The sequence below is a fragment of the Malania oleifera genome, chromosome 11 (genome assembly GCF_029873635.1).
Source record: "Malania oleifera isolate guangnan ecotype guangnan chromosome 11, ASM2987363v1, whole genome shotgun sequence".
Taxonomy (NCBI): domain Eukaryota; kingdom Viridiplantae; phylum Streptophyta; class Magnoliopsida; order Santalales; family Ximeniaceae; genus Malania; species Malania oleifera.
This window is the reverse complement of record NC_080427.1, coordinates 31,399,199-31,471,287: the sequence shown is the minus strand read 5'-3', so window position 1 is coordinate 31,471,287 and position 72,089 is coordinate 31,399,199. Positions and strand designations below refer to the sequence as shown.

Sequence of the window (72,089 nt, the reverse complement as noted above, 5' to 3'; positions counted from 1 at the left end):
TTCTGACAGTTCGAACCAGGTTGGGGTGGCCAATCATGCTTATAGACGAGTCACTTTTGGTTTAGCGTGGCAGGCCAGCCATTGCTAAGTCCCGCCTATGCGTTGCACAACCCAATTATATGAGGGATAATGCATGATATAAACTAGTTATCCATCAGTATTATACAGTTATAGCAAATGATTTTCATGTATATAGAAATTAATTATGCCAGAGTAAGTTTATGTTGAATGTAACACCCCGACCCCCTAAGTGGGCCCGAAGTGCTACTAATCAATTCATTTACCTAATACTCCACATTATAATATCATTTATGCAGCAGATAACATAACTAAAATCTTTCAACAAATACAACACCAGAGTTTTCTACATCCATCTACATTCTAACATACATCATACATCCACCTATATTCACATAAATACATATCTCCAAAACATAATCCCCAAATATCAGTATGTTTCACAACCATCCATCACTTAGAAGACTTAAACATAATACATAAAATATTTACATTCCCAAAAACATCAAAATTACCCTTTTCCTCGAAGGTGCTATAACAGCTCGAGCTCTTTAAGCTCGATCTTGTGGTGGTCCTAAAAAAGATTAGTTCATATTCAGGTGAGACACATCTCAGTAAGGGAAGAAACAATATATATTAAAATAGTGTATGACCGACATGAGTTTATATATAACATATTATTCATCATTTGCAAATCATTAACATAATTTCCTGAAACCATTTTCTGATCCAATTCAAACACAAGTAAGATATTTTACCCACGAGATTACCCAAGGATAGGGGTGATTACCCGCCCAGACAAATAGCTCCCCTCTGCTCTGATACATTTGACAACCCAAAGGTCACAGCTAAAGCATACCAGGGCACTCACCTTACTCAGTAAGCCCTCAAGTGATAAATTGATCTCGTACTTACACAGTTCATACAAAAGTTTACCGGCGAAGGCTCCTAAGAATAGGGAAATCTACCCGCCCATACAAGTAGTTTCCCTTTACCTTAACATGTTATGTAGCGTACTGCTACACCTGATACAACCAAGGCACTCGCCTTTCTCAGTAAGCCCTCGGGCGAAGAATTGGCCTCGCCCAAATGTAATATGTTCTACTAGCATAAATACTGCTAATACCATAATACATTATTTTATTTACCATTATTCTACATCTCTCAACTATTCATGTTCTCATCTTTTACTTTTCATTTCATTTCATTTTACGTGACTCTTCCCCATTTTACATTTTTCACATTTCATTTCCATTTCATTCATTTCCTTTTTCATTTCATTTCATTTCGTACCCAGCATCTTTCATTTTTTTGACCCAACATTTTTCAGCTGTCATACATTTACCCCGCATCTTTCAGCTATTTTATCCAGCATATTTCAACTGTTTTACCGAGCATCTTTCAGCTGTCATACATTTACCCAACATATTTCAACTGTCATACATTTACCCAGCATATTTTAGCTGTTTTCCCAACATATTTCAGCTGTTTACATGACTGTATTAACACACACAAGCAGTATATTTCATTTAACATTTTCGTACTCAATTCATTCTCTATATATCATGCATCTCATATATATAACATATTTTCACACAACATTCCTATTTACTCATATCACACAATTTAGCAGTAAAATTTATACATTGTCTGAAAATAAGTCAACCCATATTTGACATTCATATACTAGAAAAATACTTTTAATTTCTTGCATAATTATTCTTAAAAATATTTCACTTTCATTAGTTCAATTTCACATATACGTATCTAATAAACAGTCCTAAATTTGGAAAAACATAATTTAAATGGTTGGCATTTTAAATCCATATCGAAAAATTTACACGTATTTATGACACAATTCATTTTTCATTAAATTCATAGAAATTCTGATTTAATATATTTTTTTTCCTCTTACCTGATTTCTTAAACTATGCGCAGGATCCCGAAAAATGCCTACGGCCCTCACTCGGACGCTGAAATTAAATACCTAGTTCCATTAAATTAACCATAAATAAAATACTATTTAAATATTTTCTAGGGGTATAATTTTCAAATTAACAGTTATACCCACAAATATAACCAATTTGCCAATTTTCTCAAATCTCACTCTCGCTCTGGAGTGGGACCTAAAAAACCCAAATTGGAAGTTTACCTACGTCAAAATGACGACAATCGCGACTAAGACCATGTGGTGATACCCAATCGCCGATTTAATGACAGATTTAATGAGAAATTGAGAAATTAGGGAAAATTTGTCTTACCTTGGAAATGGTGCCTAAGCCACTTCCACGACAAATCTGCTAGAGTAGAAATGTCGACAGCGGAACTAGGAATCCAACAACACCTTCCATTTCCCAATCCGCCGCAAATCCATCGAGAAATTGAGAGAGAGGGAGATGGAGACGGAGGGAGCTATTGGCTGCAGGAAATTTGCAGGGGCGCGTAAGTGTTCTGTAAAATTTAAAACCTTCAATCCTTCCTAAAGAGTCAGGAAGGATTGTTAAATTATATATATAACTTAATATATTATATTATATAATTTAATTAATAATAAAATGTTTAATTATTTTAATTAATTTAATTTTTAAAAAAAATTTTAATTTAATTTTATTTAATTATTTATTGATTCATTTATTTTTTTATTTTTTATTTTTTTACTTTTTTTTGGAATCACTACATTCTCCCCTCCTTAAAAAAAAATTTTGTCCTTGAAATTTTACTAACTAATCATCTTTTCACATCACTAAAATTTATCAAATCATGTAATTTAGTATATATCATTAAATAAACCGTTGTATCATCTAAAATTAAATACGATCATTGTTATCTTAAACATAAATTCATACCTGCCCCCCTGACATTCTCTGGCTCAGGCTAAATCAATGAGTAAACTCGTGTTAGACCACCTCTGCCAAGTGGTATATGTTGTTTCCCTTGATCCTGATTCTGTACAAGTACTACCGACAATGGTTCTCGACAATTCTTCTTAACATGCCCTGGTTTACCGCACCTGAAACAGGTAGAAGTCCTAAACCAACATTCACCCCTATGCCTCTTGTTGCATGTCTAGCATACGGGAAGACTGATTACCTTGATAACTGGGACCCACTTCATCTTTTCCTTTCTTCCCTGACCCCTGATTGACCTCAGCCTGGAAACTAGGTGGTGCAGGCCTTTTCTTCTGCTCTAAAGGCTTAGTGCTGCTCTAAATACTCTTCTCCAACACCGAGGCCTTATCAACTAGTTCTGAAAAACTCTGGACCTAAAACCCAACTACCAGCTCATAGATTCTGCGCCTCAAACCTTTTTCAAATTTTCTTGCCTTCCTTACTTCATTCGGGATCAGAGACAGAGCAAAACGCGACAATTCAACAAACTTGGCCGCATATTCGCCAACCGTCATATTCCACTGTGTCAGATTAGTAAATTCTTCAATATTTTCCTCTGTGATAGACGAAGGAAAATACCTGTCAAAGAACAGCTCCTTGAATCTCTCCTAGGAAAGAGCTACCTTTACCACCCTCTGATCCTCTAGTAGCTTCGCAGAAAGCCACCAACATTTTGCCTCTCCAGTCATTTTGAATGCAGCATATCGGACCTTCTGCTCGTCCGTGCAATCAAGTACCTCAAATATCTCTTCTGTCTACTGAACTCAGTTCTCTACAATCGCTGGATCTAGTCCCCCTTCAAAAGTAGGAGGGTTCAATCTCATAAATTCCTTGATGCTACTGCCCTTATTTACAGTTGAGCAATTTTGTTCCCTGGAATCCTTTCTCATTTCTGCCCTGACCTGCCAGGCTATACCTATCAACATCACAGAGGTATCAATTTCTTCTTCACTAGAGGTCTCTGAATCATCTTTTCCTTCTGCCTCCACATCCTCATCTCTAGGATCCATCCTGAAAATAGGACAAGAAAGAGATAAGAATTCCACATCGTAACCTAATCAACATAATCATTAAATTTAAATCTAATAAACATCCAAGTTCTCCACATAAGGACTAGTCTCACGGCTAAGAAACATCACCATCGATGGATTTACCGTGGTTTTCTAAAACCGCCGACTGAATCAGAAAATCACAGAAGTCCGCCAAGGGATTTCTGCCTCCAAGCTATAAGACAAAATCATAAACTTCCCTACACCATACCTACTTCTCAACGCCTAATCTACCCATCTCCTATTTTTCATCCTAACTCATTCCAATACTCTAGTATAAATCATCTCTAACCTAATACTCTAATATTTCCATATCCAGGCAATGTGAAATTAATCACACTTCCAGGTGGACACTGCTCTGATACCAACTGTAACGCCCCGACCCCCTAAGTGGGCTCGGAGTGCTACTAATCAATTCATTTACCTAATACTCCACATTCTAATATCATTTATGCAGCGAAAAACATAACTAAAATCTTTCAACAAATACAACACCAGAGTTTTCTACATTCATCTACATTCTAATATACATCATACATCCACCTATATTCACACAAATACATATCTCCAAAACATAATCCTCAAATATCAGTATGTTTCACAACCATCCATCACTCAGAAGACTTAAACATAATACATAAAATATTTACATTCCCAAAAACATCAAAATTATACCCTTTTCCTCAAAGGTGCTATAACGGCTCGAGCTCTCTAAGCTCGATCTCATGGAGGTCTTGAAAAAGATTAGTTCATATTCAGGTGAGACATATCTCAGTAAGGGAAGAAACAATATATATTACAACAGTGTGTGACCAACATGAGTTTATATATAACATATTATTCATCATTTGCAAATCATTAACATAATTTCCTGAAACCATTTTCTGATCCTATTCAAACACAAGCAAGATATTTTACCCACGAGATTACCCAGGGATAGGGGTGATTACCCGCCCACACAAGTAGCTCCCCTCTGCTCTGATACATTTGACAACCCAAAGGTCACAGCTAAAGCATACCAGGGCACTCACCTTACTCAGTAAGCCCTCAAGTGATAAATTGATCTCGTACTCACACAGTTCATACAAAAGTTTACCGGCGAAGGCTCCCAAGAATAGGGAAATCTACCCGCCCATACAAGTAGTTTTCCTTTGCCCTAGCACGTTATGCAGCCTACTGCTACACCTGATACAACCAGGGCACTCGCCTTTCTCAGCAAGCCCTTGGGCGAAGAGTTGGCCTCGCCCAAATGTAACATGTTCTACTAGCATAAATACTGCTAATGTCATAATACATTATTTTGTTTACCATTATTCTACATCTTTCAACTATTCATGTTCTCATCTTTTACTATTCATTTCATTTCATTTTACGTGACTCTTTCCCATTTTACATTGTTCACATTTCACATTTTATTTTCATTTCATTCATTTCCTTTTTCATTTCATTTCATTTCGTATCCAGCATCTTTCAACTGTTTTACCCAACATTTTTCAGCTGTCATACATTTATCCAACATCTTTCAACTGTTTTACCCAGCATATTTCAGCTGTTTTACCCAGCATCTTTTAGCTGTTTTACCCATCATATTTTAGCTGTTTTACCCAACATATTTCAGCTGTTTACCCAGCATATTTCAGCTGTTTTGCATGGTTGTATTAACACACACAAGAAGTATATTTCATTTAACATTTTTGTACTCAATTCATTCCCTGTATATCATGCATCTCATACATATAACATATTTTCACACAGCATTCCTATTTACTCATGTCACACAATTTAGCAGTAAAATTCATGCATTGCCTAAAAATAAGTCAACCCACATTTAACATTCATATACTAGAAAAATACTTTTAATTTTTTGCATAATTATTCTTAAAAATATTTCACTTTTATCAGTTCAATTTCATATATACGTATCTAATAAACAATCCTAAATTTGGAAAAACATAATTTAAATGGTTGGCATTTTAAACTCATACAAAAAAATTTACACGTATTTATGACACAATTCATTTTTCATTAAATTCATAGAAATTCTGATTTAATATATATATATTTTTCCCCTTACCTGATTTCTTGAATTATGCCGGCAGGATTCCGAAAAATTCTTGCGGCCCTCACCCGGACCCTGAAATTAAATTCCTAATTCCATTAAATTAACCATGAATAAAATACTATTTAAATATTTTTTAGGGTCATAATTTTCAAATTAACAGTTATACCAGCAAATATAACCAATTTGTTAATTTTTTCAAATCTCACTCTCGCTTTGGAGTGGGGCCTATAAAACCCCAATTGAAAGTTTACCTACGTCAAAATTACGACAATCGCGACTAGGACCACGTGATGGTACCCAATCATAGATTTAATGGCATATTTAATGAGAAATTGAGAAATTAGGAAAAATTTATCTTACCCTAGGAATGGTGCCTAAATCGCTTCCACGACAAATCTACTCTAGTAGAAATGTCGACAGTGGAACCAAGAATCCAACGACACCTTCCGTTTCCCAATCCGCTGCAAATCCATTGAGAAATTGAGAGAGAGGGAGACGAAGACGAAGGGAGCTGTTGGCCGTAGGAAATTTGCAGGGGGGGCGTGAGTGTTCTATAAAATTTAAAACCTTCAATCCTTCTTGAAGAGTCAGGAATGATTGTTAAATTATATATATAACTTAATATATTATATTATTATATTATATTATATAATTTAATTAATAATAAAATATTTAATTATTTTAATTAATTTAATTTTTTTTAAATTTTAATTTAATTTAATTTAATTATTTATTGATTCATTTATTTTTTTTATTTTTTTATTTTTTTATTTGGAATCACTACATTGAAAAATATGATTTTACCAGTCTTATATAAGTATTAGTATAGATTTCCATGATTTATCAGTTACAATTAATTATGTTACAGTTAATTATTTACAGGATATGTTTATAATACACTAGAACTCATGTTACCACACACTGATGATAATCTATCCCATCTTACTAAGAGGGATAAAAAGTCTTACCTTGAATCTAGGATGAATTCCAAATTAGCCCCACCGACGATCCACTCCAGCAGATTTGTAGAAAATCTCCCCAGTAGTGTCATGGTGGTTTTGGATTGTTGATCTGACGAAGAACAGATCCATAAATTAAGAGAGAAGGGTAGGAATCGAAGAGGAGAGAGAAAAGAGAATCTACAAGTGAAATTTTAGCCAAAAATGAAGTTTACGCATATTTATACACTGGCCCTCGTCGATGAGCCACGTCACTTCATCGACGAGGTCAAGAAGGAAATTCGTCGACGAATTCTCACCCCTCGTCAACGAAATTCAGAATCGCCAAAACTCCTCTTGGTATCTTCTCATCGACGAGACACGTCCCCGTCGACGAGCCCCTCATGTGCACTTGTCGATGAACACCCTGTGTTTGTCAGCAAGGCCCTGTTTAAATATAAAATTCAATTTCTTTTTCCCCCTTCTTTCATTATTTAAATACCATAATTCTTCGGGTCACTACATTTTTTCCTCTTTATAAAATTTTGCCCTCGAAATTTACTATTCATGTGATTCATTATCCCTTAAAAGTAAAATGGTCTACTAATTTTATACTTACCCTCACTTATGGCGGAAGAATACCATGGTTACATTCCAAGTCTTGAGAGATTACATATATAAAATAAAATTCTCTCAAAACTAAAATACTACTTACTAACTAAACTGTTACATGTACCTGCAAAAGAAATATTACCTAACTACTTACATTTTACCCAGTTATAACTAAATTTCTTGGAACAATTGTAGATACTTCTGCCTTATCTATTCCTCGGACTCCCAAGAAACCTCTTCTACTGCATGATTTCTCCACAAATCTTTTACTAGAGGAATCTTCTTATTACGTGACTCATGCACTTTCCTATCTAAAATCTGTGCTGGCACTTCCTCATAAACTAGTGAATCACTGAGGTCTAATTCTCCATAACTAATTACATGAGAAGGGTCTGGGATGTATTTCTTCAAAATAGAAACGTGGAATACGTCATGCATCCTGGATAATACAGGTGGTAAATCTAACCTATAGACAACCGGCCCCACTTTCTCTAGGATCTCAAATGGGTCAATAAACCTAGGGCTAAGTTTACCTTTCCTCTCAAATCTCATAACCCCTTTCAACGGAACTATTTTCAAAAATACATGATCACCAATATCAAACTCCAACTTCTTATGGCGGTTATCAGCATAACTCTTCTATCGACTCTAAGCTGCATTGATTCTATCTCTGATGAGTCGAACTTTATCACATACTTGTTGTATCAACTCTGGCCCCACAATTGGCCGCTCACCCATCTCATCCCAAAATAAAGGAGAACAACATCTCCTACCATATAGTGCTTCAAATGGTGTCATGCCAATGCTACTCTAATAACTGTTATTATATGCAAACTCCACTAGCGGCATAAATTGGGTCCAACTACCCCTAAAATCCAGCACGCATGCTCGAAGCATATCTTCTAATATCTGTATCGTCCTCTCAATCTGCCTGTCTTACTATGGATGGAATGTCATACTAATAGATAACTGAGACCCTAGAGCCTTCTGCAAGCTCCTCCAAAAACGTGACGTGAAACGCAGTCTCGATCTAATACAATGGATACTGCCACCCCGTGAGAACGAACTATCTTCTGAATATAAATCTCCACCAAACGGTTAAGGGAGTAACTGATCTTAATAGGAAGAAAATGGGCAGTCTTAGTCAAGTGGTCAACAATCACCCAAATGGCATTCTGGCCGTGCAATGCCGTTGGTAGTCCTAAAACAAAATCCATAGATATGTGATCCAACATCCACTTTGGGATAAATAGTGGCTGCAACTGACCCGTCGGGCTATGGTGCTCAGCTTTTATCTGCTGACACGTTAAACACTGGGCTACACACTCGGCGATCTCTTTCTTCATACCACTCCACCAATACGACTCTTGCAGATCCCTATACATTTTCGTGCTACCGGGATGAATTGTGTACAAAGATCTGTGAGCCTCCTCTAAGATAGTCTTCCTAAGGTCAATATCAGCAGGAACACATAATCTGGAACGAAACCGCAAAGCTCTGTCATCTGCAATATATAATTCCTCCCCTTGACCATTCTGCACTCTGACTAATACCTCTGCGAATTCTGGGTTGTCTTTCTAAGCATCTTTAATCCTTTCCTGCAGAGTATGCTACACCACTAGACTGGCAATACATACTTGAGTATCACTCTCATCCAACTCTATACTGAGTCTCTCCAGATCCATCATGATAGGATACTGGATCTCCATAGCTGCCAACGCTGATTCCACAGACTTCTTACTCAACGCATCAGCTACCACGTTTGCTTTCCCTGGGTGATAACTGATGGTACAATCAAAATCTTTAATGAGCTCCAACCACCTTCTCTGCCTCATATTTAGTTCCTTCTGGGTGAAAAAGTACTTTAAACTTTTATGGTCGGAGAAAATTTCACACCGCTTGTCATATAGGTAATGTCTCCAAATCTTCAATGCGTATACTACTATAGCCAATTCAAGATCATGGTTAAGGTAGTTCTTTTCATATTCTTTCAACTGCCTGGAAGTATACACTACCACCCTACCATGCTGCATCAATACACAGTCAATTCCCTTCAAGGACGCATCACTGTAAATGACATAACCCTCACCCCCTGATGAGATGATCGGCACTAGTGCCATAACAAGCCTTTTCTTCAACTCCTGAAAAATCTGCTCATTTCTATTGTCCCATTCAAATTTGGTGTTCTTTCTGGTCAGTCGTGTCAGAGGCCCCGATAATGCTGAGAATCCCTTAACAAAACGAAGGTAATATCCAGTTAGCCCCAAGAAACTCCTGATCTCCTAAACGTTCCTCGGTTTAGCCCAATTCACTACTGCATCAATCTTACTAGGATCCACAAAAATACCATCTCCTGTAATGACATGCCCCAAAAACACAAGCTTCTCAATCCAGAATTCACATTTACTGAACTTGGCGTACAACTTCTTTTCCCTGAGCATCTATAAAACCCGCTTCAAATGCGTCACATGCTCCTCATAGATCCTTGAATAAACCAGTACATCATCAATAAGAACAACAACAAACTGGTCTAAGTGTTGGTGAAAGACTCTATTCATCAAGTCCATAAATACTGTCGGAGCATTCATCAAATCAAATGGCATAACGAGAAGCTCATAATGCCAATATTTGGTCCTGAAGGCTATCTTAGAGACGTCTTCTGCTTTCACTTTCACTTGATAATAGCCTGATCTAAGGTTAATCTTAGAATACACCCGTGTATCCTGGAGCTGGTAAAAAAAATCATCTATATGGGGTAGAATATACTTGTTCTTGATTGTCACTTTATTAATTTCCCTATAATCTATACGCATCATCATAGTCTCGTCTTTCTTCTTTACAAATATAACTGGAGCTCCCCACGAAAATACACTAGGTTGTATAAAGCCCTTATCAAGCAAATCTTACAACTAACTTTTTAATTATGCTAACTCTGCTGGCGCTATTCGATAGGGTGCTTTAGAGATCGGCGCTGTACCTGGAAGTAGATCAATAGGAAAATCTCCTCACGATCAGGTGGTAAACCTGGTAACTCATCTAGAAAAACATCTATAAACTTCTGTACAACAGCCATATTAGTGAGCTTCAATTCATTCACTATCTTTTCCTTCATAAATGCCACGAATCCCTGACATCCATTTAGGGGCAGTCTCCTCGCCTGAATAGCTGAAACTAACTGAGGCGAAGATTGCACTTGTGATCCTAAAAACTTTAATTCTAGTCTTCTTGGAGGTATGAATATCACTTCTCGTGAATGACAATCTATGCTGGCGTAATTGGCTGTCAACCAGTCCATACAGAGTATCACATCGAACCCATGCATTCTAGCACTATCAGATCAGCAAATAAAATTTTCCCTTGAATATTAACTGTGCGATCCCAGAATACTATACTACACCTCACTACTGACCCGGTTGGTGTAGTCACTAACAATTCAATATCTAACAACTGTGTTTGTGCCCCACACAATTTGGTACACCCCATAGATATAAACAAATGTGTAGCTCCTGAATCAAACAGTGCAATAACTTTAAAAGAAAGCATACTAACCATACCTGTCACCACGTCACCAACTTTTTTAGCATCACCCAGCGTCAAATCGAAAACTCTGATTGGAGTCATATTCCTCTACTGGCCTCCACATGGCGCCTAATAGCCTCCTCGGTACGGTCTAGGAGCAAGAGAAATATCTGGTGGTAAAGGAGAGTCTCATACCAAATGTCCCTATCAACCACAGCGATAGCAGGCAGCTTATCCCACTCGACACTCTCCTTAGTGTCACCTCCCACAAGTCTGGTAGACAAGAGGACTCTACATAGCCTTAACCTCGTGACCTCCAGTCTCCTGCCTCCATCCTCTGCCATAGTTTCCTCTCCTCCACTGACCCTACCTAGGACCCATCTAGTAGCCCAAAGATGCAGACCTCTTCTTCTGCCTTTGTTCCTCTGCATCCATATGCTCGTTAATCTCAGCCAAGGCTACTCTGTCGACTAACTCAGCAAAGTCTTGTATCTTCAACACCACCACCTGCTTGAATATACCTCGCCTTGATCCTCTTTCAAGTTGCCTCGCCTTCTTTACTTCATCAGGAATAATATACAGTGTGAAACGTGATAATTTTATAAATCGCGCCGCATACTGCTGGACCGACAACTGTCCCTGCTTCAGACTCAAGAATTCTTCCACTTTAATTTTCTTGACAGTAGCTGGAAAATACATGTTAAAGAATAATTCTTTAAATCGGTCCCACGTCATTGCTATCTGTGTCATCCTCTACTGCTCTAGAAGCCTCACAGCAGTCCACCACCTCTCAGCCTCCCCTGTCAGTTTATAGATGGAGAATAGGACTCTTTGCTCCTCTATACATTGCAATACGGCCAATACTTTCTCGATCTCTGGTATCCAATTCTCGGTGCTGCAAAATCGACTCCTCCTGAAAATGCCGAAGGATTCATCTTCATAAACTTTTCTATCGTGCACCCATGGCCTGCAGACGGACCACCCTGCTCTCTAGAGCTCCTAGAGATCTTAGTCATAACCTTTTAAGCCACGCTACATAATACTGCGTCAGAATCAGTCCCGCCTGCACTCGAGGGCCCTACTCCATAACTACCGCTCGCATGGGCACTACCTCCTCTTGGATCCATCTTGAAAAACAATAAACATAACTTAGAAATCCTATCCTTATAATTTACCTGTCTAACCTGACCTCTTATCTTGATATTCTTAGCTTATTTCTAACCCCAGTCCTACATTTTAGGAATACAACCAGACAATAGTTTACTCTGATTTTCCTGAAATTGTCATCCTAGGAAAAACACAAAAACCACCACGGAAGTCTTGCCTCTAGACTGTAGAACAAAACTTTAAATCATTTGCCTATACTCTGGTATCGTTTTCGCTACACTCTAAAAGTCTACAGAACCTAGTAACCTAGGCTCTAATACCAAACTGTAGCGACCTGCTTATTTTCCATATATATATATATTTTCTCATGATAATAAAACCAATGTGATAAACCTAGCAAATCATATTCAACCTGAACTCGTGGGTACCAGGTATAGATCAGAAATACAACATGGAAGCCTAAGCAGCAGGAAACATAAAATCATATACATCTCATATTATCATATAACACAATATCATTCAACATAATACCAGAGTTACTACATCCATTATAATTATATATACAACCCAAAAGAGTCCTAGGGTCACTTCCCACAAAATCCATCTAACCCTATCAAAATACTTACCCTTCAAAAAGGGTAGATCAGCTATAACTACCTCTGCGGAGCTTTATCCGTTCTCCTATCCTGGGCTCCTGAAATGTTCACATAATTTGGGGTGAGATACCTCTTAGTAAGGGAAAATAAACTAATACAAGTGTGTGGCAACATGAGTTTTTCCGTGTTATATATAAAATCATACTTAAACATATTTGGCAAAACTATCTGTATCACATCTGGGAAAACATATATAATCATAACATAGTAGAACATATTGGATTTCCACAAATATAATTCATCTCATATATCAATAATACGAAAATACCCTGGAAGGTTAGCTAGCTGTTGTCATGTCTTACACTCATATGACTGTGTTGTTTGGCCCGAAGGCGGGACCTGATAATGGTTGGTCGATCACTGTCAAGTCAAAAGTTAAGTTTGTAAGTACGATGGGTCTGCCAGACCTGGTCTAGACACTAGGGGCACCAGCACTTTAATAAACCACATCGACTATCCATCCTCACTCTGCCACGTACGACAGCGATAACACTATCATCATGATGATCATGATCACATAGCTACGGTACCATGCACGTGTAAGTCTAAACCAAGCTAACCAGGTTCTGGTAATATATAATATATATTCAAACAGTGATACATGACTATTTCATAATAATAATTGTCAAGTTAATATCATCATATCATTTTGCATATATAAAGTGAAAATCATCGGCCTATACACCGGCATTTCATATTTTACCATTCACGGCCTGTACGCCGTATTATAAATCAGATAAAACTCTCGACCCGTGCGCCATCATATCATATTTAAAGCTCTGCCCGTACACCTGCATATCATATAAAACTCTTGGCCCATACGCCAATATATCACATTAAAACTCTGTATCATTTAACATTTTCCCAGAAAATAGTAAATCATAATAAATTCTACTCATGCCACACAAAATGAATATTACACATATTTAAAACATATTCTCATTTACAACAGTATTTTCCCAAACATAATGCTAATACATATTTATTCTATTGAAATGAAATGCTGTAAAATTATACATACATTTTCATGAAAACAACTACCTTAGTTTATCCTCTTACCTGATTCCTGAAAAGCCCCTAAGATAATCAATCCAACACCCGCAGGGTTTTCCGTTCAACACCCTGAAAACAACATCTCTCATAACTAAACTTCAGTATTTTTTCGTGTACAACATTTCCTATAACTATGGTAAAGTCAAATTTCAACTAAAAAACCTTACCTTGAATTTGGGATGAATTCCAAACTAGCCCTACCAACGATCCATTCTAACAGATTTGTAAAGAATCTCCCTAGGAGTGTCGTGGTGGCTTCGGATTGTCGATCTGGTGAAGAATAGACCCATAAATTAAGAGAGAACGGTAGGGAACCGAAGAGGAGAGAGAAAAGAGAATTTGCGTGTGAAATTTTGATCAAAAATGAATTTTAGGCATATTTACACATTGGCTTTCGTCGACAAGGTCAAGAAGGAAATTCATCGATGAATTCTCACCCCTTGTCAATGAAATTTAGAATCGCCAAAACTCCTCTCGGTATCTGCCCGTCAATGAGCCCCTCATGTGCACTCGTCTACAAATACCCTGTGTTCGTCGACGATGCCCTGTTTAAATATAAAATTCAATTTCCTTTTCCCATTTTTTTCATTATTTAAATACTATAATTCTTCAGGTCACTACACTAGCTACCCAAGGGTAAGAAAGCAATCGGTTGCAAATGAGTTTATGTAAAGAAAGAAGGATTTCCAAATGCAAATAATGTTCGCTTCAAAGTTAGATTGGTAGCTAAGGGCTACGCACAGAAGGAAGACATTGATTATAATGAGGTATTTTCTCCAGTTGTTAAACATTCTTCCATTCGAATTTTGTTGGCTTTGGTAGCACAATTTGATCTTGAACTCATTCAGCTCGATGTAAAAATTGCATTTTTACATGGTGATTTGGAAGAGGAAATCTATATGACTCAGCTAGATGGATTTCAGGTAGCTAGAAAATAAAATTGGGTATATAAACTGGGTAAATCGTTGTATGATTTAAAACAGTCTCCAAGATAGTAATACAAATGATTTCATCAATTTATGATGGGTCACAAGTACATCAGAAATAAACATGATCATTTTATTTTTTGCAGACTACAAAATGGATCTTTTATATATTTACTCTTGTATGTTGATAATATGTTGATACCTTCAAAAAATAAGGAAGAAATCAACAAGTTGAAAAATCAATTAAATCAAGAGTTTGAGATGAAAGATCTTGATGAAACAAAGAAGATACTTGACATGGAGATTCGTAGATATATAATGAGAGGAAGAGTTAGTTTGTCTCAAAAACAGTATTTGAAGAAGGTAGTACAGAGTTTTGACATGTCTGAGCAGTCAAAACCAGTAAGCACTCCTCTTACTCCTCATTTCAAACTTAGTGCGAATTTATCTCCTAAATCAGAAGAGGAACATAAGTATATGTCACAAGTTCCTTATGCAAGTGTTGTTGGTAGTCTGATGTATGCAATGGTTTTTACTAAACCTGATATTTCACAAGCTATTAGTATAGTGAGCAGGTATTTGCATGATTCGGGTAAGGGACATTGGCAAATTATGAAATGGATTTTTAGATATATTATGAATACGATCGATGTTGGTATAGTATTTTAGAAAAATAATACTATTGAATAACAAGTTGTTGGATATGTGGATTTTGATTTTGCAGGTGATCTGTATAAACGTCGATCAACTACTGGATATGTTTTTACATTTTCTAATGGTACAATGAGTCGGAGGTCTACCTTACAGTCTACCATTGCCTTGTCTACAACAAAAGCAGAGTACATGGCAGCTTCAGAGGCTATTAAGGAAGCTATTTGATTGCAGGGTTTACTTGAAAATTTGGGAGTTGTTCAGAGGCACTTTGTTATTTTTGTGATAGCTAGAGTGCTGTTCATTTGGCAAAGAACCAAGTCTATCATGCACAAACGAAGCACATCGACTTGGTTTCATTTTATGTGAGATATTATTGATGGAGGCAAGATACTTCTTCAGAAGATTACTACAACTAAAAATCCCATAGATATATTGATCAAGATTGTAACAACAATCAAGTTCAAATATTGTTTGAAGTTGATCAATATCCTACAAGTCTGAATATTTTTGGAAGGCGCCGCTGATATGGAACTCCAGAAAATGTTGTTGACTGAAAAATTTGTTAAATTTATCATCAAGGTGGAGATTTGTTGTTTTTTTGTTCCACATTGGTAGAATAGTTTCACATCGGTATAAAAAGTTGTTTAGAATTTTTTCTTTATTTGTCCCACATTGGTGAGAAGTGTTTTTTTTACTTGAGGTTGAAGCCATATAAAAATCTCAACTCTCCATTTGTAAAACACACCTCAAAGTTATACTTGTCAAGAAGTAATCGATTGATCGTTGGCGCCTGAGGACGTAGGTAATTATGTACCGAACCTAGTTAAATTCTTGTCTTGTTCTGTTTACTGTATTTTATTGTTAGTTTCTGCATTTGCTTTAGTCCTTTATTTTTTCAATAGCATTAGTTGTAGTATTGTTGTTTGGCACAAGTGGGGTGCCCGACACAACAAAGATGAGGATGGACTGCCGAACTGAGCGAGTGGCGAGTTGTGCAAGTCGAGCGACTGCCAACTGAGGTGAGGTCGTGAGGGAGAGGGTAGTTGCAGCTAGGTAGGGTTAGTTTTAAGTTTAATATATATATATATATATATACCCACCAGGCGATCCGTATATCTTTATATATATATATACAAACCTGCCCAACCCGTTTATTAAACGGGTTGGGTTCGGGTTGACCCATTTATAAACAAGCAATCTTGTATTGAACCCAAATCCAACTTAAACAGATGGGTCACAAATCATCTATTGGGCTTCGACCCATTTTGCCACCCCTACAAAGAGGGGAAGGAGAAATGGAGGATTTGAAGAGGAGAGCAGTATAGAAAATTGAAAGAAAGAAACTAATTCCATTATTAATGGGATTGTTGGGCATGGGTTAAATGTTTTTTTTCATTTTTTGAGTGCTTTTGCAGTAGATGCACTTATTGGGAATTAGAAGTTGCCTAGATCAATAATCCTATTGGTGATGGAAATCAAGATATTCAATTGGGACATTAGTTTGGTTTTAGCCTTGCATACGAGCTTATTGGCCTAGGGTTGTTGAGGCTGATAATAAGCCCTAGGTTGCACTTCAAATCTTCAAACATTGGTTACGCCGTTGTCAGTTCCTACTCAACATGTGAGGAAGCAAATTAGTTTTTCACATCCATCAACTGTCGAATAGAAATCAAGTCTATAGTCATTAGTCAAGGCTCAACTTATTTAAACGAGATTAGTACTGAGTGTTAGAAAGATGACATCAAAAAGGGGAATCCCCTTTATTGTAGTACAAAAAATACTAAACTTTGAAAAGGAATCTTAAATGAAATACGATAATTATTGTATGTTATTAATCAAAACAAAGTAATTAAAAATCAAAATAACGATAGAGTGTTTGAGCCCTAGATGCACTTATTAGGAATTAGAAGTTGCCTCGGTCAGTAATCCTATTGTTGATGGAAATCAAGATATTCGACTGGGACATTAGTTTGGTTTTAGCCTTGCATACGAGCTTATTGGCCTAGGGTTGTTGAGGCCAATAATAAGCCCTAGGTTGCACTTCAAATCTTCAAACATTGGTTACACCATTGTCAATTCCTACTCAACATGTGAGGAAGCAAATTAGTTTTTCTCATCCATCTACACTCGAATAGAAATCAAGTCTATAGTCATTAGTCAAGTTCAGCCTACTTAAATAAGGTTAGTATTGAGTTTTAGAAAGATGACAATAAATAGAGGAATCCCCTTTATAGTAGTACAAAGAATACTAAACTTTGAAAAAAAATCTTAAATGAAATCTGATAATTATTTTATGTTACTAATCAAAACATAGTAATTAAAAATCAAAATAACGAGCGTTTCTGTCCTATATGCACTTTTTGGGTATTAGAATTTGCTTCAGCCAATAATCCTATTGGTGATTGAAATCAAGATATTCAACTAGGACATTAGTTTGAGTTTGACCATGCTCGGGGGCTTATTGGCCTACTGTTGTGAAGGCTGATAACAAGCCCTAGGTCGCACTTCAAATCTTCAAACATTCGCTATGCCAATTCCTACTCAACATGTGAGGAAGCAAATTGAATATAAATCAAATCTATAGTCATTAGTCATATGGTTCAACCTATTTTCGGTTTGTATCATTATCAATGCATACGGCGTCAAAAATAGACAATCAACATTCTTTCCATTGGTAAAAGAATCAGGACTTGCCAAAAAGATGTTTTATCCAACATAAACCATTTAAAAATTAATAGGATACTAATGCAAATTTAGTGTCATTTCTTTGTGGTTTGACATGTAGTGGGTGTAACTTCCTACTTTACACTCGCCAAAGTAGAACTTGCATACTGGTATATTTTCATTCTTACCTTGATTATATTTTTACTCCAACTCCCTGCTTCGATTCCACTTGACAAACTAGAAATGTGTATTATAGATCATTTGTAATAGAGGTGAGTCTGTGGTACCACCATGACCAAGTTGCATGTCTTGGCAATTGTTATCCTTTGAAATCACAAAGGGTGCGACACATCGAAAAGCATCAAGGTAAACAGTTGGGCAAAAAATGATGATTTAAACTGCCACCTACACCCAAAGGTGGTTTTAGTTTATTATATATATTTACAATATCTCACTCTAATAAACAAACCCACGACAAAAAAGAAAAAGAAAATGTCAAAAGTCCATCAACATAATCAGCGACATCAGAATTAGCATCATCGCATGACGACAACATCGCACTACTGAACCTTAAAATGTTTCATGCAATTCCATCTACAAGAAGACGCCCACAGAATGTTTCCATGGATTCTCAATGGCACAAGTTACCGTTGCTGTCGACTTATTTTTTGACCTTTTCCTTTTCCCAACACCAAGAATCTTCCCTACCTTCACCTTCAGAGAGTTCACAAATTCAAACCCTATCCACCTCTAAAATGTTATGTACACAATTTTTTTTTCCCTAGAGCATATACGGTTCAACCTGCAACAAGATAACAATAAATGTTATTTGGATGAATTTACGATCCTTACCATCAATTTTGTTGTTTTGACACGAACGTCAAAATGATATGACAAACTCCTGCTTGACAGGTCTTGCAGAAGAGAGTCCGATGTCATTGCTACTGCTAGAATACAAGAAATCTTGTCATGGTTTCTTAATGGTCCGTTGGATAAAGGATTTTACTTGAAAAAAGAAAAGGAAAGAAAAATTAAAAAGAAACCCATTTTTCTTTATATTTTCTTTCTATATTAAATTCTACTAAAAATAAAAGTTTGATTTTATATGATTAAATATTTAAAAAAACTAAATATTAATGACGAGTAAAATCAAAATTTCATAACCAAACATGAAAACATAGATTCCTTGTTCCCTTTTTCTAATATTTTTCGAGTTCCAATCGCAGCCTACGGATCAAGAAACCAAACGCTGTTGTTGTAGCCACAATAGCAGCTAAAAAATGCGTAACTCAAACTAGTCATTATTAAATAAAAGCGGCATACCATTGGGATTATTCACTCACTGCCAAAATCTTCATAACTCAAGCCTTCAGATATAGTGTCCAACCTTTTACTGTCTCCTGTCAGGGCAAGGCATTTATATCAGTCAGCTGCTTATGTGGCAAACATGACAAATGGCAGCACCTAACCTTGATGTTCTCCCCTTTCACGGGAATCCAGGAAGTTGTCTGTATCTGAAGCTAGGAAGGGTGATCTCGAGTAGCTCTCCAGTATATCTGAAGCAAATTAAAACTTTAGGGTTAACATTAAGCGTAATTTATGGCTTATAAGCTCAGTGAGTAGGTTAGTAACCAAGTATTAAGCTGACTTCTCAAGTTTTAACACAATAACCCAACATGAGCTTTGATCTGAACAAAAATTCTAATTGAAACACACGAGGACTCGGCATTCTAACTGGGTTATCAAATTGCATGATAGGCATAATACTGATCCCCAGCAATGAAAAGAAAAAATACAATTTAGAACAAACCTGAACTCTGGGAGAAGTCAGCCGTCAAATCTGAGAGACTGAAATTTCGAGGGATCTGCCCTAAAAATCCAAATGATGAAGTGTCTGCATCCAGTAGCGGTTCATTCAGAGGCTGTGAGCTGGACTCTACACTGCTGAAAGATGCCACAGATCCATCCCCAATTGCTGGACGTGTTTCCAGGACATTGCCATCGGCACCAAACATGAATGGAGAACTGCCTGCATAGCCAGTTTCTGATTTGATCATAACCCCATTTATTCCCTGCATCATTCCCATGTTTGAGCTCTGAGTTGATAGCAGGTCTGGTGGGACATCTATCCTGGCAGGAGCAGACATATCAACAGAAGCATGCATGCTTGTGTGCAATGATGACCCACCATTCGTGAATGCATTAGGTAAACTGGAACCAATTGGGTCGTGCATGTTCTCTGGCTTCAGAGGAGGTCCTGTATGCCCTGGGGCATAGCATGCTGAGCTCTGATGCACTGCTACAGAGAAAGAGGGAGAGAAATCAGTCAATGTTGTACAATAATTTTGACTAAACTACCAATGTCTTTCAAAGAAAGAATTATTGTTTCAAAATAATGATAGCTAAAAAGAAAAAATTGCTGCTCAGAAAGATATCTCCTATATATTCTATATGTCAAGGCCAATCCATAAGAAAAAGCATGCATGAAAATAAATGTAAAGCATGCCCATCTTCATCAACCTTAGGAAAAATGTCCTACAGGTGGGTCTTACTTTGTGGAATATGAGATCCATTAGTTAGAGACATGGAAGCAACTCCAGTGGGGCATATCTGATGCATCAGCTCCACCTGTTTCTCTAGCAGCTTGTTGAAAACAATTATTTGTTGCTTCACCATCAATCTCAAACGATATGCTTTGAAAAATTCTTGATTTTCTTCTTCAAGCTTTTGCCAAACTGTAGGACAGGAAAGATTTTCTTAAATTCTGGGAGACCAAAGTACACATAAAATACATGACTAAAGAAAACTTATTAGGAGTGGTTGAATTTAAGTTTTAGACTTGCTTCCCCAATATTTCTGTCACTTGCACCTTACAATAACGCAAGTCTTGATTGCCTTTAAAGTTCTTGTTTCTTGATCAATAACACGTCAGCTATGCAATACATCTATTAATTAAAAAATTTATTTACAAGTTCATTATAGGAATGGCTGCAAACAAGCCAGCTCAGCCAAGCTGGCTTTAGACTTGGCTCATTTTATAAACAAGCCTTAAATTTGACCTTGGGCTTGGCTCATCAATTAAACCACCTAGCTTAGCCTCGTTCATGTTTGTCTCGTTTAGTAATCATGCTTAAAACGAGACAAGTCAAGTCTAATCCTATTCAAATTTTCATTGTTTATTAAAGAACTTTAAAGTTTAACCTAAAATTGCTCATCAATGTAAGCAAACAATCAAATTTGATCATTTACAACCATGTGTAACATTTCAATTTGTGTCTTACTATCTCATGTCATGAAAAGAAAAAGACAAAAGAAAAACAAAAATATGTCATTTAGGGATAACTAGTAGGGACAAGCTTACTTGCGAGCTACTTGGGCTCAACTTGTTTTGTAACTTAACTCAATTTTACTCAAGTTTGAACTACTCAAGTAGTTTACGAGTCAAATTTGGGTCTTATAATACTAGTCGCGAGCCTAATCGAGCTTTTAAATTTTGTATTATGTAAGTCATCTAATATATATTTATACATATATTTAACATTATATATATTTTATAATCAAGTCGAGTTCAAGTTTTAAGAACTTGTAGTCAAGTCGAGTTTGAGTTCAACACTTTTGAGATTGATCAAAATTGAGTTGACTTTCAAGCTCAACATTTTCGAGCTGAGTCAAGTATCTTGCTATGTCGACTCGACTCAAATACACTTCCAAATTGACTAGAGAGAAAGTATTTTAAATATATATAAAAAAATAATGTCAATTAAAAATGGACACTAAATGAAATATATAAGGAGCTGTTTGATATCAATTTTGTTTTCTGTTTTCATCGTTGTAGAGTGAAAAATAAATTATGACTACCTGTACGTTTATGTCACTTTCTATCTTTCTTTTTTTTTCGGTCAATTTCCAACTTTTTATTGAAGAGTTCAGAAAAAAATAAAAACTAGATTTTATGATTTTCATTTATTTTAACAACCAAAATACTTTAATATCCAAAACTCACTTTCAAGATTAAACGATTTTTTTACATAATTTTTAATTAAAATCAGAATAAAAAAATCACAAGAATTTAAAATATTAAAATAAAATATCCATAAAATTTCTTAAATTTCGAAAAAAATCATTCCAATTATATATTTTTTATTTCAATTTTCATGTACAATAAGATTGTTCTTATAGCACTAAAAAAGAGTTTTGAAGTATAATTAAGTAAAATAATTATTGTTTTCTTTTGTACTTTATTATTTTAATCATATTTTTCACTTGTTCTTCAATTCAAGGACACAAAATGAGCATTTGTTCAATATAGTTTTTCGTTAGTTCCAGAAAACCAGAAAGGTTGATTTTCAATTTTAACTTATAAACCTAATAAACACTCCTTTTGTTTGAGTCTTTAAACAAGCCAACAAGCAAGCTAGCGCGCAATATTGGCAAGCCGAGTATCATCTAGCTTGATAGTTTTTTGAGCTTCAAATCTAAGCTTGATCTTGGCTTATAAATTTCATGAATGAACCTGAACAAACCATTATCGAGCTGAGCACCAAATAACTTGCAAATAGCTTAGCTCATTTGTAGCCCGAAAAATAGGTTGATGGTATTGTAACATTATCTTTGGGATAGAAAATTTGGCTAATAACTTCAACACGCTATGCAATACAATTAAATCAGCACATTTCAAGAAGCAGCCAATCATTGCTTATATGCAACATTTATACGCAGAGATTTTGGTAAACATGCTATCATTAAAAGAATCTAAGTTGATGTTTGGTTCATGGAATATCCATTCCAAGGAATAGGATGAAATACAATGAAAATGTAATGATAATTCTATAGGAATATAATAATTGAAAAAACGTCACTCGTGCAAAAATATGTTGTTCCATCCAACATGAAATAGGAAAAAAATAGACATTCCCATGGTGAAATTTGGGAATAGTTATTCCATATTTCCTTGCCACTGACTCTAAAAAAAATTGCATTTTATTTGCTTCATGATAATAACACTTTTCTTTTTTATAGCATAATACTTTTGAAAAAAAAAAAATCATAGTCAACCTCCTTTTCAGTTTCAAACTATTCATTAACTCATTTCTCACCAACTAACTGTTAATATTCTTGTTGATTAAGGCTACAAAATATGTAGTTAAACATGTCCTCTCTCCCTTTGCAGCCTCACCCCCCCTCTCCCCGTTTTAGTGTGTCACTATGACTGCTGCAGGTCATTAAAGAAGAGAACCACAGATGTTCAGCCCAGACCAAAGGGAAAACTTTCAATCTAATGCCGGATAGAGTGCGAAAGGGCGAGGTTCTCTTTGTGCTGGAGCAGAACCCTAACCTAATCAACGGCATAGTAATTCTTTGTCATCAGTAAAGTGGTTCCTGGAGAGGTTTTTGTCAGTGTATGGAAGGTTCAGTAGGGGTTACCGGAGCAATCCAATTGGTAGCATCACGTATTGGTTGGAGATTTGATTAATGACAGTTGAGAATTTCTGTGTGTTGGGTTGAAATGGTAAGCATTATTCAGTTTTTATCCCTGGAGGATCTAAAGGAAATGGATGGCGAGGATTTGAGAAGGAGTTTTGTGCTTGGCCAAGGAATTTGGTGCGATGCTTCCTATTATTGATGAGGTGCTACAGAACACTAATAGCTCATGGAGCAAGGTGGTGACAATGGGAAGCAATAAGGTCTGTGATTGCTGTGGCAGTATGATGCAGGTTGTGATGTCTGGTTCTGCATGGACGACCATCAATTTTGCTGTGCATCCAGATGCCACTAGGGTTTCTTTGAAGGATGATCGTGTGGGGAAGGGGTGGAATGGGCTGGGTTGTAAGAAGCATGGGGATTTCACCTGCAAATCCAAGGGGAATGCCATGGGCCTGGAATGGATTGGGCTGGCTATTTTTAATATTTCACTAAATCTGGGCCAGCTTTTAGGCAGTCTTATATCAGATCCAGCATGCCGAAATGGGACTTCAACTCAGGCACAAAAAGCTAATTCACAGCAGGTTTATTTATGTCAGGCTCAGAAGTTTGGACCTCATGGCAATCAAGCTCAAATCTCAAGAAATTTTTTTAAATCGGCAGCCTATAGACTCTTCTCCTTCACTAAAGCAATTCCACTTCATCTTTTGGTTCACAGATGGAGAGAGAGCGGGCAGCTATCTCCTCTTCATTGGGAAGAAAACCAGTATAGCTAGCTTTGAAGGAAAACAGCCCATGAAAAGCCAGAACCGAGAGAAAACTTGCACAAAGAGAAATAAAAGTGAGTCTCAAGTTGTGGGTGTTGATAAGGGGGGTATTACTAACAACCTAGAAGCTGGTCTTAACATAATTCAAGGGAAAAATGATGGTTCCTGGGCAAAATCTTTTGGCAAGGGAAGTAAATCAGATAAGTTTAACAGCCAAAAGGTTCATGATCAGAAGGCAGTTGCGGGTGTGAAAATGGGGGCAAGAATTGAGGAGAAGTGAGGGTGTTGCAGTATAACAGTGCTAAAGTTTCTAAGGAAACATAGAAGGAAAGTAATGTAGTATGGAAAATCCAAATGCTCATAGGGCTGCAACTAACGAGGGAAAGCAAAGGTCAGTAGAAAAAGAAATGGGGGGATCTCTCGAATAATGACAGTGAAGTCCTTAGAGTATGACAGTGATGAGGGGTTCTTTTTGGATGAAATTCGGGAACAATATGGATATGGTTCTGACTCTTTTCTGATTTACTAGGGGATTTATTGTATGTGCCTCCATCTCTGATGGAAGTTTTGGAAGGGATTCCTACTTTTCACATGGTGGCATGGATAATAAGCTACAGTGTAAGGATGGAATTCTGTCTACCCCTGGGGAGGGGACTTCTGGTAAGGATCTAGAAACACAACAATTGATCGATAAGATGGTTAAATGGAGGAATCAAACTTCATCGATGGAGGTAAAGCAAATGCAGAAGAGCCAGAGAAAACTAGCTAATTTAAAGAGCTCAGTGAACTATGATGGAAAGGGTTTAAAGAGGGGTTTTCTTGGTTAATTCTCCTTTACTTTTATTTTTTTATTTTTTTATTTTGAAGGACTTCCTGTCTTCATCTAGGTTGTAATTTCTCTTCTCTATCCAATATATCTTTTTTCAGACTTTTTATTACAACCATTCAATTCCTAGGAAATGAAATTCTGTGAAATTTACGTAATCTAAGTAATTGAGAGAAAAAGGTAATAACCGAAAAACAGTTATTCATGCAACAAGACAATTCTCACCTGGCGTCATATATAAAAATCAATATAGTGAACTGCAATATAATTCATGGGTGGCCATCCAGGCATCCACAATCTGCCAATTTCAGCTGCTATAGGTTTCAAGAATATATTTCGGCTTTCCTTCTACAGCATTCTGGACTAAACCATGCTATCTAAAGTTTTAAACAGCTTCTCTGTAGATATGCCTCTGCGGAAATTGAAAATTGAATTTGTGTGCATCAATTGGTTTCTTAAGTCCTTCGTACATTTTCATTATTATTCCCAGTGCAGCCTCTCTTTGCTACTACCCAGTTTAACAACAAATACATTTTTATATTATTCAGTGGTGGTAACCTGTAAATGACTATCCTCAAACTACAATCCTTTCCAATGAGTCCTCTATTGTGATAAGTAGGGGGTGTGCAAAAACCCTAACAAATCAACCCATCAAATCAGATAAGTTTGGCTTGGTTGTCGGGTTATCCAGTTTAAAACTGATAAAAAATTAAGAGATTGAACAAAATAAGTCGTACAGCAAAACACTATGCACACCCATTTATTTTTCATTTCAATTTTCAATTGGCTCATAGCTAAGATGCTAACACTAAACCCTTGCTAGTTGCTACTGGATGCAATAAAAGATGCTTGCTAGAAAGGCACATGGTTTGAGACCCCCAAACAAGCCAGAGCTCTAGAACTACCAGATTTGCAGCTCCTGCACCATGAACATCAGACATTTGCAACGGCCTTGCCAGCCTCGCCAAGATCCCATTACTGCCATAACAACCACATCTTCCTTGCCAAAATCCCACCAGTCTTATTCAGAGGAGGATGAAGGCAGAGACTCTAAGGGTTCACACTCCACAACCAATTGAAGAGGCTAAGGTAAGTCTCCAATCGCCTTTCTTCCAACACTTACTTATTTTAGTAATTATGTTCTGGTGCATTCACAATATCTTAGTCTGATTACTGATTACAATTTCAACTTCATTGTAGTCTCAACCTAGAGAAAAACCATCAATCTGAGAATCCCAAACTGTCAAACTGAGAACAGATCAGGATCAAACCAAAGATGTCAAGGGTTGAGTTTTGTCAAACCAAACTAGTCAGTTCAGTCAGAATTTTCTGTTAAACCTGACAGAACCAGCCTGTGTACAACCTAAGTGGTAAGCACATACAGTGTTCAAAATTGAAATATACAGCATATAACAATCTCAATATGAAGTTTCCAGAGTTGTGCTAGAAAATAACGTCAATAGAGCCCTTTCATCCACTCCAGATTATAACCAAGCATTATAGGCTGGTGTGCAATTGAACCTCAATGTGTTTTTGATAAGAAAGAGATATATTAAGAGAGAAGAAAAAGAATTACAAGCTAGAGGAGGAACAAAAATACTCAAGAAATTAAAAAGCAAAATAATACAAAAATTCAAAAAAAAAAAAAAAGGCAAATAAAAAAAATCAACACAAACTAAGATGCCCCTTCTTAAACCCTTGCCAACATAATAGAAGATCTTAAATTAGCTAACTCATGCAGACCTTTTCTCCCCTTGCTTTTACCTCAAATCTGAACTAAATCCTTTCCCTCCAGGGTCAGTCAACCATAAACCCATCTTGTCCAACAATTATTGAAATTCAATACCATTCCATTAACCCCAAGAAGAAATAGTGGTAGGCAAAATACCATCTCCAACCTGTTCAGTTGCCTGCTGCCTATAAACCTTACCATCATCTTCAAACAGAATAACACCTTCTAAACCTTTTAAGTGGACTTGCCTGCACTTGGGGGACGTCTCCAACTAAATCTGAGGAATCCGAAACATGCCCATAATGCTCAGGGAAATTTGTCCAATAATAAGCCACCAACAATGCTACGTTACTGTCAAGATCACTTTCACTGTCAAACTCATCACCCCATTTCTTTTTTGTTTTCCTTTTTTTTATAGCAAAAGAAATTTCATTAATAGGTAAAGAATTTACAAGGAGGGAGAATAAGATATCTCCCTACAATAAAGAACAACAAAAATAAAGAAACATCAAACCATCAATTTCCTCCAATCCCCTTGTAACTCCAGAAAACTAGCTTCCCTAAAAATTCCAAACCCAACACACCATAAATAAGCCATACACTGAATCTTATCCCAAACCAGTGTCCAATTTAGCTTCTTTCCAGAAAATATGTGTGTGTTGTACTCTATCCATAGACCCCATAAGACTGCAAAGATGCTGCACTTCCACAAAGCAGCCCTATCCTTCCATCTTCCAGAACCTCCAAAGGAGATGGCTAAAAAATCTACAGCGGAAGGACAAACCAAACTCTCTTCCCTAATACTGAACGATTTGATCCAAAGAAGATGGGATGCTGTCTCAGAGTTCCTATAACAGAGCACACATACATCTGGAGAGAGAGCCTTCATAGTCTCCTAATCTGCAGCAAGTTATTAGTATTAATTTTGTTAAGCACAACCTGCCAGGTAAAAGCTTTGATTCTAGGGGGAACTTTGAACTTCCAAATAGAAGGATGGAGAGGAAAATAAAAGTTGGAGTAGGCAAAAAATTCAAAGAAATATTTGCAAGTAAACACCCCTGACTGATCCAAAGACCAAGAACAAACATCCCTACCCAAAGAAACATTGCAATTACAAGCATCCCTATACCCAAAGATAGATTTCAGTTATTCAATAAGGTCAGCAAGGATGACAGCTCCACCATCTCCCTATCATTGAGAGGTCTCCTCAAATGGAGATGCCAGGAAACCAAAATTGCCAATAAGGAAAGGAATAGCTCTATTCGGCTAAGAACACAATCTAAAAAAATAAGAAAGAGAAATGGAAAAAGAATCATTCCCAAGACATGGGTCTTTTCAAAAACAAATCTCTGATCCATCCCCCACCTCAAATTTAGTGCGAATGAATAGAGAATAAATATGAGAAATAGGCCTCCACAGCCTCCCCAAAGAACATCTGAAACTAGTATTTGCATCCCACCCATTTTTCTCATCCAACCCAAACTTACTCCGTATAACTCTATGTGACGGGGAAGTATCTTCTAATGGAAAACGCCATAACCATTTGACTAAAGAAGGTGTTTTTGAGACACCAAATTACCAAGACCGAACCCCCACAGCCCCCTCCCCTCCTCCTTTTTAGACCTACAAATCTCTGCCCAGCTCACTCAGTGGTCCCTACGACTCCTCATACCAGATCACAAGAAATCTTTCATGATTCTCTCAAGCTTACTGGCAATCCCCACTAGAATCTTAAAAACAGACAAGAAATACAGCAGAATCTAGAAATACAGGCTTGAATAAGCGTTGTTCTGGCCCCCCAAGAGAAAACAAGCCCCCTTCCAACCATCTAATCTATTCGTCACCCTTTCCACTACCAGATTCCAAAAATCCGCAGCTCTAGAATTCACTCCCAAAGGGACCCCCAAGTCAAGGGCCAATCCAAAAAACCACACCCCACATCTGTAGCCCAATATCTGGTAAGCTCAACAGGAACATTTAAGGCTGCTATACCGCTTCTCCCTATATTAATTTTTAGCCCGGATAACCTCTCAAACACTTGCAGAATACCCAAAATTTTTCTAAACGAAAGGAAATGATCATCTAGAAATAAAATGGTATCATCTTCACCATAATTCCCTCTTTCCTCACTATCAATGAGAATATTTTTTAATAGACCATCTGCAACAAGATTTTCCTCACCAGTAACAAGCTTATTCCTGCCAGTATAACCAAGTTTCTAGAAAATTCATCTTTCCAATAGAACCTTGATCCTCCTGGGTCCTGGCCCTTAACCAAGCTCCCTCTACGGCCAATTCCCGGATAATTTACCAATTTATTATTTGAAAAATTATTGGATAACTCCACAACACGAGCACTATGATAACTCAAATTCAGGATCCAGATTATTGTTTATACTCTATCAATCAGCATTAAATCCCTAGACAGATTGCTTGGCCTGTGCTCCTAATGCTCCACAATTCTGATTTTGAGAAGGAACTTCTGGAAAATGACCTGCCACATTTGAAAAGAAATAAAAAAATCATAATCTTTCCTCTTCTCCATTTGATCCTTATACTTGATCTATCAGCACTGAATCCCTACCATTCTGATTTTGGGAAGGAACTTCATAAAAATACCAGCCACATTTGAAAAGAAATAGATATATAATAATCTTTCCTCTCTATTTGCACAGCATCCATATTGTCAAAGCACAAGACCCTTTCATCCTGTAACCAGTATCCTTGCTTGATGAGAGAAATCCTTTCTGGTCATAACTGATGCTCCAATTTCACTGCTGCCTTTTTATAATTCAGATCCAAACCAACAGACACCTCTGGCTGCTTAACCTCTGCAGCCATCAGCAAAAGAACCACAACAGTTGATCAACTGGAACAGGTATATCATGATTTTTGAAACAAGTCCTATCCTCTCCCAGCAGTCCCATTTGCATTTTTGTAACTCATACTCATTAATCTGAAGCCCGCCATTGTTTGACCCAACAGCATGATTCAACCAATTACACATTAAACCTAGTGTATACGGATTACAAGAGCCACAACTCTTTGGCCCAAACATCACATGGAACTGCCGCTGCCAAACAATTGAATCAAACAAATTTCTTTTTCCAAACAAACCAGCACAAAAATGATACCAAATTGAGGTCAAACTTTGCAAGATCCAATGTACCACCAACACAGGTTCTCTCATCCACCAATTTCTTGTCAAGGCCTCAATCAAAACCTCCTACCCTTGTCTTCTCCAGATTCTAATTGAAGGATTCCCTAATTGCCAGAGATTCTTCTCTGATTGTTGTTCAACATCATGGTAAATGAATAAAGAAGATAGCAATGTAAGACAAGGGGGAAATTTGGTGTAGTGGAGCTATTGCAACGGAACCTCAATATTAATTTCCATCTGCTCCAAATGGTCGCTAGCATAGTGGAGTTGTATGAATATTTTGCGTCTCTATCAAAAACTAATACATTTCTTCCATTTTCATAATAACAATATTTCTTCTATAAAAAAAATCATCAGAAAGGCTGTATGAGTTAGAAAATTAAGAAGCATATTATTTCTAATGGAAAAAAAGAAATTTAGTAAGAAAGAATGACCCACAGATTTTTTAAAATAATAGGGATCTTAAGAAATCTGCCTGACCCTCACAATCTCCACCCTTTGGGCTAAGGTTGGTTTAGGAAATAGCAAGGGAAAAACACCGACCTCCACTCAAGTTTGGCAAGAAAGACACGACCTTTTTCAAGGTTTTAAAAATCCCATGGATTACCCTTGAGGTTTGACAAAAGGCACAGGCCTCTCGAGTTTTCAAAAATTTCACAGACTTACCTTGGCATTTGGTTTCTAAGAAACATATTCCGCCTCCTTGGGCTTGATGGTAAATTACTGGAGGCATACAAGTGTTCCATAAATCAAATGAAAAGGTGTTACGATTCCCAAATCAATTGGGATTTCAAGTTAATGTGTTATGATTCCCAAATCAATTGGGATTCCATTTAATGTTAAGATTATTTAATGCTTGTTAGGATTCCAAAATCTACTAGGATTCGAAGGGATATTTTACATTCTTGAATCCTAAAAGGAGTAAGTTTCTCTACCCTATATATATGTGTAACCCCTACGGGGCTTTTCCATTCAATCAATGAAGCAATAACATAATTCATAGTCTTTGGCTAATTAGGAGGCAAATCCCCTTGAAGTGATCAAACCTTGTTTCTCTACTATTTTCCATTCCTTGAATATTCCCAATTTCTCCACGATAAAACACCAAGGTCTTACCACTTGGTATTAGAGTCGGTGTTCTTGTGGATGTCGTTAACCCGCCGACAAAAGCAAGATCTTGGAATTCTTGATCTTCACTCATTCTCAATGGCCACAGAAAATTCAACAGTAGCATATGGAATCTAGGCTAAATGCTGAACTTAGCAATATGTTTAAGTCTCAATTTTGAAGAGATCCAGGCATCGCTCTCTAAGCTACTCATTCTTCCCATAAATAGAGAGAAGATGATTTCTACATCAGCTAATTGTAGGGAGCAGCCACACATGCGTGGAGGAGGTTAACAAGGAGAGCATGATCATGGTCCTTTTCGTATGAAGGTGGAATTTCCTCAGTGGGACAGTGATGACCCTACTGGTTGGGTTTCTAGGGCTGAAAACTTTCACTTTCACAGCACTCCAGAAATATCTAAAATTGAGATTGCTTCTATTAGTCTACATGGCGATGCTATTCAATTTTATGACTAGTTTGAAGCTTGTTACAAAATGCCTTCATGCGCAGAATTTGTTTCTAGATTACTTGTCCGATTTGGGCCCACTGTACATGAGAATATAAATGAAGACCTTGCTAAAGTATGCCAAATTAGCATTGTCTTGGAGTATCAAAATACAATTTTGAGTGGCTATTAAACAAGACTAAAGATTTGAGTGAAAGGCAACTCGTGGGTACTTCTATTGAAGGTCTCCTACCTGACATTTGGCGTGAGGTTGAAGTGTGTCCGCCACGAACTATGACCGCTGCAATTTCCTTTGCACGGTTAGAAGAAGAGAAGTTGGGAGAAGAACGATGTTGATCTTACAAGACCATTAGCAAGGAGAATGTCAGCAACACTCTCACACCACCTACTCCTCGCAATCCTCCTGCCAAATGATTGACTCGGGAGGAACTTAAAAGGCGAATGACAAAAGGTTTGTGTTGACATTGTGATGAAAAGTGGCATAGAGGACACCACTGCAAAAAAGGACGACTCTAGATGATTGAACTAGTGGAGGAGCCAGCAGAGGCTGAGGATAAACCCCTCTTCTTTAGATCAAGAAGGTATGGAATCTGGTGATAATGAAGAATCTTTCATTTCTTCAGTTATGCTTTAGCTGGTTATGCTAATCCTCAAACCATGAATATTTGTGGCTTCCTAAAATGCCAACCTGTTACTATCTTAATTGATACAGGTAATATTAATAATTTCATGACCACGAAAATTGCGACATTACTAGCCTATCCTGTGGAGCAATGTGAAAAGTTTGATGTGAAGGTCGTAGAAGGACCTTGACATGTCAAAGCAAGTGTCCAAAGGTTAAATTTACTATGCAAAATCATGGGTTGTATGTTGATTTTTTTTTTTTTTTTTTCTGCCACTAGAAGACTATGAATTGGTTTTGGGTATTGAATGGTTAAAGAATTTAGGTGATATAGCTTGGACTTTCTCTAAACTGGTTATGAAGTTTGCCACGAATGGTCATAGAGCGACTCTTGAAGGCAAAGTTGTGGAAATGTCACTACAGTTTCAAGCCATCGTATGGAGAATATCTTTAAAAAGGAGCAACATGGCTGCTTAGTACAACTTCGAGCATCAAAGAAGTTAACAACATTAATCTAGGCAAGATTAAGGCACCCATCATCTTGCCATATCAGCGAACACATGATCTGTCACGCCCCGAACCCCGAAAGTGGGCCCCAGGGTGTGATCTGAAAACCTAACCTGTATTTGTATCATACAAACATCCATGATACCAATAAATATGAGGGTCCAACCCGATAGGGCTCGCGGGTACCCTACTCACAACCACTATTCACATGAACAACGCAGTGGAACATATTTCAACCTATTACATTCATTTATACCAAAGTACTAAGTATGTCATAATACAAAACATCAACCCAAGGTATCCAACATAATCCAAAATGACATCTCGGCTACAATTCAGTACTCACAACAGTACTTACAAAAACTAACAGAATACTACGCTCCAGAACCCTCTAAAACGCTAGGTTCGGCTACCTGAAGGACCTGAAACAGATTTGTATGATTAGGGTGAGACACTTCTCAGTAAGGGAGAATCAGGTTATATCAATGTGTGGGCACATGAGTGTTATTCCAATATATTTCACAATCATCAGTATAATCCAGCAAACTGGCATGTCATTATTGACCCACGGTATTGAACCGGCATTCCACAACCCTCGATATTATCCGGCAAACCAGCATGTCATTATTGACCCCAAGGTGTTGAACCGGCGTTTCACAACCCTCGATATTATCAGCAAACCGGCATGTCATTATTGACCCCACGGTATTGAACCGGCATTCCACAGCCGTCGATATTATCCGGCAAACCGGCATGTCATTATTGACCCACAGTATTGAACCGACACAAATCTAGTGCTTTCACACTCTTCGGCATAAACCGGCAATTTACGACCATCGGTATTAACCCGGCATGTCTTATAACCCCACGGTATTAATCCGGAATGTCTCAACCCCACGGAATCAAACCGGCATGTCATTATTGACCCCACGGTAATGAAACCGACATATTAGTAACCACCATTCCTGAAAACAGTTTGGAACTTCAGTTCCTATATTTCATTTCAAACACATCACAACTCAATCATCACAAAATATCCTCTCCTGCCACACCTATTTGGATAATTAAACAATCATATGATAATTGATTCAGAAATATAGTTAAACATAAAATAAAGGTACGGCCATCTCTATACTTTAGTTTTATTCAAATAAACGATTTTTCAAAAGAAACAGAGACGATACCCGAAACCTTAACTTTCCCAAAAACCGTACACCCGAAAAACCGGCAATCTCACACAATGAAATTCTCCAAACAAGTAACCAAAACATCCGTATAAACATAACCTACAGTTCTACCGGATCAGATTTTAAAAATAATTGATATAAACAAATCCCCTTACCTGTTCTCGAATACCGAAACACGACTCCAAATGGCTCAAAACAGTCACATGAATTCCCAAATCCTAAAACCGAAAGACCCTACATCAATATCACCCTATTTAATATAGATCTACAAGTCACTAGGCTCATTTCGACCCTTACCTCAACTTCGGGGTAAAAACCGGGAAATCCTCAAATTGAGATTCTACTCCGTAGGACTTGTAGAAATTCACCCACTGATCCACGTAGTAATGATGGATCGTTAATTCGAGCAATGAGCCACCCGAGATCTTAGAGAGAGAGAGAGAGAGAGAGAGAGTGAATTCGCGGTTTAGAGAGAGAGAGAGAGTAATATAATAAACATAACATAGCCCTTGAGTAATCTAAAAATATCTCCCCCGAGATTTTTTTTTTTGTTCGGGTTACTACATGATCACTGCATTCCTCTATTGCCAGGTAGTGTCCCTACTAATGTTCATCCTTAACGCTATCCTTACTTTTAGGAAGCAGAAATAGAAAATATAATGAAAGAAATGTTATATGCTGGTATATTCAACCAAGTGTCAATCCATATTCTTCTCATATCTTATTGGTGAAGAAGAATGATGGGTCTTGGAGGATGTGTGTTGATTATCGAGCATTGAACAAGAACACTGTGGACGATAAATATCCTATCCCTTTGGTGGATGGATTGTTAGATGAGTTGGGAGGTGCCCAGCAATTCAACAAACTCGAATTGAGATTAGACTATCACCGAATACGGGTACACGAGGATGAAATTTAGAAGACTATGTTTAGAACTCACTATGGCCTCTACGAGTTCTTGATTATGCCTTCTAGTTAACCAATGCGCCTTTGACCTTCCAAAGTTTCATGAATGATATTTTTGGACCTTACCTACGTCATTTGCGAATTGTACTCACCACTTTTCTTGGGCATCATCTGTTTGTCAAGAAATCTAAATGAAGTTTTGCTTGATTGTATGTGGAATACCTTGGGCATATTGTTTCCCAAGAAGGTGTTTCAGTTGACCCTTCTAAAATACAAATGATGACAGACTAGCCTATTCCACAAACAATAAAAAAGTTGCGAGGATTTTTGGGGTTGACTAGCTACTACGGCGAGTTTGTCAAGGATTGTTGATTGATTAGCGCCCACCGACTGCTCTGCTAAAAAGGGATGCATTCAAATGGAGTAAGGAAGCTGAATAAGCCTTTTGTCAAGCTTAAGCATGCAACGACTACAACACTAGTTCTTGCCTTGCCAGATTTCAACAAGGTGTTCATCATTGAGTCTGATGCATCAGGAGTTGGCATTGGTGCAGTTTTAATGCAAAACAAATGCCCCATTGCTTTTACCAATAAGGTTTTTTCTCCATCTCACATTAGCATGAGTGACAAAGAGATGCTAGCCATTGTGCATGCAGCTACAAAGTGGAGAGATTCTTGACGTTTATTGCTACTCAGCCTCGAGGACAAGGCTGATTTGAAGGAGGCAGGAATGTTAGGATCCCCAAATCAATTAGGATTTCAAATTAATGTGTTATGGTTCCCAAATCAATTGTGATTCTATTTAATGTTAGGATTATTTAATGTTTGTTAGGATTCCCACATCAATTGGGATTCTTAAATAATATGATTCCCAAGTCAATTGGGATTCTATTTAATGCTAGGATTATTTAATGTTTTGTTCAGATTCCCAAATCAATTAGGAATTGAGGGGATATTTTACATTCCTAATAGGAGTAAGTTTCTCTACCCTATATATATGTGTAACCCCTATGGGGCTTTGCCATTCAACCAATGAAGCAATAACATACTTCATAATCTTTTTGGCTAATTTGGAGGCAGATATCCTCGAAGTGATCAAACCCTATTTCTCTTACTATTTTCCGTTTTAAAATTTTCCCAATTTCTTCACGATAAAACCCCAGGGTCTTATTAGAAGGGCGGGTATGTGAAAATTTAAAATCTGAAAGGAGGTCCACGTCATTTTGCCAAATATCAGGGGAGGCCTATGAGATTTTTTTCTTTTTTGGTGTGTGTGTGTGTGTGTGTTGGTGGGGGTAGTTGCTCTGCACTTTTTAAAAAACTCAAGAGGGTTAGTGTCATACCCAAATAAAAATAACAGAATAATTAATTTAGTTAGGAGCCTGGTTTTTTAACATGCTGATTAATTGAATAAGACACAAACAGGACCATTTTGGAAACCCCCACCAGCCACCCCCTACCCCACCAAAAAAAAAAACCAAAAAAAGTCCCCTTGGAATCATTTTGAAATTTCTTGATCCCTACCTCTCTTACCAACCCTCCATTTTTTTCCAAGCAGCCTAGCCTTAGCCTCCCTGGTGCCTATTTTTCCTGAGCTCCAGTGATGTGCGGCCAGGTAGATTACTCTCTCTCTCTCTCAATATTTCTAGTTGAGAGTGTCTAAGATAGCATAGAAGATACAAATATTCTCATCTAATGTTGCATAGAAGATAACGAATCCCCTTGTATTATTTCAAAAACAATAATTGAAAAGATTCGACAGTTTCTAAAGAGAATTTTCAGCAAACATTTTTTACAAGAATTTAAATTTTGATAATCATATAGTTTCAAATTCGAAGGATTTTTAAAATTCCAGTAAAGAAAATATCATCGGTTTGGTAACATCTAAAGATTCATAAATCCTTTCTTGAAATCCTACAGAAAGAACTGATATAATCGATTTCTCTGAACAACTCAACAAACTTCTTTTGTTGTAGAAAGGAGAATAAACAGAGAAAGAAAATAAACTTATCCCAAACAATCATGACAACCAGATTTATGGGGGGAAAAAACTATACATCTAAGTTAACTATAAATGGTTAACATATGTTGCAGAGTCCAAGCTCAACCAAGTTATGAGGAAACTCACATATTGACCATGATGTGCTCAATGCATTATTAGCCACTAAAACTAAGCTTTCATCCAAATTATTGGAAGACAGTAATATGGAATTTCTTTCCATTCAATTCAGCTTTGGAGGCGATCACTTCTGTTAACCGAAATTGTATTTGGATCTTCATTGACTACCCCAACCCATGTTTTTCTTCGGTTACGCTTTGACCTAACAGCACCCTCCGTCTCAATCAAATAACTCTTCCTCACTGTGCATCTAATGGTTTCCAATTGCATAAGTATTATAACCAACAAATAGTTAAATAGCCTGGGTTAAAATTACTCATCATGCACATTACAGAATACATTAATAAAGTATATCTAGGAGAGTGCAATCACAACTCATAATTACCAAGTTCAGTAAAACCAGGTTCTATTTTCGCCTGATCCAATAGGGTTGCAACAACTTCTTTTTGGTTCATGTAAAGTTGAAGACATCGTTCTATAAGATTCTGCACCTGGGATTTGACATAAATTAAGAGAAAAAAAGTAAGTTCCAGAGACACAAAAATATTTATGGTAACTACAATTGCCTTTTTGACAAGAAACCCATAATTTAGAATTTCCAGAAGTAGATTAATGACATACTCGGGGGGAAAAAAAATTAAATGAAATCTGACCTAAAAATGCATGCCACTATTTCTTGAACATGTGCCTAAGTGAACCATTAAAACTCTTACTGGGTCTAAACTAAACACATTTTGTAACCTAGTTGTAAGATTCTACACATCATTCTAATGAAATTGTAATAGTTAAAACATTTGAATTTTTGCTCAAGCAATCATGTTTTTCATGCATTCTTCATTTTGTACTTTGTTCAATTGTTTTTATCATGTACCACTTAATCAAGCAATGAACAAGCCTCTTTATCCATTCATTTGTTTATTGATATGCACCACTGACAAGCTTCTTTAACAAATTGGGGAATGGTCTCAAACTTGAACCACTCTATCTCATTCTTTGTCAAGAGAAACAATGATTAACATGGAAATGATTACTTGATGACATTGACAGAATAACCTATTGGTCGTTATTACCAAGAAGTCCATCAGTTCTCTCAAACAATTATCAGATTATTTAACAAGGTCATTTAGATGTCTGGATAAAACCCATATGGAAGGAAAGATGTGAAGGATACAAAAAAAACAGCAATCTCATATAACAACGGTTGTCAAACATATTATTCACATGCCAAAAAAAATCATCTTTGGCATAATTCACTTAAAACACAACTGGCCTGGTATGCTACCAAATTTATAAATAATAATAATAATAATAACAATAATAATAATAATAATAATAATAATAATAATAATAATTAGGGAATAAAAAAGGCACGCTTGTATACTTCAATTCATCAACAATAATAATTTTATATGCAAAAAGAATTGAGACGAAAATAAGTAACCAGTTAAATCAACATTTTTACTAATTAGCAGTTCATTATTTTGCTTCAGCGAGGAACTTGTGACGAATTACCACCTTAAATATCCAGAAATTAACCTAGCACATATTGCTACTTCTCTAAAGAAATAACAGAATATTCAGGACTCTTCACAGTTCTCGCCTCTTAAAATTACAGTTTTATTCTTCCAATACCACTTTTTAAATTGCAAATCTGACCCAAGATGTGAACATGAGAAATAGGAGGCCTTTGTTAAATACAGTTAAAGCATTTGTTTACCTTCTTTAAACTAGCACAAAATCATGATGCACAATATTTTGGAATTTAATAATACATCAACAAATTAAATTATGCAAGCTGAAGGAAAAAATGCATAAAGTTAAAGTAGGCTGAGTGAAAATGGAGATGTGCTGGAGGGTGTACAGTGTAATCAAAGAATACCTTTAAAATTGAAAGGAAAGTCTTATAAGATAACTATAAGACCAACTGTGTTGTATAGAGCATGGATCACATTGTTGGGTAGCTAAGAAAGAACATGCCCAAGAAGAAAAAGTTGTTGAAATGAGAATGTTAAGGTGGATGAGTGTTATATCGTTAAAAGATAAATTAAGGAATGAATATATTTGCGGTAAGTTATACATAGCACATGAAAAAGATAAGATATGGGAAGGGTGGCTCGAATGTTGGACATCTACAATACAAACAACATGGGCCAAATAGTGCATCAGTGGGAAGGAGTGAGCTAGTTACTATTAGTGGAAGTAAAAGAAGTAGGGGGAAACTTAAAATAACTTGAAATGAGGTAGTAAGGATTTAATAGTCCTTAAATTGTCGAAGAAAATTGCCCATGATCATCTAAATTGGAGGGAAAGGATTCATCTAGCCGACCCTACCTAGCGGGACATAAGGCTTGGTTTTGTTGTTGTTGTTATCAAAGAATTAAAATTAGGTGTAAGATTTTCCATAAAATAGTTTGAAGTTGCTAAGAAATAGGTAGATAAAAGGGTTTGGGATTGGAATTAAGTTTTCAAGGCTAACCAAAAGATTTTGAATGTGCTCGTTGATCTTTAGAGGTCGCATTCTCTCTTCCATCAACATCACTTTCAAAGTGCAGCATCATCTGCAAGAGACAGTATCTGGCACATATCCACAATGAACCATAAAATGCATGCTGTCAGCTGCCTATACAGATATGGATCTGATCTCACAGAAGCCCCACAAAGGTTCCAGGAAAACTTACCACTATTAACCATTAAACCTTCCCACAAGGAAACTCAAACACCAACTTGAAACAACCAATAATCTAACCAACGAAGCATTCTCTTTTTTTTTTTCTTGCTACTTCTCAGAATCCTAGCAGTCTGCTCCCCAAAAAGTAAGAAAAACAGATATAATTCATCCATTATTGCGCCCCCCCCCCCCCCCCCCCCCCCCCCCCCCCCCCCCACCAAGCTCTAGTGACCCTGTTTGAGATCTGAAAATTCTGACCACCATCCTCATCAAAACACTCCATGGCACCAACAGACAAGAACCTGGAAAATTTCTCCTAGCAATCACTCATCCCTGCCATGGAACCGCACAAGTTCCTGATCTCCTCACCTAAAAATCACGAAACAATTGCATAGAAAGATTAAAAGCAGCTATTTCCTTGGAAATTTGCTACTGCCTGCATTGATCAGTGCAAACGTTTAAAAACGAATCTATAGAGTCCATAAATAATGGACCACGAGGAGGTTCAAGTTGTAAAAAGCACAAATCACTAGACTTGCAACCTATTCTTAGCCTAGATAATAGCCTCTCTATCTCCAAATCTGCAAAAAAAATCAATTTTAAAAAGGCAACAGCACCATCATTATAATTTCTATGTAAAAGCTCGCTGTAGTTTTATGCAAGTGTTTTTTAAAAAGGCAACGGCACCATCATTATAATTTCTATGTAAAAGTTCACTGTAGTTTTATGCAAGTGTTTTGGTACTTTTGGATAAACAAGGTATTTAAGATGGCTTCTTTTTCCATGGTCATTTGGTGCAATTATGCCTTCAACCTCAACAGTTCAAAAGCCTTGGAGACGGTCCTTAATGTGGCCCATCAAAGTTACCAATAGAAGCACTACAAGGATTTCCTAAGAAATGACAACAACCATCATTAAGATGTTCAGGTAGACTAATCAAAACCATCATTGCATCAAGTTTCTTCATAAAGTAAATAAGAGATCACCATAGAGAGATAAAATTAGTTAAATGTGTACTGCTCTCAGCTAGCTCACTTCTTTACTCTTCTATATTTCTACTGGTATCGATAATATTGTGTGGAAGATGTGCCCTCGTCATCCTCCAAATCATAGTATAAAATTGCCAATACTAAAATACTGACAGAATGATAGATGGACTGAAATAATATAGGATGTCAAAATCAGATAGCCTAAGTCCTAATCAACAAAATTCAAGCTTGACAGCTTACCAACTGTATATCTTGTCGCGATACCCTTCTGACCTCACCACTAGACATTTTTCAAGGTTTCACACAGAGGCAATACTCGCGCTAGAAAGTGGGGCACTGCTTACAATAATAACTGGGTAAAATTCCAAACATTAAATTGTGTACTGCTCCTTCACATCAGATTTAATTATGGAGATGTACTATGTGTAAACCTGGAACAATTAAAAGAGCAGAAAAGATCATAAAATTAGTTGCTACAAGAAACTAGAATCCAAAATGAAAAATCAAAGAGAGCTAACTGCCCTCTACAACTAAATGAAAAGGCAAAGCCAACATTTCGAGTGTCATGAATCAAGACTACTCAGAAAAAAAAAAAATTGAAAGCCCCTCTCCCCACCAAAAAAGGGTCCAAACTCTAACACAAACAAGGATTCAAATTCTCTACAATCTGAGTGTAAAAGAAATGTTAAGCATAATAGTTCAAAAACATCTGGAAATCAAGCACAGTGAAACAACGGGAAGTATGAGCTGAGAAGAACATATGTTTTAGGTATTAAAATTTTCATTAATGATTATGCAGTAAGATGAATCTGAAGTTTGCAGCATAAATCTCTGCAAGGTAAATAATTTTACGTGCAATTAACCAATTATTTGCAAGAAAGAAACACTGGCTGGGATACCATTTTAGGAAAAAGGTGCAGTGAGATGATCATCACACTAGTCAAAAATGAGGAACACAACATTTCCTTCAAGTAACTTGTCGCAGATGTTTTATGTTATCTGTAGGAAGCCTTTCTGTTGAAGCTTAAATACAATCTATTAGCACTAATACACCCAATGAGCCCAACTTCTATGGAATTTTCTTCTGAGGAATTTTTTTTTTTTTTAATTTCTATAAAACATTTGGGAAAATTTTACACAGAACATACTCTACAGAGAGATAATTAACTTCTGCTAGCAGTTCAAAGACTTCCCCAAGGTGCTGCTTGTTTCCAAGATTGTTTTGGGGAAGCTGTTTCCAAGGAAAAAATAAATAAATTATGTGTAAGAAAATTTCTCCAAGCATATGCGCAGTCTAAAGTTTCCCATATTTCAACTAAAGGAATTTCAGAGAAAATTCCCACCAGGGGAAAATAAAAATCCAGCGTTTTGAATCCGAGCTAGGTATCACATACAACAAATCAAATTTAAAAAAAAAAAAAAACAGACAACTAGTGGTGTAAATTCATGTTCAACAAGGCAAAACCTAGCTAGGGTTATGATTTAAGAATTTGATTTTCACATGATCATCAACATAACACAGCACCGGAACCCTACCAAAGATCACATAGCCAAAATCACACGATCGTCGAATAAAATCGTGAACGAAAACCTTAGAATCCTATATAAATGCAACAGATCAATTACCGATAAAAATTATCGGTATAACACACAAAATATAAAACACAGAAACACGTATAATACACGAATTTATTGCCAGTGAAGCTTATAAATTTCTGGATTGAGATATGAACTGATCTACTTACCTAATTCAGAGACCTTCTTCAGCTGAGAGAGGGGAAGCGAGAGAGAGAGAGAGAGAGAGATAAGAGAGTTGGCGAAGCTGCGCTTATCGTTGTCCTTCAACTTTCTTCTGGATTTCGTGCCGCTTTTTTTTGGGGAATATTTTTTTTAAAATTAATTTTTTTGGTTGTCTATTTTGGAAAGGTTACTTGGCAACGCATGGAATGATGACGCGTGGAGGCAGGGGGGCGAAGTGTGGGGCCAACAGAGGAGATCAGATGATAGGGACAATCTTCACCGTCGGATCCCATTATTCGAGGAGCTGCGGCTACGGTCAATGCTTGGTCCGCGGTTGTCCACCCATCCCCTTGACATTATTTATAGGTAAACTAGCTAGAGCGTCACTCACTAGTTAAATGAGTTTTTTCCGGTTTATTATTATTTTAAAATAAAATATAAAATAATATTTTATTTGGAAAAAATTTTCTCACTTTGATGCTAATATAATCTCACTACTTAGTCCAACGAAATTTGCCACACATTAAGACCAGGTTATTTTTCAGGCAAATCTCACTGGATCAAACAGCGAGATTTGCTTGTGTTGCGTCACTCAATCGATTAGATTACTATTTGAATCTTGCTACTTGATCCAACGAAATTTACTGTGCATTCAATTTTTATTATTACTAATTCTAAGTATTTCATTGCTAAAAATATTTTTAAGTGTAATTTGTAATATGGATTATTTCAATTTTTTGTGTTCTCTTTTTTTTCATTTATAATAATAATAATGACAACGACAACTTGTCATACTAGAAAATAGCTCAATTGATGAAATATGCAGATGGCTTGCCACACTGAAAAATAATCTCAATTGATGAAATCTGCAGTCCTTGTCTTTTATCATTTACCACATATGATAGCTTGAAATGCAAACTTTTATAATAGTATTGAACTTAACACTAAGGTTACAATTAGAAGGGCTATTGGGATTTCAATCTTAAAAGTGCAGGTGACAAAATATTTGATTTGTTTTTTATTATTGTAGCGTTGTATCTTCCACGAGCACTTTTGAAAGTCTAAAATGTCTGTGTTTGATTCATATATTGAAATGTACCAAACACACCCTAATATATATTGAACGCGTATAAAAATTGTATTAATTTATTTTTATTTATGAACATGACTAAGGCACTTTTGATATGGTAAGAACACCTCTAGGACACTTATTATACTGAAACACTATACTTATGTTTCCTTTAATTCTATTAACAAAATTAAAAAAAAAAAAAAAGAGGATAGGTCAAGAGATCAAGAGTGAGGTTCTTTGACATTAAAGTGGTTAGACTTTGGAACCCTAATGTCACTACACTAGCCTTGTAAACCATGTTAGACCTCTCAGCCCCCAAAATTTCTCCATTTCTATAGGGTCATCACAATTTTATCACTCTATTAAAAAATATTTATTTTAATAAATTTGTTGACTAGTGACTTTTATTGCTCATATTCAGTCATGCATTTTGAGTTGCAGAGCTGGCCTAACCATTAGGCAGGTGAGGTGCTCGCCTAGGGCCCCAAAAATTTTGGAGCCTCCAAATTTTTTTTTAATATAATAATATATTTTTGGAGCCCCAAATATTTTTTAATTAAATAATGTTTACATTATTTATTATGCTCTCTTCTCATACATTGACTTCCCAACTAACAAATAAATGAAATTGTATTTTAAAATGTGAATAAATACAATTTAATTCTTTTTTTTTCAAATCTCATTGACTTCCCAACTAACAATTTTATTATATTTCTAACTATCTATTACTCTCATATCTTTCTCTTAGCCTCTCTAAAAAAATATTTTCATCTCTCACACTCTCTCACTCTCATCTCTCGGTCTCTCTATGATTTATGCTCCGGTTCTTGTGCTCATCATCTTAGGGCCTCCGATTCTCTGTAATTTTCATCAACCTTAATTTTGATTTCAATATTTGTGCATTATTTTTATATTATTTTCATTTTAAATTTTTTTTTTTTTCAATTTTTTCTTAGATTTTAGAAGTTTTGAGGTTAGAGCGTTGTATCCGATAAGAATCCGATGTCTCTCTAAAGCCTCGCTCGCCAATCGATTTGCAATAATAATAATAATCAAGTTATATTGCTTCAATCTATTATTTTTATAGATTTATTAAATTTATTTTCATTTGTTTACATAATTTGTCAATTTATAGTTAGTGTTAATTTTGAAATTTAATTATGTCAACGAGAAAATATGAATCCGGATATGAAAAATGAAGAAAAAAAATAGAAGAATTGGTATAATCTCAAAAGGGAGCTATAGGTAAATTTATTTTTAATTATAAACAAAATATAAATGAGTAAGATGAAAATCTTCCAAGAAACGAGCAATCAATTCGAGAGATGGAATTAGAATCTAGCATGATAATAATAATAATAGTGATAAAGATAACATTGATTAGTGATTTTGCATATCAAAAAGTTATAAAAAATAATTTTAAATAAAAATAAAAATTAAACAAAATATTAAGGGTCCTTGATTAAATCATTCGCCTAGGGCTCCGTATTGTGAAGAGCCAACCCTGTTGAGTTGTTTATTGTTGTTGAACCAATATTCTATAATATAAATAATATCAAGTAAGTATTGGAGCTCAAAATTTGATATGCATATTGACCTTACAACTTACAACAAGCTCATATTCTGGTTAACTAATTCTTAAAATATAATTAATTTATCATTAATGTACAAAAAATAAATTATAAATTTATCATACAATTTCAAAAATTAAATAACAAACTCATGAGACAATTTCAAAATACATCAATTTTATTTACGACCTAAGGTGATCTTATGATAATAATTATGAAATAAATGTATACTCCCAATAATTAATAGAAAAAATTGTAGAATATTTTAATTTTATTCTCATTGGTTGTTACAACACTTAAATTATAATTTTTATTTGTTATTGAATCAATATTCTATAATATGAATAATATCATTTAGTGTGGTGTACGCGTCCAATTATATAAAAAATCATTACTGTAAAAATTTCGGCAGAATCTCCTTTTAAAAAATGACTATATCTCATCCATACACCTGTTTAAAGATAACATTTTTCCTAAACAATCGATACCAATATGTTCACATATTTCATTTACAACTTTCATACACATTCAAAGTATCAAATTAATGTAAAAATTTCGATAGAGTATCCTTCTAAAAATGATCATATCTATCAATGCACATGTTCAAAAAAAACATTTATCCTCGACAATCGATAATATGAAGTAAGTATTAGAACTCAAAATTTGATATACATATCCACCTTACAACTTAAAAGTTCATGTTCTAATTAACTAATTCTTAAAATATAATTAATTTATCATTAATGTACAAAAATTAAATTATAAATTTATCATATAGTTTCAAAAATTAAATAATAAACTCATGAGACAATTTCAAAATACATCCATTTTATTTACGACCTAAGGTGATCTTAAAATAATAATTGTGAATAAATGTATACTGCCAATAATTAATAGAAAAAATTGTAGAATATTTTAATTTTATTCTCATTGGTTGTTACAAAACTTAAATTATAATTTTTATTTATTGTTGAACCAATATTTTATAATATGAATAATATCATTTAGCATGGTGTAGACGTCCAATTATATAAAGAATCATTACTGTAAAAATTTTAGCAGAGTTTCCTTTTAAAAAATAATCATATCTCATCCATACACCTGTTCAAAGAAAACATTTTTCCTAAACAATCGATATCAGTATGTTCACAAATTTTATTCACAACTTTCATACACATTCAAGGTATCAAATTAATGTAAAAATTTCGGCAGATTTATCCTTTTAAAAATGATCATATCCATCTATGCACCTGCTCAAAGAAAACATATATCCTCGGCAATCGATACCAGATATATTCACAAATTTCATTCAAAAGTTTCATGTATAAGTCTGTGGGAAACAATACATAAGAGCACCAGTTCAAATCCATGCAACTATTAAAAGAAAATAATTTTAATCGGGAAGGTGGGAATGGTCAAAACATTCATTTACAACTTTCATTCACACTTGTCATACACAACTTTCATTCACATATACATGTTGTGGAAAATGAGTAAATATTCCTATTTATACATAAATAATGCAACGATGTTATACAAATGAAATAAAAAATAATCGATCCTACTACTCTATGCCGCATGGAGTTGTCTCCGTTCTCCCTTTATCATATTCACTATCTCCCTAGAAATGAGGGACGATGTGATTTGGTTATGGTCATGCGAGAGAAGTTCGTTCAAACACATGTGCAGACCACCATATTGGGTGATTTCAAATAATCAGTGTTTCATTCGATACATTGCATGCACTCTCTATCCGCAATCGAACTCGTTACACCTAGCAACCCATAACACTAGGGTACTACACAACGTGGAAGTCATAGTGGGTTCAAGCGTGATATATTCGCACTGCCTCTATCAACTGATCCTTTGACCCGAATAGCATCCCCCTACCCAGCTTAAACAATGCATCCCAATGAGTTGCATGTATACGGAGTTCCTCTTCACGTGACAAATCTGCAGCATCTACGTCAATTTGACCATTCATTGGAAGTTTGTCCATAAACTGGGCGTCGAATGTGGCATCATTCGTTTCACCGGGGGGGTGAGTTCACATCACCGGTGAACTCATTTAACCCTTCACCCGTTTCTTGCTCGTACGTGTCTTCATCTTGTAAATTAACATCGTTCGTAATATTCATCCCCTAGTCTAACGCGTTGTCCGCAATGACAAACAACGATCTTGGACCTTCTGCCGAAACTTCTTCGCAACCTCCTTGATCATCCGTATGAAGAATAGGTCTTTCGTACGCCAGTGACACGAACGATGATCCCGAAAATTCGTTGAAATCAACAATAGGCATCCCACCAACCTCTGCACTCGTGAATGATTTAATACCTTATTCCGCAGTCATATCATAATGACATGTTTGTTAGGTGCCTTCCTTCACTTCAACCACATGCTCGGCAGACGTCCCCATCTACCTATCCGCGGCGACACCCATGTGAGGAATGGTCTCAACATATAACTACACAATTAAATATGTCGAACCTATGCAGTAATCATCTAACACAATGCGCAAATCGTAATCATCAGTTACAGGAACAACCTCATAGAGGACTGTATCATTGAACCAACTTAGTACTATAACTAACATCTTCTACTCTAGTGATAATTTGCCCTCCTATATACAACAACACCGTTACCGGAATACTGCTTGAGCTTCTTGCCATTTAGATAGACCCTCAGGAAATAGAAAAGACCTACGAAAAATAAAATTGTATATATATAAGCGCATGACATAACAACTCTTTTCATTCATGGTAAGCTAATCAACTATAATCATGACTCCGTTAATTATGCAGTAATCCTTTAAAATAAAGTCTAGCATGCAGCATTTGTTAATCGTTCGGCACATGGTTTATGTAAGAACCCGAACCGTGATAACTGGATTTAAATAAATAAGAGAGGGACAAATTGGGAATTTGGCATATTTCGTCGACGAAGCTAGATTTCGTCGACGAAGCCTTTGTTCTTCTCGTCGATGAAATTCAAAGACTCGTCGACGAGGAGAAGCCAAGGAGTCTCGGAAAAATTGGAGATCCTAGACTCGTCGACGAGGCCACCGATTCGTCGACGAAGGTAATGAAAGATTCATTGACGAGTGTGCCATTTCGTCGACGAATTGGGCCGGGTCAAAAGGGCTATAAATAGAATATTCTTTACTTCCAAGTTAAGAAACTTCAATCCTATCTCTCTCTCTCTCTCTAGAACTCTCCCTACTCTCTCTCTCTCTAGATTTCTTCGCCGATCATTGATGGAATCGAAAATCTGAAGTTACCACGAGGATCTTGGAAGGATTCTCTACAAGTTCTACGGATCGAAATCCCATTTCGGAGATTTTCGGGTTTCGGCATAAAATTGAGATAAGGCTCAATTTTCAATTCTAATTCGGTAGTTTTGTAGGGAATTGTGTTTTGAGTATATTCTGTACTATGATTTGTAGGTTTTGAACTCAGTTCGCTGTTTAGGGACCTTAGAGTTCGGGATTGGCTATTCGGAGAAAAAGTAAGAGGAACTATGTTTATATTGGTTATTTTTTAAATCGGACTCGGTGGAACTGCAGTTCACGATCCTGTGTGTGTTTTGGCTACTCATTTAGGGGAATCTAACGGAAAAACTATGGGTTTTTCATTATTACAGTTTTGGGAAAAAGGGGGCGACGGGCTGCATCCCTGGTTTTGTTGAAAATCAAGGGTATATGTTGATTTATACTATGATATTTGGATGGCCGTGCCTTGACTTTATTTAAACTGTATTTGTTTGGAAAACCATGATTTAGATTACCAAATGGGTATGGTTTGTTTGGTTATATGAGCATGCATGTGTGTGTGATATGTTGAAATGCTAGTAGGAACGGGGTTCTGAAATTATTCCAGGTACTGAGCGTGTCCGGCTCTATATCCCAGAGCGTGTGTTTATCGCTTGCCACGTAGGTAAGAGTGTCTGGCTCTATGTCCGAGGGCGTGAGCCTATACCGGCAGATCAGGCCGAAGGGTGTGGATCCACCAGTTTAGCTCCGGACGATGCCATGGGAGTCGGGGACTAGCCATGTGCTGGTGGCGCCGTGTTTGCGGGTTGGCTACTGGCCAATGCCGTATGTCGCGGGTTGGCTTCGAGCCAAAGGTGTGACGACACCAAGATTACTGATCATGTGTATGTGTATGGGTGTGTGTATACACTGTGGAAATTAGTACCGGAATGCATTTAACTGCGTGTATGTTGTATCATGATAACACTCAAATGCCACACACTAATATAACATGTGTTCTTCCTTACTGATAGGTGTCTCACCCCTGTTGTACGTATATTTTTACAGGTCCTTCGAGTAACCGAAACTAGCGTCCTGGTGTAAGGAGCATAATGGCCGGTGTACTGCGTTTAGTGCTTGGGTAAGTGCTAGGACTGTATTCTGATGGATTGCCATTTTGGGATGTGTTGGGCACCCAGTTTGTACATTTTTTATAGAGCCATGTTCTGTTATTATATAGACTTTAGTATGGTACTGTATATGTTGTAATAGAATGACATTTTTCCGCTGCGTATATGATTGTGATTAGATGTGTTTAGGGTGCCTGGGAACCCCACTGGGTCGGACCCTCATCCATTGTACTGTATCTTTGGATGTTTTAATAGATACAGGGACAGGTTAGATTACTTTCTCACCCCCGGGTCCCATTTCTAGGTTCGGGGCGTGATAGTTTATACACTTTGATTATTTTGGGTGGGGAAAATGTTATAAAAAATTCGGCAGCATGTTGTCTATAAACATAACATTTTTTCATCTTGCATATCACAAACCATGAACCATAATGCACCAACTTATGTGTCTCTTTTTAAAGATTCACTTAATTTGAGTGTCTCTTTTTAAAGATTCACTTAATTTGATTGTGAAATAAATTGATGTTGATTAAATTATAGTAACAACCAGAAATACTCAAATAATTTTATACAAAAATTTAATCTATCGATCAAATGGTTAAATTTCATTTAATCAAATTAAAATTTATACATCAATTGTTAAATCTTCAAATGAGGTTCTTGGATAATGAGGTGTATTTTTTTGGAGTAAAAATCATAAAACACATGGTAAGGAGCTAAGTCCAAGGGTCCCTTTTTTCTTTGTAATTTATTAAAATGCATGGCAATTTCTTTGTATCAATTTTGTCTTTCAATACCAATTGCACATACACAATACACTAAAAAATAATTTTTTTTTCAATACAAATTACACAGATAGTCTACATATGCATGAAATAAATGGCAGGAAATACAATATCAAATTCAAGTAAGTAAAATCATAGTAACCATAACCTCAATCTTGGGGGTTTCCAGCAAATGCTTGCAATCAACAACGAATATATTAAACACTTGAATCAAACTAATAGATTATTCACAAAATCAATAACGTGAGCAAGAGTTGAGGAAGTTACATACCTCATCTTCCCCTTTTATACCTTCTCCCTAACGTTCGATGAGCAATGGTCGACGAGTCCTCTCCGATGGTAACCTGCTCTCTTGTCCAATCATCCGGCTAGCTCCACCCTCTTCTCTGCTCTCTGCTTTACAAAGCCCCTCTCTGGTCTCTCTACAATTTGTTCGCGAGCAAAGGAAGTAGGAAAGTCAAAATTCAAGCAAAACTCACTGGATGGTCTAGCGAGTTTTGCCACGCGTCTGACAACAGATGGACCAGTGAGATTTGCTACGCGTCTAACATTGCATCACTTTCCCAAGCAGCAAGATTACGTCAACATCAAACTGGGAATAATTTTCCCGAACAAAGTATTATTTAATATCTTATTATAAAATAATAATAAATCAAGAAAAACTCGTAGTTAAATAACTACACATCCCCTAGGTTGCAATTGTAACGCCCCAAACCTGAGAGTGGGGCCCGGGGTGTGACAACTCAAATAAAAATAAAATTTAGATAATAAAGAGGAAGGGAAATGAAACCAGTAACAGAAGGAGGAAGTCGAAAAATTATTTCTAAAAGCATAAATGAAAAATTTTGATAGTCCCCGATATAATAGAAATTAAAATTTCAAATTTATCATATATGTACTATTTATATAAAAGCTAAATACCTTTTATGTCTCAAAGCCCAACAACAGATTTCTTCTTTGGCCCATTAAGATTGTCACATGTTATTTCATCTATACGTGGCTATGCTTAGGATGACTTTTTGTTGGTTTGCCCATTAAAATTCCAGTGTCCCACCATAATGGACACTATTCTTGGAGATCTGGAGAGCTTATTGTAAAGATCCATGTTTCAATGAAATTCGTGACATCAAATTTGGTTAGAGCAATAAGGATCGAACCGAAAAGATCATTATGCTCAACAAAAAAACTAATTGAGATGATCAAGTTGCGGAGCTCACATGGTACCAACCAAACAACCAATTGTTTATCAAAATCAAATCATTAAAAAACTAACAATTATTCACAAGCTTTGGCATAATCAGACAATAAATATCATTACCAAACAAATTTAGGAAAACCAATTAGGGCAAACTAGGGACAAATCTAAGGTGGGATGGAACTGGAGAGCTGTTTGTGGAGAAATTGAGGGTCTAGAGGCTCTAGCTGTCACGCCCCGAACCCGCAGGTGGGTCCCAGGTGTGAATTTAGTAACCTAACCTGTCTCTGTATCAATTTAAAACATACCTGATACAATACAAATAGAGGGTCCGACCCCGTGGGGTGAACGGATGCCCACATACATACACACAATCATCCATACTCATCCAATATACGTAGCGGAATACGGTCTTTTATACATAACCAGTATCATACCAGAGTCTATACAAACTAGGATATATATTCCCATAATTACAACACATACTCCAAGTGTCCACAAAACTATCCTGACAACCTGGATACCAAAACTCGCACCTAGTAGGTACTAGTAGTAGTTACAACACCCTTGCTCCCAGATGCTAGGATGCTACTTATGACTACTTGAGGGGCCTGAAAAACATTGTACGTACATTTCGGGTGAGACACCTCTTAGTAAGGAAGAAAGCAGGTTATATCAGTGTGTGGCATACCAGTGTTATTTTACATACTTCATAACACTATAAAATATGATGCAGTTTAAAACATTTACATACAGTTTCATACATATACATACAGTTCCATACAGTTCTAGTATTTTCACAAAAACCATTCCAGTACATACGATACCCAAAACATATGGTTAGTGTCGTCACAGTAGTTTGCAACTACACAAAGTCACCTAATCTCACAGCGATCACATTGCTACATACGCAACTATGCTGCAACAACCGAGGCCCAATAGTGATTACATTGCTCCATACGAAACTACACAAGGTCACCTAGTCTCACATCGATTACATTGCTACATACGCAACTACGATGCGACGACTCAGGCCCACAGTGATTACATTGCTCCATACGCAACTACACAAGGTCACCTAGTCTCACAGCGATTACATTGCTACACACGCAACTACGATGCGACGACTCAGACCTACAGTGATTACATTGCCACATATGCAACTACACAAGGTTACCTAGTCTCACAACAATTACATTGCCACATGTACAACTATGCTGCGACGACCTAGGCGCACAGTGATTACATTGCTACATACGGTGTAGAACACACCCTTTGGTGACCAGCCAGATCATACTGGTGATATTTCACACCCCGGATATAGAGCCGACCACTCTCTCCCACGGTAGTTAACCGATACATGGCTGTTTTACAAATCCCTGGAATCATTTTGGAACTCATGTTCCAATACATTTCAGCGTACGGTAATTAGCCGCCACATAGCTGTTTTACAAATACTTGGAACAAATACATACAACCATACATATCACACTTATTTCGTTTATGGCAAATCATATCAATTACAATTTCAAGTATACAGTTTATGCAAATATGGATTACAGTCACCTCAATAGTACAATTTTAACATAACCAACAGTTTCCAAAACAAAGTAGAGATGATACCCGAAATCCCAAAATTTTTCGAAAACTGTAACCCGAAAATCCCCCATTTTTACTCTATAGATTTCGCCAAATAAGTTGCCAAAACATACATATGATCGTAGCTTACAAGCTTACCGATCCTAATTTTGAAAATAAACTAGTATAAACAAAATCCGCTTACCTTAACCCGAATTCCAACTATGAACTCTACGATCCCCAAAACTATGAACTGAGACTCCAAAACCTACAAACCACTGTATAATACATGCTTACAATCCGTACTACTACACATATATTGAATCAGAAACAAAAACCGAGCCTTACCTTGATTTTAGCCTGAAACCCGAAATCGCTCGAAACAAGATTCCGATTCGCTAGAAACGTAGAGAATCCTTCACTGATCTTCGCAGTAACTTTGCATTTATGAACAGGGCAACGATTGGCAAAGAAAACTAGAGAGAGAGAGAGAGAGAGAGAGAATTTGGGGAAAAACTTAGCCCCAAAGCAACCCAAAAATACCTTTTATAGGCCTTTGACCCGAGGGGATTCGTTGACGAATTGGGGTCCTCGTCGACGAATTCTTCACTAGCCTCGTCGACGAATCGGTGACCTCATCGACGAGCCAGATATTTCACATTTTCCTTGGACCTCTCGGCATTCACTCGTCAACGAGCTTCTGAATTTCGTCGACAAGAAGCCTTCAGCCTTCGTCGATGAATTATGGCCTCGTCGACGAATTCTGTGTAAATTCCATTTTTAACCTTCTTTTATAAAATTAACCCCTATATCATGGTTCAGGTTCTTACACTAGCAGTACTAAAGAGAATCTAGCAAGCCTTCGGCGACGCTTTAGAAGGAAAGTATTTGAGACTAAAGTAAGGTTCAATAAGTTGAGAGTATCATTTATACAAAAGGGAAAAACTTTTTAATTTTACATTAGATATGTGGGTGCGTGGACGCGGCTGGCTCACATACGGTGGCTATGGCCTGGCTTACGGTGGTTGTGGCCTAGTTTGGGTCTGTTGCGGAGTGACGCCAGAGCTGGGGGTGACGCCGGAGTGGGAGTTGCCGGTGGAGACGGTTGCTGGACGTGGAGATAGGCCAGAGTTGCAGGAATCCGTGGTGGCTGGGTCTGGTTCCTGCTGCTGAATGGGGGCTCTCACCGGCTGTGAGAGAGGAAGAAGAAGAAGAAGAAGAGGAAGAAAGAAGGCTATGGCTGTGGCTGTTGCGGGAGACACAGAGAACGAGGGAAGAGAAAAACAGGGAAAGAGAACCAGAGGGAAAGAGAGGGAGCGCAGAGAGGAGAGGCAGGGAAAAAAAGTTGTTTTCTTTTGTGTTTCTGAGTTGCCTCCCTGTCTGAGAATGGGCGCTTTGTCTTGTTTTATTTTATTAAAGAATGAGGGGAGGGGGAGCAGAGGAACCCTAGGATTTCCGCCCCCCTCTTATCTTTTCCTTTTTTATTTTTTATTTATTATACCAAATAATAATAATAATAATAATAATAATAATAAAGTAATAATAAAAAATAACGATAATATTGATAATAATAATGATGATGATGATGATAAGTAATAATAAAAAATAACGATAATATTGATAATAATAATAATAATAATAATATAATAATAAATAAAAATAAGAATAAGAAAAATAATAGTAAAGTAATAATAATAAAAATAATATTTATAATAATAATAATAATAATAATAATAATAATTTTCTTGTACTTGGCCCGGGCAAAAATAGGGTGTCTACATTGTCGATGTTGATTTTTAAGGTGATTTGAGGTTTCAGATCAGAATTAAGGTTTTCAGTTTGTTGTAGTGTGAGGTTGAAGACGAGTGAACTCATCTCAACCTCAGTGAGTGAGTATCAGGGTTGACTCACACGAGTCAACCTAGTGGATGTGTAGACTCAAGTACACCTAGGTGAGCCAAATGGAACTCTGGTACGTGTAGGGGTTAGGTCAATGGGGGACTTGGCTTTCAATTTTAAAACAAGCTGGGCTCTAGTTTAAAAAACAAATGGGCCTATGGGTTTTAAGAATTAAAATGGGTCTCAAAGGTTAAGTTAAAATGTGAGCTAGGTTGAACAATTTCAAAAATGGGAAACAGGGATTTTTAAAACAAGAATTCAGTTCGGACATGGTTTTGGTTAAAACATGGTTTGAGGTTTGGGTCTAGTGGGTATCAACAGTTCAAACCCGAATTTATATTCGGGTATGGGAGATTGGGGGGTGGTCTAATATCGAACCCGAGTTTGGGTTCGAGTCTGTTCCCTGCTAAGCCTTGGTTCAGGTTCAAGTGTGAACTTGGGACCTGAGATGTCTCACACTTGCATTCAAATTTGCATAATTATCATGTAGAGGGAACGAGACCAGAGGAATAGCTTAGGATTTTACCTTTTCTTCTCTTCTCCTTCGGTCTTCTTCTCTAGTCTTTGTGCGTGTCTGAATGCTTGTTCTTATGTGGTGAGCTTTCTGCAATCAGCTTCTACTTGTTTGAATGCATCCTGTCTGAATGTTCGAATGAGTGTTGCCCTTGCATGTGTGATAGGCTCAGAATAGCGCCTTCTGGTCTCTGCTTATGCAAAATTTTCTCCTTTAGAGTTGTTCTGCAATTTCCATTTGAAACTCTCTATTTCTATAGGGTATTCTCTCTTTTCTGGTTCTTTTAATCCTAATTTGGACAGAACTTTTCCTCCTTTTTTCTAATTTCTCTCCTTTCTCTCAATTTTGACAGAGTGTTGCTGTGCTCTCTGAGTGTGTTTAGCTACTCAGGGCTTAATTTGGCGCCAATCCCCCCTTTCCAACATAATTCCCTACTTCTCTTAACTGATTTCATTCCCTTCGCCCATGTGCATTTTATTATTTTGTTGATTTTCATTTGCATTTTATTTGGCAAGCTATCTCCATGGTTTCCTTTCTTTGGTGCGCAAGTGAGTTTGAGGAGGTGACGTCAGCTTTTCCAAATGGCAGTTGGAGATTGGAGAGCTGGGAATTTCCTTTGTGTTTTATTGTATTTGTTTTTGTAATTATTATCTTTCTGCATGTAATCTGTATGTACCCCCTGCTTGTAACTCTTGTTTGTACAACTTTTTTCCTTTTCTATACCCTGCTCCTTATCTTTAATATTTTATCGTGTACCCCCACATTGCCTAAGTACAACTGTTGCTTGTACACCCCCTTTTATTTCTTTGTAAGTAATTTTCCCTGTAATGTTCGTTGTATACTTGTACTTCACACATGCACATGTGGCTTTCCCCTGAATAACACTCATGATGTGTGCACTTTTCCAATTTTGGCTTTTGAATTTGACCAATTTAACCCCGGGTAGCCCACGGTCAATAAAACATGACCTTAGTTCCAAATAAAAACTGGCTTTAAAATTAAAATTAAAAGACTCCATTTAAAACCAAAAACTCATTTTGAATTAACTAGACTCAAAATTTATAAATTGAAAAGCTCAATTTTCCAAAAAGGATGACAAAACTTGGTTTTTGAAAAAAATTTGAAAAGCTCAAACGCAGAAGGACTGAGTCTTGAAAACAAAAGAATTTAACTAAAAAATTTAAAGAAATTATTTTCAAGATTAAAACTACGGACTCCAATTTTTGATTTTAAAATTTTACAAAATCCCTACCTAAAAAAGACTATTTGGGGGTCTCAACTAAAGGACAACTAAAGGAGACTAATTTTGCAATTTTCAGAATCTATGCTAGGATTGTAATCAAGAATCAAGAAGACTTAATTCCCCTAAAATGATTTTGAGAGACTATATTTTTTAGAAATTTACAAGACTCAATAAATTTTTTTGAAATTTTCAAGGAACTCGATTAATTAAAAAGACTCAATTTTTATTTTTTTTATAAAATTATGGGGACTTAGGGTCTTAATTTTAAAATTTAGGGTCATTCAGGGCTCAAAACCAAATCCTATTACGCTAGGCTTCCTTGGAGTGACATGATTAAAATTGGGGTATCTATACAAACTATGCAATGGAATAACACATTATTCATTCAAATTGTTAACCCTTCTTAAAATTTAAATCTAAGATTCTAAAATCTGAAAATTGAGTAGTTATGCTTTAGCAAATGGGCTTGCCCCTGACTTGTTCTATACTTGCGGACGTAAAATCGAAGCCTTGAATTTAGATGTGTGTAGATTTAAAATAAAAATATTAATATAGTACAAATTTAAATTTAAGCCCTAAAATTCTTACTCCCAACTGGTTCCTTAAATTTTTCCTATGCTAGAGCTGAACCAGGACTACATGCGCTGGGCTAATGTATAGGCTAGTAAAGACCCATGGCCCAAGCTTGGCTCACCGGCCCATCTGGCCAGCACTAGTATGGCGTTAATTTGTTTCAGGCCCCTTAACCATTTCACAAGTAAACGGGCCCAAAGAAGCCCATTACAGACCCAAGCCCAAGTTTAGCTAGTTTCTATTTGGCTGGGCCTCCCCCAATACCTGTTTGGCTGTTTAAAAATATTTAAAAATTAAATCAAACTGATAATCCGACTTGAGCTAAATAAAAAATTCGATTATTATTATTATTATTATTTATCCGATTTCAGCTCATCCTCTTTATGTTTTTTTTTTTATTAATTCAATTACGATTTTTAATAATATCCATGGACCGACAATTATTCAAGTCAAACCATTAATACGATGTATATACTTATTTTATATATGCATAATATGTCCTAAAATTCCAAAATATTAAATTTTATTTTTTGAATTTTTAGTCTATAGATAGAAAGTTGACTTTGAACATTAACTCAAAATTCAAGTAAAATACTATTTTTATTATATATTTTTTTTAACAAATAAATTTTTATAAGAATTAGTTTACACCGTCCGACCAAATTGTACTATTAGTTAGTCAATGAATTGCGTTTGAATTCAGTTCACAAAATCATCAAATCAAAATGCTTAGTTTGGTTTTGATATTTAGTGGTTTGGTTTAGCAATTTGAACCATGAACACTCCTATTACAATGTACTTCATGATTTGTAAAAAAATTTATTTTAAAATTTAAAAAATAATCAGTAGAGATCAATGTGATGTACAAGATATTTGATACTTTAATTTTTTTAATCACTGTAGTCCATGTTTTATAAATTTCTCTGTAAAATACTATTGTAAAAACTATAATTTAAATCATAATAAAATAAAATTTGTAAATATATATTTATATATTTATATTTCTATACCAAGAGTTACTTGCTCAATTTAGTTTTGACATACAAAAATTCTAAATAAATTAATAAATATATATTTAATAAATTATCAATGATTATTGTATAATCCCGTAGAAGGCAAGATGTTGTGAATGAAGAATAAAAAATTAAATTGATCAATTTATGATGATTTCTTGAAAAAATAAAAATGCAACTAGTTTGTATGCCAATACATTTATGATGAATGCATTTCCTTTTTTAAGAAGAGTCCAAAAAATATATATTTTTAAATTGAGTTAATAGTAAATTAAATTCAAGTTTTGATTATTTAATTTCTCATTAAAATTTCACATTTAGATTTTTAAAATTATTATAAATTAGCATACTGATTTTAGAGGCCAATTGCTATGCTTTATATATATATATATATATATATATATATATATATATATGTTATAATTATATTTATATATATATATATATGTTATAATTATATTTTTAGAGACATCAAAAGGAATATTTTAACCTTATATTCTTTTAATTATTTAAAGAAGTAACGGATGAATTACATTTTTTAAAAAATTATAAGAACAATATACATTTTATAGCATTGGTTTAAAAAATATGAAGTCATAGTAAGAGAGTTTGTAAGTATAAATTCAAGACATTTGGTTTATATTTATATAAATCAAAATTTAATATTCCGAATCCGTACTTTTAAAAATAACTTTTATATTTGATTTTGGGTAGAGCGTACCTCATCCCTTGTCAAGATAGTTTAATTTTTTTTTTTCTAAAAGAATTGAACAATTTTAAGTGAGTTGAGAATTGGGGGGTTACAAGTGCAAGTGATTTGTGATGGGTTTTCAAAAAAAAAAAAGCTAAAACTTTTTTATTTTTCTTTTTTTTTGCTACAAAAGAAATAAAAGGAATATTTAATGATTTTAAAAATAGATAAAAGAGAGACCAATTAAAGCGTCTATCTTGTTTAATAATCAATCTCAAGCACGCCCTTTACGCATGCTTATTAATAAATAAATTATAAATTTATTATTTATTTTACAAGTAGGTAAGTACAAAGATATCTTCTAAATGAAAGTTCGTATCTGCATAGTTTATAATTATACTAAATATATATAAGCGAGTTAATTTAATCCAATCCAATAGAAAATCTTAGTACAAATGGGATTCTCAAAAGACATTAATCTTTGTTTGATTTGAATTATATGTACTTACGAGAATAAGAGAACATAATTTATAATTTGTTTTATTTGTTTAATTCTACCCAAGGAAGAAATCAACATGCCTTTTAATGAATGCTTACATTTGTGTCTTTTTTAGTCACTTTGCGCACTTTTGTCTTTCTCTTTTTAAGAGAAAGTCATATGATACTTTCGAAAAATAAAATTTTAAGATAAGAATAAAGTAGATTCGAGCGAATAATTGAATCTTTACTTAGTAATTCCTAAAACATTAGATAAGGTACTTCTAAACACTAATTTTTCACAAAAATATTAAGATAAAGTCATAAAGGAATTTTTAAAATAAAAATCGTTACTTGGATAATTAAACTTTTTGAAATTAAAATACTAAAAACTACTAGCTTAAGAACAAACTTGTTATCAATATATATTTTACTAGTGTCGCATAATATATAGATACGTCATAACTAAATCATAATTACATACCTTTTTTTTTTCTTTTTCTCTTTTCACATATTGAAATATGTTTAGAATTTAAATTTTAATTATAAAAAAGGTAGCAATGCAAATATTTTAAGAAATAAATAAATAAATAAGATACCTTTTGAAAGATAAAAGTTATAAATATTAAGATAATCGGTAAAAATATTTTACCTCTCCCGAGATTTGACAAAAAGACAATGACCTTCCTTAACGTTTTAAAAATTTTAAGAGATTTTTTAGAGATTTCAAGAATTTTAAGGTCTTTGTGGAAATTTGTTAAAAAGACTTGGATTTAAAAAAAAAAAAATTTATAAAAGGTGATTTTTTAAAAAAAAAAAAGAAAAAGAAAATGTGTTAAAAAAAATTGTAATATTTTTAAAATTTAGGTGAAAATTTTAAATCCTGCAAAGGTATTATTGTCCTTCTGCGAAAAGCTCCCTTGAAGGGAAGGCGACGAGATTCCTACAGTTTGGGAACAACCCAGCTGTTCAAATAAATCATGGGTTTCTCGAGAAAGTCTCGAGGAAAGAAAAATCGCATAAAGGGAATTTCAAAGATTTCGATCATTCCAAAAATGAAAGAAAGAAAAAAAGGAGAGAAGTAAATCTCCACTATGTTAGATTTTTAGCCAAAACCCTCAATTCCTTTCTTCTACACACAGCACACCCAGTCATCATTTCGAATACAGCTTCTTTTCTTCTTTCCTTTTCCTTTCGTATGGTGCCTTTTCTTTCCAGCCAACCAAACAAAATTGGATTGAAATATTTTCATGTACAACATGTCTCTCGATCTACAACCTCTACAGCCTCTATCAGCTACCATTAAAGAAAAGCTAAAAAAATAGAAGATCATTTCAATGTTCAGATTAAAAGAAAATAAATTTTCAATATGGATTGGATCAGACCATTGTGAGGCCACTGTATCGGGGTCTTGTTCTATCTGGCGAAAGCCCTTCTTCCATGGCCTTCCTCTTGTTATTATTATTAGGCAGTGGTGGCTGCGGCGAATGCAGGTGTGGTGGCGCCGGAGCCGGCGGCTGCTGCTGCTGTGATTGAGGCTCCGTGTTCTCAGATTTTTGTTCTTGTTTTACTTCTTGTTCTTGATCCCTGTGTCTGGATTTCATCATATGGGGTTTAAGTCTATTCACATCTGATAATTGCACTGGCTTGAGGAAGAATTCTTCAGCTCCTTCTTCCAAACATCTGTGATCAGTATTACCCATTAATCAATTTCACATCAGACACCCAATTCCCAAATCATTTCACTTTCCCCAGAAAATAAAATCATTCTTCTTGTCCTCTGTTTTACCTGCTGATTCTTGAAGGAACATTCTCGGATGACATAATCACTACTGGTATGTTTCTCAGAGAAGAAGATTCCTGCAAAATCAGAGAAAATCTCCTTCAATATCTTATTTCAGATTTGATTTGGAGAGGAATATGGATGCCTGAAAATCTTTCCTAAACTTGTCAAAATCATCGAAAATCAGAGAAAAGATTTCTAAATAAATGATGAGATTTGTTGGGATGCAAAATGGGTGGGAAAATTTTCTGTAGATTCCCACTAAAATGAAGCCACATGGCCAAAAATTTCATAACGGAAATTTGCAATCTGGAATATATCTGATTGGCGTATTTTCCTGGAATGGAAAATGATGTAGTAAAGGGAGGAATATAATAATGACAGACATAAAAGAACCGAATAAGAACCAAAGCATACCTTGATTTTCTTGAGCAAATCATAGCCTGTCATTCCAGGCATGCAGTAATCTGTAATGATAAGATTTACTTCCACTTCCTGTAAAATCAAAAAAAGCGAAACAAAAATGCAATCCATGAAAGCGAAAAAATGATTGCAAAATCTAAAGAAAGAGTGAAAGAAAGATTGAGATTCCCACGCACAGAGTGAGCCATCTTTTTCTTTCCTTTCTATTTCCTTTTCTAGAGAAAAATAAAAAATAAAAATCATACCTGATGGTTGTTCAGAGAAACAGAAGGCGGCTTTGGGTTGTTCTGGTGATCCTCATACAAGCCCAGAAATTCTAAAGCTTTGCTACCAGAATCCACAGTGGTAACTGTCCAAAAAAAAAGTCACAACCCAATACTTTTAGCAACAAATCCAAGAAAATTTCGTAGTGATTCTAGGCGTTCCCTTTTCTGTTTGGCAACGGGGAAAGTACCTTGATATGATGAGGTCTTGAGGAGTCTCTCAATGAACTTTCTGTCTATGATGCTATCATCAACAGCCAAAATATGGAACTGCGACTCTGCGGCCATGCCCATTGCTCCAATTCAAGATCCCAAAATCCAGCAAAAAACAGAGCAAATAGGGGAAGCAGAAGAGCAGAGAACGAGGAGAATAGGTTGTGATTTTCCTATAGGAAAAGTGAAGAAGAAAAGCAGCTTTGTAATGAAATCCACATCCAACGAAGCAAGATCCGACCAGATTTCATCCGGGATCTTCAAAATTTTTCCAGGCTGATATTTGAATTACAGGGGAAGGAAAGCAAATGGATTAAAAAGGGAAAAAACTAAAAAAAAAGAGAGAAAAAAACAAACGAATAATGAAAGAATAAACAAATTTTGGGGGGAGGGGGGGGGGGGTGGGAGAGAGAGGTTGTAAATGAAATGGGATTTTTATAAGAGGAATGAGGTGCGTTTTATATAAAAGGGGGAGGAGGGAAAATGGGAGAGAAAACGAGAGAAAATTTTGTATGGAAGGGAAAGGGCAGTGGGGTGGCGAGGGGAAGAAGAAGAGTTGGGGAGTGCAGGTGGGTCCCACGAAAATCCGCCCAAGAGATACAGGTGACGTCAGCGTGGGGTGCATCTTTCTCTGGGTGTGAAATCATGTGCGCTTACCATATCTTGAGCAGGTGGGGGAGTGGTGCAAGGAGATGGCAATTTCTTTTGATTCCCTTTTAAGATTTGCTTCCCATGGCCATCCCCATCTCCACCTCCATACCCATGCCCATGCCCATGCATGCCACGTACCCATGCCACGCCCATGTGGTGTTATGCCATGTCATGTGATGGCATGCCCATGCCCATGTGGGGTTATGTGCATCCATTCATTCTCATCTTCCCTCTATGCACTTGGTGCATGCATCTAACCCAACCACAAATTAATAGGGATCAACAACCTTAAATTAATTATCAACTTAGGTCACATTTGATTGGGAGGATAAAAATAAGGTAAAAATGGAATAGGAAGTGTTTAAACATGTAGTGATGATGTATAAGAAAGTTATTTTGTGTAAATATTGTATGCTTGAAATTCATATTGTATTTCGAACTATAGATCGAGCATAAGATTTCATTTTTTTATATTTAATTAAAGTTTAATATAATTTTATACTGTATGTCTAAATTTATATAAATTTAAATTCAAAATTCAATTCCAAGCAAGCTCTCAAATATGGTGTTGAAAAAATTAGGAATTTAATTTCTTTCCTAACCTATTTCATGTTATGTATTGATAAAAATACTTCATAAGATCATAAGTAATTTATTTTACGATGACACTAATTTTTTTATCCTTTTATAGGTCATCGAGATCTTATATTATAATCACCAAACATAATTTTAGCATTTGGATGCACTCGTTAAATGACTCATTAACCAAAAAATGTTACTAATCCAATCGGGTATAATATTAATTTTTTTATTTGTTTAAGGTTTTCTCGATAATACAATTTTTTGGGATTCACATTCATACAGAATTTCTTGTATGAATTAATACATGTTTTGCATATCTTATTATATTTGGTCGTGCACAAATGAGAAAATGTTTTTATTGAGTAAACAGACAAGACTTTTAACACTGCTTTCTATATGAAAGTTCATCGAGAAATTGCGATAACTTTTCTGCTATGTTTTGTTAAAGTTCCTCTCCACTTCTTTGAATTTTTAGATCAAGAAAATCTATTTGGGTTTTAGCCCAAATGGTCAGATAGTAAACTACGCTATTTACAAATAATAATAATAATAATTATTATTACTATTATTTTAAAAAGTGCATTCAGTAGATCATGCATCAACATCTTACATAACTTAATGAAGTTTTGAACCGATTTTTCCCTTAAAAAAAGATTGGAATGTAACTTACATTCCTTAAAAAGAAATGATGTGAATTATCTGTCAATATACTAATTAACATGATGCAAAATAAATTTTGAATTATATCTAAGAAATGTTTGCTATCTTCTTATCGTTCATATAATGTTAAATGCTTTTAGTCAAAAGATAATAATTTAATGTCCACAAAAGATATTAGTTACTTAAATATACCAATTTATTGGTACTTTAATTTAGTTGGTGCTTAATAGTTGATGGAAAAGAAAAAAACAAGGTCTTATGAACAGTTAAATCATTTAATATTTTTTAATTATTTATTTTTATGTCAATTTTGGATTATTTTAATAAAAATAACATAAAAATATCTCAATAATAATTACTTTATTTTAATAATTCAACCATTATTAGCTGTTACAATTATTAATTCAATTATAATTCTTGGTGGTTACAAAAATTAAATAGTAATTTATGAGATTGTTTCAAAAGTAACAATTATACCATTTAATGTGTAATTCAATATTTTGTATATATATATATATTGTTGATTGATTGGTTTATTTATTATTATTATTATTATTGACAACATAAAATAAAATAAAAAATTCATCAAAAAATTTAAATAATAGTTAAAGGGGTTCTACAATTATAAAAAGAAAAAAAATGAACAAAAAATCCGTTAAAGTAACTACACTAGGGGTGTCAAAACGGGTCAAAACTCGATGGGTGATCCATCTATTTAAATCGAGTTTAGGTTTAATACAAGTCGATTCGTTTATGACCTACCTTAACCCGACCCGTTAACCCATTTTTCCAACACTAAACTGCACAAGCTAAAAGGTTATATTGACCATTAGTCAAACCATGCATATGAAGCAAAGTTTTGTTCATCATAATGTTTCCAGTAGTCATGATGACGAAATTCCCTTTACATGTTAATTTTCTCCTTTATGAAAAATCAATATTGTGGTTGCTTTATTTTCTGTTTTTGGCATGATCACACTTTGTACGTACAAGGAAGGAAGGGAAAAAAAAAAAGATAGTTGTGAAAAATAATTTTTATTATTAATTTTTAATTTTTAAAATTAGAAAAAATATTAGTTAAATTTTCACTTTTATAATATTTGTATGAAAAAATTGAAAACCGATATGAAGTTTTTGTATTTTTTACTTATAAAAGTAATTTTATTTTTTATTTTTAAATTATTAAATAATTACAAAAATGCCACATTATTTTCCAATTTTATCAATTGGTATATGAAAGTTGAAAAATATTTTTTATTATTTTCTAAATATAGGATTTCTTATCTTACATTTGGGAGCATCGAATCCGAATTTTGGTTTCAGACTTGTTTGGAATTTAAATTATATATAGAGTATTAGATTCTTTTGAATTCATGCAAATCCAAATTCAAACCCCAAAATCCATGCTCTCGTCATATAATTTTTTGTAAAATTAAAAACAAGTAACCTTTTTTTGTAATTATTTTAAAATTTAGGAATAAAAAAAAGAGAAACTATTTTATACAATTGAAGAAACCTTTTCTTTATAATATTTTAACTATGGATCTTGGAAAACTGAAAGGAAACTAAATTTTTTTTTACAAAAAAATCAAAATTAAAAATAGAAAATAGAAAATTATTTTTCATAACTAAGTGGGATCTAATAATTTTCTTTTATAAAAAGATACAAATGGGAAAACAAAGTTATTTTTTTCTTTGAGAAATGCAAAACTGAAATATATTGTGCAAAATTATATACCCACAAAATAGAATAGATTACAATCATTTTGCTAAAAATTTCATGACTATTATTTGTGCCATAAAAAAATACTACTGTATTTAGGGGCTATAGGTCATCGGCTCTAACATTTACAAAGGGTCAACCCCTCGTATTTTTGAGGAGCTATATGATATTCTAAGAGAGTATTTGATTTTCCATCCAATCGAGGAGTATTCAGCCGAATATCGGGCTTCATTACATAGAGTGGTTATACTGCATTTTTACGCAAAAGATTTACCCATTAAATTTTATGATATCGTATTTGTGAGAGATTGGTAAAAAAATAGATTTTTGAATGATTAAAGTATAGAGGTTAAAAATAACTTTATTCATTGATTTATGCCACCATTAACACTTCATTTATCATCCTACATTGCTTAGCTGCTATAAGGCTAGGGATTTGCTGTTCTGATAAAGACTCTTTACACCTTCGAAGATTATTACCAATTTGGAAGATGGTGATGGAGTTATCTGTATCGCATTACACATGAACTTTTTTGTCATTTCATATGAGAAAAATAAGATTGGGAAATATATATATATTTAAAATAAAGCTCTCCAATTTTTGGCTCAATGGGTAAATACATTTTTGACCATTTAAAAATGACATATCCCTATATGAAAATATGTACGAGGAATGTTAAAATTCTCATTTTCATTGCGAAACCTATGAATAAATAGAAAACCCTCGAGGTAAAATAATTTCATGTCTCTTTAAACTTTTGAATATGATTTAAAAATACATGAATTAAATTGGAATTTCTCTCTTTATATATAAATTATAATTTGTTTAGATATCTTTTTTTTTTTTTTAAGTTTAATCACTTTTTTTTAAAAAATCATTCGTCTTATTATCTTGTGCTATGTGATATTAGCAATGCATCACAGTTTGGCACACTCAATGAGAATGATGTCGATGAGTGATGTCGTCGACGGTTATATCGACGATTTCATCAAACCATTGACGGTTTCATCAAACAGTCGACGATTTTGTCCGATGCAGATTTAAATGTTGAGATCTGAGTCAAATAATCACAATAAAGCCCGAGGAGCATCAACGATCTAAAGTCAATTTTCTGTGGATCATATATGCTAACAAATTAGAGTCTATTGATTCAAAAAAAAAAAATTAAAGGAACATATATGTCAACAACGCAGATTTTATATCCCATTATCTAAGATATTTATGATTTTTTTTATTGTTAATTATGTCTTGTAAACTTATTAAAGTATCCTCCTTATGCACCTGCTGTTCACGTTTCATTCTTTTCAATGAGAATTATAGTTTTCCTTTCTTCTCATTTTTTCTTTATGGTATCAGAGCCATTGTGAACACTATGTCAGGAAAAAAAAAAAAATCACAGCTCCTACATTTTTCGTACATCTCCTGCTTATCTTCTGTTTTTTATTTTTTTTTTATTTTTCTTCCTTTCACCATGGCTACACTATCTCTCAATGCTACACCATAGCGTGGCAAAAGTCTAATTGTCTCCTTTGAGGGTGAATTATTGAGGCACTTTTTGAGGAAACTCTCGGACTCGTCGATACCATTCTTCAATTAATAGATGCTTTCACAGCATGGCGAAAGTATGCCCGTCTCCTTCGAGGGTGGATCATTGGGACAATTTCTAAGGAAACTCTCAGACTCGTCGTTGGCCTCAACATAGCTCATGTAGTGTGGGAGGCTCTCAAGAATGCATAGGCTCATGAATCACAAGAATGTGAATTTTATTTACGTCAACAGATCACTTACCTTTAGAAAGAAGATCACTTACCTTAAAGAAGATCACACAACAATCACAAAACATATCTGCACTTTTAAAGGCCTCTATGATAATCTAGTAGCCATTGAGAAGCCCATTTTAGACCAAGAAAAAAGTAGTTTGTCTTCTCACCAGTCTCGGTCTGCAATATGAAATTTTCACAAAGCCAATGTCAAAAACTGCCCTTCATTATTTTTCACACCAAACTTTGTCTCTAGCCCCGACAAATTTTGCGGGAGGGTATTAGCAATGCATCACACCCTGGCACACTCAATGAGCGAGAGTGATGTCGTCGATGGTTACATCGATGGTTTCATCAAATCGTCGACGATTTTATCTGCTGCAGATTTAAATGTCAAATATCCGAGGCAAATCATCACAATAAAGTCTGAGGAGCGTCAAAGATCCAAAGTCTGAGGAGCGTCAAAGATCCAAAATCATCACAATATATGCTAAAAAATCAGAGCCTATTAATTCAAAAAATAAAAATAAAATTAAAGGAGCATATATGTTAACAACGTAGATTTTATATCCCTTTATCTCATATTTCATGGGATTTTATAATATCTTTTTTATTGTTAATTATATCTTGTAAACTTGTTTAAATACCCCAACTAGTATCCTCCTTATGCACCTAGTGTTCACGTTTCATTCATTTTAATGAGAATTACAATTTTCCTTCCTTCTTATTTTTTTCTTTATGTGGTAGTGTGGAGTAGGGGCACATTGAATAAATGGGCACGACCAAATATAATTAATATCACCTATACTTAGATCTCAACTCACTAGAAACGTGCACGACTGGACCTTCAAACTCTCTCAACCTAGAGTAGTCTACCGCATAACCTATCCAAACCTCCCCTAAAACTTTCCCATCTAGTGAAACCTTTGGTGATCGGTTAAACGAGAAAAACGTCATACTCACTGACTTCACCAAGAAGTTCCTTGCAAACCCTACATACAACTTGTCATGTTGCTCACAAAACTCCTTGAACAGAAATAACATACTTGTTAATTTAGGTGTAATCTCAAGAGAGGGCGCGAATTGGGTATTTAAAAATTACTTAAGATTATTTTATCACCTAATCCCTAATTTAAGATTTAACAAAATAATCACAAGTTAGGGAATACTTAGATTTCAATTTATTACACTATGTAATAAAATTAATTAAAATTTATGTCTTAATAAGCTTCGTGATACCCAATTAATTCTCAAGTGCATGTAATATTTAGCAACATATATACATATAAAATTGACAATTAAGTTGCAAGCGGAAATTAAAAGGAGATGAGGGAAGAGAGGTGCAAACATAGATTTTTATGAGGTTCGACCTACCCCTGCCTACGTCCTCACCTTGAACAACTCACTCAAGGATTCCATTAATCTGCTCATTTAACTGGGACGGAGCTTCCATTTACAGTTCGCTGCTTACGAGAGGCATAGCTTGTAACGACCTGCTCCTTTTTCACATATTTTTTTTATATAAATAAATTATCATCACATCATACATTCCAGCTCAGCAGGTCACAATCCACCTGGGCCCGTGGGCACCAGGGATATAACAAAACATACAGCAGAAGCCTACGCAGCAGAAAGTATAAAATCATATACATCTCATCATATTGTGCATAACACATACCAGAGTCACTACAATTACTATCTCACAGTATATACATCTCAAAAATGAAATCTAGGGACAATCTCCCACAAAACCTAACTGTCCCTACAAAAAACTTACCCTTCCAAAGAGGGCAAACAACTGATCTAGATCAGCGGGGCTTTTCCCACTCTCCAATTAGGGGCTCCTGAAAAATGTATAAGATTTAGGGGTGAGACACCTCTCAGTAAGGGAAATAAACTAATACCAGTATGTGGCAACATGAGTATTCTGTGTTCTACATATACCATACATAACATATTCAATACTGTTTATCAAATATGGGAAAACATATGCATATCAACACATAGCAGAATATACTGCATTTTCATAAACATATCTCATCTCATACACTAATAATAACATAAAACAATCCTGGTAGGTTAGCTGGCTGTTGTCATGTATTACCCCCACATGACTGGGTTGTGTGGCCCGAAGGCGGGACCTGACAATGGTTGGCCGACCACTGCCAAGTCAAACAGTAGTCTGTAGGTCCGATGGGTCTACCCAGACTGGTCCGTACACTAGGGGCGATAACAGCACACTTCTTGAAAATAACCACATCGACCATCAATCTCACACCACTCTGTACAGCGGCGTTAACACAGATATCATGATCACGAGGACCATGGACACATAGCAACGGTACCGTGCAAGTGCTAGCCTAGACCAAGCCAACTAGGTTCTGATATCATATACATATACTAAAACCGTGATACATAAATATCTCATATCATTTATTTTCACATCAATCATATCATTTTACATATATACGTGTATCATGAAAATCATCGGCCCGTACGCCGGTATTACACATTTTAACATAGCACGGCCCATACGCCGGCAAATCACATAGCACAGCCCGTACGGCAACCACATAGCACGGCCCGTAGCCGGCAAACCTAGCCAGCCGTACGCTGGCAAACCACATAGCACGGCCCGTACGCCGGCAAATCTCATCCACATAGCACGGCCCGTACGCCGGCAAATCACATATACATATAAAAATATCTCGGCCCGTACGCCGGTTTTTCATCATAGAAATCCATATCGTCCCCATTCCAAAAAAAACAGTATTTCACAACATTTTTATACTCATGCCACACTAAACAAATTTTCTACGTATTCAACATATCATCATTTAAACAGTATTTTCCAAATATAAATCATATATATAAATATATTTATTTTTCCTGAAACCAGATGCTATATATATATACATACATTTTTTCAAAACAAAATTAGCTTAGTTTATCCCCTTATCTGATTCCTGAAAAGCCCCTAAGAAAATCTTTCTCGTACCCACAAGGTTCTCAACTCAATACCCTGAAAATGAAAACTCACAGAATTAAAGTTTAGTATTTTCGTACGTACAATATTTTCTATAACTACCACTAAATCAAATTCGACTTAAAAAGTCTTACCTTAACTTAGGGATGATTCCCAACGTTCCCAATCAATACCCTGGAACTGAAAATTTCTAGTATTAAAGTTCAGTATTTTTACGCGTATATTACTTTCTTCAACTGTCAAACATCCAAATATTGAATATAAAGTCTTACCTTGAATTTGGGATGAAATCCAACTTTGTTTTCCTGACGATCCGTTCCGGCAGACTTGTAGAGAACTTCGCCAGGAGCGTCGTGGTGGTTTCGGTTTGTCGATCCGGCGTAAAACTAATCCGGAATCGAAGAGAGAGAGTCGTAGGAGAGAGAGAGAGAGAGAGAGAGAGAGAGAGAGAGAGAGAGAATGAACTCACATCCACCAAAAATCCAATTAAATTTGGATTTTACCTTCAAAGCTTCTTAAAGAAGCTTGTGTTAATTTAATAATATATATATATAATAAACCTTAAGTAAAGTAAAGTAAAGCTTCTTTAAGAAGCTTTCATACCTTTTATATATATATATATATACACACACACACACACACACACACACAAATATATATATATATATATATATATATATATATATAAATGATTTAATATTTATATATATATATATATATTTGTTCCTTATCATACTGTTCATTTTACTTATTAATTTAATTAATTTATTTTATTTTTTTATTATTATTATTATTATTATTATTATTATTATTATATATTTTTTGTTCCGGTTACTACATAGCTTCCCTCTCACCCCGATTCACAACCCGAACCGTCACTACAATAGACAAATTAAGATTTCTGAAAAACTCAAACGCTTCTCACAAGTTAATGAGTATAATAAAATCCTAATACATACTCAGATGATATAACTTGAAGCTCAATTGAGTGTATGTAATATGTTCAATGAAATCTTTTGCAATAAAATGATGAATGATCGTTGTATAAAATTATGTATGACAAATATGCTTCAAAGGTCTAATCAAATGTATGATCTTTATAAAAATATTTGAACGAAAAATTTGCTTCAAAGATCTAATCAAATATTTGATCTTTATAAAAATATTTGAACAACAATTTTGTTTCAAAGATTTAAATCAAATATGTTTTGCAATAATAAAGCTGAGATGAAATCTTTGAATAAAGAATAGAAGTGATAGCTTTTAAAGATTTAAAGTTTTAGCAAACCCTTTTTCTCAAAGAAAATCTTCAAGCAATGTATATATATAAAAAACTCTAGTTCTTGCTCTCAAAGAATATTTAACAATAAGTTTGTGAGAAGATTAATGCTTTGAAAATAAAGAATGAATATCAAGATATGAAACTTTGTTTACCAAACTTCAAAGACACAATTTTTCTTGCAAAAATATGAGTGAATGCCCTTTGATCGTGAGAGTAATGTATGCCCAAAAATCTGAATGCAATAGCTTGTAGGCAAGAGGTTCAAACGTTGCTAAAGTACTTTTCTTCTTTGTTTTCTTCTTGTTTTTCTTATTGTTTTTGTAGTGATTCCATAATAATAATAATAAATAAATAAAATAAAATAAAATTTTTAAAAATAAATTAAAGTTAAAATTTAAAAAATTAATTAAAA

General features: G+C 35.3%; 2 protein-coding genes across 10 annotated transcripts; both read right to left on the bottom strand.

The window, feature by feature from the left end:
* Nucleotides 1–18,535: 18,535 nt before the first annotated feature.
* LOC131168416 (uncharacterized) lies at nt 18,536–42,646 on the bottom strand. Of its 9 annotated transcripts, none has more exons than XR_009140295.1 (9): nt 42,367–42,633; nt 40,862–41,052; nt 37,350–37,455; nt 20,699–20,881; nt 19,957–20,442; nt 19,616–19,702; nt 19,470–19,546; nt 18,999–19,090; nt 18,536–18,860 (listed from the first exon to the last, which is right to left on the bottom strand). XR_009140295.1 is itself a non-coding variant. In XM_058127813.1 (8 exons), the coding sequence occupies exons 2-7, from the start codon at nt 40,907–40,909 to the stop codon at nt 19,482–19,484; spliced, it is 978 nt and encodes a 325-aa protein (XP_057983796.1). In that variant the 5' UTR covers nt 40,910–41,052; nt 42,367–42,640; the 3' UTR covers nt 18,536–19,090; nt 19,470–19,481. The 9 variants fall into 9 exon arrangements, 6 of the variants coding, with proteins under 6 accessions (XP_057983796.1, XP_057983795.1, XP_057983798.1 ...); XR_009140294.1 differs by having other exon boundaries at nt 18,536–18,948; nt 19,052–19,090; XR_009140296.1 differs by lacking the exon at nt 20,699–20,881 and having other exon boundaries at nt 18,536–18,948; nt 19,052–19,090; nt 42,367–42,646.
* Nucleotides 42,647–60,406: 17,760 nt separating this feature from the next.
* Nucleotides 60,407–62,551, bottom strand: LOC131168025 (two-component response regulator ORR9). Its single transcript, XM_058127172.1, has 5 exons — nt 62,011–62,551; nt 61,802–61,905; nt 61,551–61,628; nt 61,140–61,210; nt 60,407–61,033 (listed from the first exon to the last, which is right to left on the bottom strand). Exons 1-5 carry the CDS (start codon nt 62,111–62,113, stop codon nt 60,730–60,732), a joined length of 660 nt encoding a protein of 219 aa, XP_057983155.1. The 5' UTR covers nt 62,114–62,551; the 3' UTR covers nt 60,407–60,729.
* Nucleotides 62,552–72,089: the final 9,538 nt, after the last annotated feature.

Excerpts from the sequence above, each read along its gene's own strand:
- LOC131168025 (XM_058127172.1), bottom strand. The coding sequence starts at position 62,113 with ATGGGCATGGCCGCAGAGTCGCAGTTCCATATTTTGGCTGTTGATGAT. Across the intron at positions 61,906-62,010 it reads CAAGACCTCATCATATCAAG|TTACCACTGTGGATTCTGGT; the intron begins GTACTTTCCCCG and ends TTTTTTGGACAG. Across the intron at positions 61,211-61,550 it reads ATTTGCTCAAGAAAATCAAG|GAATCTTCTTCTCTGAGAAA; the intron begins GTATGCTTTGGT and ends CTGATTTTGCAG.
- LOC131168416 (XM_058127813.1), bottom strand. The coding sequence starts at position 40,909 with ATGTCTAGTGGTGAGGTCAGAAGGGTATCGCGACAAGATATACAGTTG. Across the intron at positions 37,456-40,861 it reads CGCGACAAGATATACAGTTG|GTGCAGAATCTTATAGAACG; the intron begins GTAAGCTGTCAA and ends GTCAAATCCCAG. Across the intron at positions 20,882-37,349 it reads ACCTGGTTTTACTGAACTTG|TTTGGCAAAAGCTTGAAGAA; the intron begins GTAATTATGAGT and ends CCTGTCCTACAG.